The sequence below is a fragment of the Benincasa hispida genome, chromosome 6 (assembly GCF_027475165.1).
Source record: "Benincasa hispida cultivar pf3 chromosome 6, pf3_genome.v1.1, whole genome shotgun sequence".
Classification (NCBI taxonomy): Eukaryota; Viridiplantae; Streptophyta; class Magnoliopsida; order Cucurbitales; family Cucurbitaceae; genus Benincasa; species Benincasa hispida.
In genome coordinates, this window is record NC_143483.1 from 50,918,424 (window position 1) to 50,977,198 (window position 58,775).

The 58,775-nt window shown below is 34.1% G+C and overlaps 2 protein-coding genes across 5 annotated transcripts; one reads left to right on the top strand and one right to left on the bottom strand.

The window, feature by feature from the left end:
* Positions 1-26,355: 26,355 nt before the first annotated feature.
* Positions 26,356-34,221, top strand: LOC120079555 (isomultiflorenol synthase-like). Of its 3 annotated transcripts, none has more exons than XM_039033777.2 (15): positions 26,356-26,688; positions 27,002-27,277; positions 27,497-27,685; positions 28,207-28,291; positions 28,429-28,595; positions 28,744-28,935; positions 29,487-29,720; positions 29,834-29,956; positions 30,149-30,205; positions 31,114-31,160; positions 31,278-31,421; positions 31,872-32,049; positions 32,436-32,516; positions 33,678-33,761; positions 33,893-34,221. In XM_039033777.2, the coding sequence occupies exons 1-15, from the start codon at positions 26,488-26,490 to the stop codon at positions 34,016-34,018; spliced, it is 2,184 nt and encodes a 727-aa protein (XP_038889705.1). In that variant the 5' UTR covers positions 26,356-26,487; the 3' UTR covers positions 34,019-34,221. The 3 variants fall into 3 exon arrangements, with proteins under 3 accessions (XP_038889705.1, XP_038889704.1, XP_090170662.1); XM_039033776.2 differs by having other exon boundaries at positions 26,358-26,688; positions 30,050-30,205; XM_090314536.1 differs by lacking the exons at positions 28,207-28,291; positions 28,429-28,595 and having other exon boundaries at positions 26,359-26,688; positions 30,050-30,205.
* Positions 34,222-36,916: 2,695 nt separating this feature from the next.
* On the bottom strand, positions 36,917-40,748 carry LOC120079814 (uncharacterized). Of its 2 annotated transcripts, none has more exons than XM_039034224.1 (4): positions 40,618-40,748; positions 38,319-39,455; positions 38,113-38,229; positions 36,917-38,006 (listed from the first exon to the last, which is right to left on the bottom strand). In XM_039034224.1, exons 2-4 carry the CDS (start codon positions 39,450-39,452, stop codon positions 37,233-37,235), a joined length of 2,025 nt encoding a protein of 674 aa, XP_038890152.1. In that variant the 5' UTR covers positions 39,453-39,455; positions 40,618-40,748; the 3' UTR covers positions 36,917-37,232. The 2 variants fall into 2 exon arrangements, with proteins under 2 accessions (XP_038890152.1, XP_038890153.1); XM_039034225.2 differs by having other exon boundaries at positions 38,319-39,519; positions 40,618-40,711.
* Between the last annotated feature and the right edge of the window lie 18,027 nt (positions 40,749-58,775).

The following is a 58,775-nucleotide window of genomic DNA, read 5'->3' on the forward strand; positions in this document are numbered from 1 at the left end:
TGCGTTACGCGAGTACAGTGAGTCAATCCTCCTTGCTTAGTGTAAAGCTACCACAATGCTTGTTTATAAGCTGAGTAGCTATAACCAACTGCCCAAAAGGGTAAGTAGTAGAACTCACTAAGTAAAGTAAGCAGTGTTCCTAGAGATAGGAACAATCTTATGCTCAATGCAACCATGCATTATAGAGATATAAGCATGTATCTGACCATCAAGAGGTGTGCAATGCATTAGTATGGCATGCTAGGATTACTCTTGCGACCAAGCATAATGATGCACTGAATTTATTCCCTCCATAATTCTATTTCTCTATGCACCTTATTATATGTTAACAATTGCCACATCTGTACCAATTCTCATAGTTAAACTTCCATTGCTCAATCTATTTAGTTAGGAGTAGGAGTAGGGCAAAGCAATTTAACTTCATTCATTTCATTTTCATTCACCACCTCAAACGCATTACTTCACGAACATCATTTAGTTACAAGTCCCTGTGTTCAACTTCAGATCATCCCGAGAAACCTGCGTTCTTGTTATACTTTGCGAGAAAGCAAGAAAACTTGTGACAGGAACGCATGGTCATCGCATATATGATTAATGCATATTGCATACTCTTCAGTCCAATACATGACCATCAACGCATATCAAAAGAGATTGTCCTCTCACCAAGTTTTTGGTGTCGTTGTCGTGGACTTGGCAGCTAATAGTTTGTTAAGTTTTGTATTTTGACAGGCACCCTTTTGATCTTAGGCGTATTGTGGCTTGCGCGACCAAGTTACAAACGATATGTGAGTGAAGGTGTTGCATCCGAATTCAATATTGACCCTGAGATTGAAAGGCTATCTGTCTCATGAGCTGGAAGCAGTTTTAGGAGCATCGTAACCACCATGCAGCCAATGATTGCTATAAGTTTCGATGATCGAGAAAATGAGTTCCTTGACCCAAGCAGCCGAGTTCAATCTTCTGCATGGAAGGGTCTTTGCGGTGATTTCACTCCAATTTCTCCAGGGACGTCTTCTACTCTCTCTTTACTTTTCTTTCCTAGTTAACTTCTTTAGTTTATTTATTTGATTATTGTTGTTTTGGATTTGCGATTGTTTTTCTTGGATATGGTGTTGTGTTTGCTCCTTATAGGTGCGATAAGAATTTCCTCTTGGTGTGTTATTTTGAAAGAAGAATCCTCTCCATCATTCAACGCATGGCTATTTTGTCCGTTTACTTTCTTTTGCATTGATAAATTATTGACAAAATTGATATTTTACTCGCATGTTTCTTTCTTGTTATCTTTTATGCGTTATCCTTTTGAAATTCTCTTTTGTCCGCTTACTTTCTTTTGCAATGATAGATTAGCATCCATGATGATACTTGGTAAATTCACTACATCCTCTAACTAAACGTCGCATGGCTCACCTCGCTTAAGTAGCTTCTTCAAAATTTGACAGTCTTAAGTTTTATTATGTGCAAACCTCTGCTCAAACCTCTTTTACTGCATTTATGAACAAGTTTGTTTTTAGCTTCTTGGCAAGGACCCTACCACTCTCTAAATTTGGGGGTGGCTGTGTTCCGGGCAAATGCGTCCATTTTAAACATTGCGATGATTATTAAAAAAAATCATAATAAAAACTCCACTATCAGCGCAAAGGGGAGACACAAGCTGATAAGCTTTAAAGTTATGAAAGGCACTTACCCATAGTTGGATATTTTTCATGACATCCGTGCAGGTAAGCCAAAACGAAAGTAGTTGACCAGAATCAACGTATGATAATAACTCCTCTGTCTGGCACAAACTAAAATTAGCTAAGACAAGAGTGGGGTTGAATATGACATGCAATTAAAATTGGATGCCCGCATGACACCCGTGGGGGCAAGCCAAAACGAAGAGCGTACCAAATTCAACGCTTCAATCTAATAATGAATCGCAAAGCTTTGAATCATATTAAATGATTGCATCGTAAAAAGGTAAAAGAAAAGTTGTCTGTGATGAGTAAAAAGTTTTTAAGCGTAGGCTTGCCAGAATTAAACTTAGAAAACATTTCTCAGAAGAAGTGGCTAAGTTTGAGGAGAGTGCTGCTATCAAGGTTAGAGGTGCAAATGAATTATATTCTGAGACTCTGATCAACGCAAATGAAGAGTCAAAGGGCATGTTTTGAATTTCCTTAGTATAAGACATGCTTGAGGACAAGCATGATTCTAAATTTGGGGGTGTGATAGCTTGTAGAAATACAAGCTATTGTAGCCTTTTACTTGGAATTATGAGGGCTGATGAGCTGAATATGCATTGATAATACTAAGAATTCATGTGGAAAAGTGAGCTTGCGTCGACCAACACTGAAAACCCTCGCTAACCCTATATCATGCGTTATTTTGTGTCAAAATGTCTATTTTTGTAGCTATTGCAGGAATCGATCGCATGCATTGAGCCTAGACCATCGCAAAGATCATCGAATGCATTAATCTTTGTGAAGATTAGTTCGTCTCATGGAATGCTGCAGCTACAAAGTAATAACTATGATAGAAGATTGATCGCAAGGTAGGTGGAATGCATTGATACTTTAGAAGAAACGATCATGAACGCATACCTTGGAAGTATCAACAAGATAAGGTAATGCTGACATTTCACCTACCGCGTCAGAAGTGGCAGTGATTCAGAATGGGATTACCAATACTGTTGTCATTTGAGCTCTATAAATAGAGCCTTAGAGCCCAACTTCAAACCATCTAAGTCTCTGCCTTAGAAAGATTCTTGTGATCATAGATGAGAGCGTGAGCAAGACATTCTTTGAGAGTTCTTCACTTCCACAACCCTCTCCGAGTGACGTTCGGAGCCTCACCGGAGATAGAGCTCAAGAGAGACTTCTCCACCACCCATCCATGGTATCACCGGCAGCCTTAACGTATATCTGATGGAAGCAAGAGATTGCCTACATCTAGCTCTCCACCTTTCTTCTTATCTTTATATTGTATTACATTTTGGTTTAAGACATTAATACATTTTGTAATCAATACATCTCTTTAGTTTCTTCAACACCATCTTCATCATCTTTTTCTTCTTTATCATCATTTACTTCCATTGTTTAGTTATGTGTTGATTGCAAGAGTTATCACATACTCAATCATGCGACATAGAGATATGACGCATGTAGCAAACCACCGAGAGGTGCGTTGCACGAGTATAGTGAGTCAATCTTCTTTGCTTAGTGTGAGGCTATCGCAATGCTTGTCTATGAGCTGAGTGGTTATAACCAACTACCCGAGAGGGTAAGTAGTGGAACTCACTAAGCAAAGTAAGCAGTATTCCTAGATATAGGAACAATCTTATACTCAATGCAACTATGCGTTATAGAGATATAAGTATGTGGCTGACACCAAGAGGTGTGTGATGTATTAGTGTGGCGAGCTCGGATTACTCTTGCGGCCAAGCATAATGATACGGTGAATTTATTCCCTCCACAATTCTATTTCTTCATGAACCTTATTATGCATTAACAATTGTCGTATCTCTACCAATTCTCATAGTCAAATTTTCATTGCTCAATCTTTTAGTTAGGAGTAGGAGTAGGGCATAGCAATTTAACTTCTTTCTTTTCATTTTCATTCACCACCTCAAACGCATTATTTCACAAACATCATTTAGTTACAAGTCCCTATGTTCGATCTCGAATCATCCTGAGAAACTTGCATTCTCATTATACTTGGCGAGAAAGCAAGAAAACTTGTGACAAGAACGCATGGTCATCGCATACACGATTAACACATATTGTATACTCTTCAATCCAATGCATGACCATCAATACATAGTAATCAACATATATCAAAAGAGATTGCATTTTTCCTCTTACCATTAGTTTAGCTAGCGAATCATTTTGGATGAGTATTGTTTTAACCAACTTAGAATTGAATCAACAAATATTTAATTAAGACCTTTCCCATTAGGTATTCAATCTAACTTTTCCCTAGACCTTAACGTAATTAGACAAAATTGAATTTGCATGCTTTTCAGCGATTTGAATTGGACTAATTAGTTGATTTGGATGAAGTAATTGACTTTTCCAATTAGTTTGGTTAGGATAAACAATTACATGATTCTGGGAATGAGATTTCTATGACCAAATATATTGAATAGGAGAATTCCATTATAACTCAAGCTAGGCTTTCTCATATAGACTTTTAACACTTTAATTTCTACTTTTATTTTATGCATTTAAATTTATTTGCAACAAAACAACTTCAAAACCCCCATTTTAGTCACCCTCAGACTACAAACTGTTTAGTTGAGAAATTTGAGGGCTCCCTGAGTTCGATCCATGCTACCACTATTACATTAGTTTTGAATGGATACAGTCAAAGTATTTGGTCCGGATTTGGGTGATGAAATCTACTCTGACCAAAAATTGACTGTCTAAGGAATATATTAAATATACTGAAAGCCAATTTTAATTCATAAAGAATAAAGTTGAAATTTTGTTACGAAGTAATTGCTAATTCTGTAAGATCTACTTCTAAAAGCTAGTATGAAACATAATTTAAGAAGTGTGAGAATAAACGTGTGATTAAAAAGTGATTTAACAATTTTATTCATAATCAATCCTACCAAATACTCAAAATATCGTTAAGATTTTTATGTGATCACTTTTAACACTCTAAAAAACAATCTCAAACACAACCTAAGTGAAGGATCTAATTACATAATTAAGCTCATGATGGCTTATCACGCATACTAACACATTTGTTAAACAAGTGAACTTGGCTGAAATAAATTGTAAAATCAAGCATGAACTGATTAAAGAAATTATCATAAATTTTAGGAAAATTGCATTAGATATCTTTTTTAACATATATCTTAGCATCCATATCATTCTTTTTTAAAAAATTGCAAATATGGTAAACATATATATATATAAATATAACAAAATTATTTAAATTTTATTTCCTGTAGAATTTTTTCTTTATTCCAAAATTACGCTCACAAGGTATATTTCTCAAATGTTCATCATGTGAATTGTCTTCTCCCGCATTTTTCTTTCTCCTTCAGCATCCAAGTTTCTACAACCAATCGGAAGAATGATAGTCAATTCCTCAGCCAATTTTGATTTTTCATTTAACTTTCTCTCGTGTTTTCGAGTTTCTCAGGTTTTGATTTCTACTTTCTCAGTTCATTTGTGAATTTTTTTTTCTAAATCAAAGCTGAGAAATTTGAATTCGTGGATGGTTGACAACCAGCCCAAAAAATTGCACTCAATTGGTTTTGATTACGTTTTGATTTAAAAATTGTTCGGTTTATTTTAGAATTTCTCAGGTTTTGATTACGTTCTAAAAATTGAACTCAATTGGTTCTTATTCTCAATATCGAATCTCTAAGTAAATTTGGAATATAGAAGAATTTCTCAATTTGTGGAGGGTTTGTTTTCAAATTTCTCAGTTTATGCCTTCTTTGTTGATTCTTTTCACAAATAAAGAAGAATAATATTGTATCTTACTCTAAGATTGCTATCTGATTTCTATTTGATAATACGTAGTTTGTGTTTTTTATATGATTGACATCTTATTTCTATTTAGTGCTTAATAGTTAGTGATTTCCATTTGATTGTTATTTGATTGTCATGTGATGACTATCTTTTTGTATTATTTACTAATATATCAATGTAAGTTATATCATTGTGTATGTTATTTGATTTCCATGTGATTACTTTTTGATGGCAATCAGATTACGATATTGAGTTATATATATATATATATATATATTTTTATATATATTTTTTCAGCATTTTGTAGTTATGAATAAATTTTCAATAGTCGTTTTCCATATTGGTTAATAGGATGATCGACAATACAATGTAGGCTACAAAACCATTAGTGTTTTGGTTGAGGAATCATAGTTTTTTTATAATCTTTTGTTAACTTCATACGAAAGGAACTTCAACTTCATTCATCTATTGAACTTTTAGTTTTATTGAACTTAGGTAATACTGGGAATCAACATGTTGTTAAGATTGTTGAAGATAAAGATGCATGTTGGTTTCTGACTATGGTTAAGGATGAATTTATGAAATATCCTTTTGTTGTTCATGTCATGAGTACGCTTTTAAAGGTTTCAATTGTTTCTCCTTCTTCTATAATTGAGGCTGATTTTGAATGCGAATTAGAAGTTTTTAGAGATTTTCATATCAACAATATGTTTTCTGCATTGTCTTTGAAGAAGAGGGACTTATTTGCTAGTAAGGAAATTTTGATGAAGTCGTTTCAGTTCATAATTATAAAGAATAATTGTGAGTTTAGAACTTTGAGATCAAATTCAAAATTTGTTGAGTTGGAATGTACTCAAGATGGTTGCCAACGGTTTGTTAGAGCATCACGTTATAAAAGTTGTGAATTTTGGATGATTAGAAAGTATACTAGTGAATATAATTACTCTTTGATAGTTCGTGCTTCCCATAGACAGGCATTTTCATAGTTTATTAGTCATTTTATTGTTGAAAATTTTAGATATAGCTTTGATCATTCAACACCAAAGGATATAATACATCATAAACGAATGAATTATGGGGTTGTTAATTATTATAAAGCTTGGAGGACAAAAGAATCAATTATGAAGATGTTGAAAGGAGATGTTGGTGATTCTTATGGTTTGATTCCCAAGTTCCTTTTTAAGTTAAAAGAAATGAATCCAGGTTTGTTTTCTCATTTACTTTTGTATGATATTGATCAATTTTATTGTAATCAATCAGTAATGAGTTGACTAGTGTTATTGCAAGTAGTCAAAAACAACTTCAAAGGTTGTTAAATTAGTTATACAATACTGTCATGAATACTTTTGTAATCATAGTTGTACATCAAGAGAGAGAAAATACATCCAGAGATAGATAACTAGACAGAGACTTATCTTGTATAACCTTTGTAGCTCCCCGATCTACAATAATCAGCTTCTTCGTGGATATAGGCTTTCTTTTGGTCGAACCACGTAAATCTTCAGTGTTCCTTCTTCTTCCCTTCATCTTCTTTACTTTCTTGTTTGTCTACAGCTCTTCCTCAGTCTTGGAGGAATTTTGGCAGCATTTCGTTTTTTTCTTTCTCTTTTCTCTCTCAGTTTCTTCTGCAAGAAAGAAACTAATTGTTAGTCATTAAAGTTCTCTATATTCTCTGAGTGCTCGAAGTAAATTAGGGTCATCAACGTGTATGGTGAAGATTTTCCTTCACGAGGATTGTGCTTTGAGTACATAGAATTGTTTTCAGCTCAAATCAAGTAAGTGGTATTGGCATATTGGGCCAGACTTTCTAATTGGAAAAGCCCAAATCATTTTCCTTCTAGTCGTTTGTATTCAAGCCTATCAAGTGCAACAAGTGGTATCAAAGCCTGCAAGAAAACTCAAGATTATTCAAAGATTCATAAAGAAAGTAAATCTTGGAGCTTTCGGAATTAAAAGGGAAATAAGTGGCAGTAGCAAGATATAATATTGAAAAGTTTGATGGGAAATGAGACTTTGGCTTATGGAAAGCCAAGATGTCACACCCCGCACCAGATTACCCTCCTAACCTGGACGGAATGGTGACTGCAGCAGTTACCAACCCTTTTCCTGACACTTACCGCCTAACTTACCTTAAAATAATATTCAAACCCTGAATACATACATAATAACATAAAGCTTAACACATTTACATTACAGGGTTTCGCAGCATTGCTTTTACATAGATAATATAACCTAGTGAGCCCTATCAAGAATACTAGTCACTAGACAGACACATGTGTACTAATTAATACAGATCTTCGATTATGCTTCCTTCAACCTGTTTCTTTGAGTGGTAGAGCAGTAGCAGAAAATTCTTTTTGGAACTGACTGCTACTTGAAAGAAAACATTTGAAAACGTGAGCTAGAAGCCCAGTGAGTGATTTAATAAAATATAAATCTCATGCTCAAAACCGAAATCTTGGAATCATAATACTGAAACTAAAGTATACCAAGCAAACATGTACATACAACCTTTAAAACTATTGCATTTGAAACCTGAATCTTAGTTGAGAATGAACATTCGTTGCTCTAATTCCCAATGTCAAACCATAGCCGTATGAGACCTCTACTTCGACCTGTTCACATTAAACTATGGCTAAGAGATACCTCTACGTCGATTTCTTTCAATATATCGATGGGCATCTCATGCAATTTCCTTAAAACATTAGAATTGATAACCACTCTTAAACACCATTAAAGATATTCTCTAGTTGAGAACGAGCATACATCGCTCTAGCTCCCAACGTCTGTTATCGGCCAAGAGACCTATATTTCAGCCTTCTTTTGCTGGTGTATGGCCTAGGAGATCCATACTTGGCCTCTCCTTCAAAACTATCCACGTGTACGTGGAGGTTTCTATGTACCGTCAACACCTTAGGTACATTGATTCATATACCTTTCTTACCTTCAGTACTCCTCTTCATTGTGTTTAGGAATATCAACGCATGTACTTTAGCAATCTTAGGTATATAAACATAGCACACCAAGCTTAGTTTTAACCCTAACACATGCTACATACTCTATAAAATAAGTTGGCTTAAAACGTGTTGAATTAGCCTGTAAAACTATTAGTATGTGTTAGATATGGATAACATACTTGGGAAACTCATATATTAGTAACATCATGCGTTGATAAACATTCATAAGAATTAGCAATTCCAAACTATCCTTCTAGTCTATGAGAAGATACGACTGCCTTTATCCTTAGTTGAGAGTGAACTACTAAATCTAACCCTCAACGTCAACCTTAGTCGAGGAGAACTCTTTTGCTCAATCCCTCAACGTCGTATTACCTACGTGCACGTGGTTATAACTGAGTACTGTTGTACCTTATGTACCTGACTAGGATACCTTCTCATCGTCCTTCAGTATCCTTAGGTACTTCTGCTCAGATACCTTCTCAAACGTCCTTTAGTATCGAGCTGCTAAGATACCTTCTCAAATGTCCTTCGGTATCGCGTTTTAAGTAAAACTAGTCATAAACATTTAGTTGAACGCTAAGGCTTAGTGCTCAAATCATCATACTAGTTCATCCATCATACTAGTTTATTATAAAAATGGAGTTACTTAAACATGCTGAAAGTATTTGGAAAAGATAACATATTTAAATCATATCAATTCCATGGAAGTCATGCTTTACTTAGCATGAAAGACAGTTTCACAAATACGTTGCTTGGCACTTCATTTAAATACTTTGTATGAGAATAACTTCAAAGAAATCATAGTTTCCAACACTTAACATGAGAAATAACTTCAAGGAAACCATAGTTTCTAAATCATTAAAACATTAATTCATCATATAGTCACTCACAGTTTGTTGGCCTCTTAATGGGTTATACGCCTCTCCTAGCTCTTCTTGGCTAGCGAGATCCCCATGAGCGAGGTCAACGAGATCCCCATGAGCGACACCAGCGAGATCCCCATGAGCAACACCAGCGAGATCTCCATGAGCGACACCAGCGAGATCCCCTAAAGCGATACCAGCGATACTCATTACCAGCGATGCCAGCGATACTCATTACCAGCGATACCAGCTCAAATTCTAGCGAGATTTTCTTCATTAGCAAGATCCTCTTAACAAAATTAGCAAGATCTTCACAAATTCTCGCTATAATCTCCACAGTGAGCTGTTTGTTTATTCTTCCCAAGCAGCTGTCTGCTTATGCACAGGTTCTCTATTATAACTTTAAAAATTCATAACTCAAAATACAAACCTCTTTTGAAGAAACTTCCTTCTACAAATATGTTTAGAATTGAGTTACTTTCTTATCTTAAAATTTCAACTACAAATTCCTTATAGTTTGGCCCAGAGCTCCTAATATTCACCTCAGGCCTTGATTAACCTGAGATTCTATCTCTTCTGTAATTTCACCACTTTCCATTCTTTTTCTCCTGCCATCTTTCTCTATCAAGACAAATTTAAAAACTAGATTCTCCCAGCTTTCAAATGGCACTAATTTCACTAAATTTTCCCGTGTAGATTGCCAAAACCAAACTTTCGAAGTTCCTTTTCCCTTTTAATCTTCCTGCTGCCCCCCAAATTCAAGGATTAATCACCACGTGTCAAACCAATAAGTGATCTTCCTTATTTTGTTTTTTCCTTTTCCTTTCTCTACAACTTCTTTAAATAATATGGATTTTCACTTATATGATATTTAATATATATTCCTTTAGCCAAACATGCTTGTTTAGGACACTTTGAATTCGGGGTTTACACTTAGCTACACAAGAGCTTATTTCTCCTTACTTCCAGCCTCTAACCCTCCTAAAACATGGCTTCATTTAACTCATTAGGAGACATCTCATTACTTACTCTTACTTAAAGTAATTAGGGTCCGGGCTTTACACAAGATCAAAGCAATTTTGGGGCAACAAAGGGCAAGGCCCTTGAAGATCCAACCAAGCTACCTACTACATAAACAGAAGAAGAGAAGGAGAACATGGAGCTAATTGTTCATGGTACACTTGTTCTTAATTTGTCAGATAGTGTATTAAGACAAGTGATCGACCAAGAAACAGCATTCAAGATGTGGACTAAGTTGAATGAGCTTTACGAGACAAAGAATTTGCCTAATAAGATTTTCCTAGGGGAAAGGTTTTTTACCTTCAAAATGAGTCCTTGAAAATCCTTAACAAAAAACTTGAATGACTTCAAAAGGATTACTACTGAATTCAATACTCAAGGTGAAGAGATTGGGGTTGATAATGAAGCTTTTGTGCTTCTTAACTCACTTCCAGATTCCTATAAGTAAAGACGTCAAGACTGCCCTAAAGTATGGTAGAGACTCTTTAACAACTGATATTATCATTTCAGCCCTTAAAATTAGAGAGATGAAGCTCTTAACCAGCAAAGAAGATAAACCCAATGTTGAGGGTTTATTCGTTAAAAGAAAGTCTAAACAAAGTAATAAGGAAAAGGGGGAGCAAAACTCAACAAAAGAAGGCAAAGAGAAAACCAAGGTTAGATGTAAATATTGCAAAAAGTTGTGACATCTAATCAAGGATTGTAGAACCTTGAAGTGGAAAAATGAGCAGAAGAATAAGCAACCACAGCCTCAACAAAAAATCTAGCAAAGTCAGTCAGGAGAAGCCTCAGTTTGTGAGGATTCTTACTTCTATTCAGATGCCCTAGCTACATCAAATTTAAAGGCAGATAAAGGATCTAATAAGAACCTAGATTGGGTTCTAGACTCAAGGTGTTCCTTTCACATGACACCCCATAAGGACTGGTTCAGCACATATAGAGATTTTGATGGAGGCTTAGTTCACATCGGTAATAATAACTCATGTCCAATGGTTGGTATTGGTTCTGTATCACTCAAGCTTGAAGATGGGTCAGTCAAATTACTAATAAATGTCAGACATGTGCCTAAGTTGAAGAGAAATTTGATTTCACTAGGCATGTTTGACTCAATCGTCTGTGAATATAGAGGAAAGGAAGGCTACTGTGAAGTTTCAAAGAATAGTAAGCCTATTTTTAGAGGGATCAAGATGGGCATCCAACTTATGTGCTAATATCAAAGTCATATGGAATATTGATAGATGTACTATCAACATATTTGCTAATATCAAAGTCATTATCAACAAAATATTCTAATTGTCAAACATTATGTGACAAAATATTGTTGAATAAATTATCAACAAAAAACGAACACAAAACTAGTCGAGGAAGTCTACATCAACACCAAAGTCTACAAAGTTACCCAAAGGAATTTTTTTTATTTTGGTTGTGAAATGTTCAAATCAAAGAAAGTGGTTCAATAACAATGCTTGTATTTCGTATCTTCCTTGGAGATTTTGTTTTTTCGTCATTTCCAAATCAACAGCCTTGGATGTGTGTTTTAATTTTCTTCTTGGTCGTTCATATTCCATTTTAGGCATATCTTGTGAAGACTTTCTTGTCTGCATTCTATTATGAACAACCTAAAACAAATAGAGAATGAATTAGAAACGAGTATAAGATAGTAATAAGAAGGTAATTGAAAAGCAATTACATGGAAATCAAAGAGCAATCAGATAACAATCGCATGATAATCAGAAAATAATTGTAATGAAGAGAATGATGTTACCAATTTCTTTCTTTGACATGTTTTTTCTTTGTCATTTTATCTTCATTTTCTGATTTGGATTTATCTTCTTCAACATGTTATCAAAACACACATTTCCCAGTGTATTAATCAAAGTGTATCAGATGGCTACTTAGTATTAAGAGAACGTTGTTACATGTTTTTTCTCTTTGTCATTATTTTTCTTTGTCCTTATCTCTTTCTCATCTTCTTCTCTTAGTTTTTGTTTTTCTTATCTTTTTTCTTATTCTTCAATATCTTTGACAAGGTATTATATACAAAATCAGAAAACTGAGATTGCTTAGTATTAACAATTAGATGGATTTCTAGAAGGTAATCAGATGGAAATCAAATATAAAAAACGGCTAACTATCTACCAAAAAACAAAGATGTAATGGAATGGAAATCAAAATGCAATAAGATGGAAATCAGATATCAGTTAGATGAAAATCAGAAACTAATTAATGTAATCACGTGGTTGATGTTGATTATTTCATCAACTGATAACAAAAGATCTTCCAACTCTTCCTGTTCTTGTTGTTCTTTTCCATCATTTTTTGGCACTTGTTGTTGCCTCTCTTCATCTTTTTCTCGTTCCACCTCTTTTCCTTCATCTTCTTTATCCTATTGGTCTTCTTGTATCTCTTCACTTTTTTCTTCTTCTTCTTGTCCTTCATTCTTCCCATCTTTTTCTTCTTCATGTTCAGTAAGCAAAGAAAAGTAATCATTATAAGTAAGTTAATGTTCACCAAGTTGTATTGGTAAGCAAATATAATAAACCTTTTACCTCTTTGTCTTCCAATCATTGGATACTCATCTCATCTTCAATTCTTTGACGGATTGTTGTCGAAGGTCTATTAGGATGGAAAGAGTCTTGAGATTGCTTTTTGTTGACCTGATATATACTTACTAACCTTTCAGCTCAGTGTAGTAACAGCAGAAGTACTCGAATGAAAATAAAAGAAGAAAAGGAGAAAGAGTAGAAAGAACAAACAACACATAAATTATAGTGGTTCAATCTCAAGATGAGATTTACATCCACTATGAAAGGTCTCTCAATCTTCTTTACTGATATTCATAACAGGAATACAGATGGTTTCTTTTTAGAAGAGGAAATACAAAGTCGTCATACACAACAACCAGAAGAAAACACTTAAATAGCCAATGCTTCAAAGTTGCATACTCATATTCGCTCCTCGCTAGCTTCTTACTTGCTGATTGATTGCTCGATTACTTGCTTACTTGCAACTCACCTGAATGCTTGCTCATTTACTCATTACTCACTGTTCACTTGAAAGATTGCTCGCTTACATGCTTACTCGCTTACTCACTTGACGCTTACTTTCTTCCTCACTACTCCCCTGAATGCTTGCACAACTGATCATTTAATAACATCAAGGGAAAAACTTCAGCTAGCACCACTTTATGCATGAAAAATCCCTGGAATTAGAAACAATTCAGGTGGAAAACCTCAGCCAACCAGCCAATCCAATGCAGCCTTCTGTAACAGATTTTTGGAGGAATATTCCTTCTTCCAACTCATTCAAAATAGCTTGAAAATGGGCCTAATAAAAACAATAACAATACTCTTTCCCTTCAGACTACAAAGAGTAAATCAAGCCCAATAAGAGACCAAATTAATGTGCTGAATAGAAGACAGGCCCACTGAATATAATAAAGTGCCCAAATGTGTTAGGTTAGCAAAAACTACAACAATTCTTCACCTTGCTACATAATACATTAGTAAGAAAAATTTAGGACCTTTCCCAACAACAGTGTTCACAAAGAACCAACCTTGAGAACCTTCAAACAGCTCTCTAGTTTATGTGCAGGTAAAGTCTTTGTCAAGGCATCAGCTGCATTTTCAGAGGATGAAATTTTCTCAATCCTTACCCTTCCTTTTGCAATTACATCTCTTATGAAATGTAACCTAACATCTATATGCTTGGTTCTTTCATGGTAGGTCTGATTCTTTGACAAAAAAACTGCACTTTGACTATCACAAAAAATCACCAAATCATCCTTTAAGCGAATATGAAATTCTTCTGCTAACTCATTAAGCTAGATAGCTTCTTTAAATGCTTCAGTTAGAGCCATGTATTCAGCTTCTGTGGTTGATAAAGCAACCACTTATTGTAAGAATGATTTCCAACTCACTGTGTTTCCAAAGAACTAGAAAAGTAAACCAGACAAAGATTTTCTCTTGTCTTTATCTGTTGCATAGTCTGCATCCACAAAGCCTGTAAGAACATATTGATTACTTAAGTGTTTAGTATATAACAACCCATATGATATGATTCCTTTAACATATCTTAGGATCCACTTAACTGCTTGTCAATGATAACTCCCTCGATCAGCCATATATCTACTGACAAAACTTAAACAATGAGCTAGATCTGATCTAGTACAAACCATGAGATACATGAGACTTCCTACAATATTAGTATATGGTACAACTTTCATTTGATCTCTTTCATCCTCATATTTGTGAACATGCTCAAGGGATAACTTAAAATGAGATGTAAGAGGTGTTGTAACAGATTTAGATTCGTTCATTCTAAATCTTGTAAGCATCTTATGGCAGTATGCTTCTTGAGAAAGTTTCATAGTACCAACATCTCTATTTCTATCAATTATTATCCCTAGTATTTTCTTCGCATGTCCAAGATCTTTCATGTCAAAAACCCCTTTTAAGACATTTTTTAGCTTATTCATGCCAAAAAATGAAGAAAACTAACAATAACGAAGTAGAAGAAGATTGAATCGTCATATAAGAACAGATAAATAGGGAAATAGAAAATTTGATGGTTCAATGGATAGAATCGTTTGGTAAAATCAAAAGATGATGATGAAAAAAATTGAAATTAAGAAGAAAAAAAATTGTAAATTAAATCTTATTAATGCGTCAATAACAAATACATGAGTTTTAGATAATAAAATATAAAATAACCAGAAATGTATTTCAAAATGTTAACAATTGTAATATAATAATATAATATGAGATAAAATGAGATAAAAATAGTGACTAAATATAAAACATATACAGCTGGATCTAATAACATATATAAAACAATTTAAACCTTCAAAAATATTGGAAAACATCCTGTTAATTTATTAAGAATAATAATGAAAAACAATTCAAACATTTGAATAATTGTTATTTGATAAAATAAAATTTGATAATAATAATTGTTATTATAATTTGATAACGTATATAATTTTTATTTCATTATTATTAAGAATAATAATGAAAAACAATTCAAACATTTGAATAATTGTTATTTGATAAAATAAAATTTGATAATATATGAATATTTAAATATAAATTTGTTAGAAAAAATCCAATATTTAGTTCAAGTGAGAGTAAGAATGGTTAAATAGAATCTAAACTAATAATAAACACTACATTGAAATATTAACTAGTTGTATTTAAGCAATGGAGCAGATGAAGATTGAAAGAAGAAGATAGAGTGAAGAAGAAGAAACATGCAAAGTTACGTGGTTCACCCGATAAGCCTACGTCCAAAGGAAGATTCACTTTCTTTCTCACTTGAAGATTACTTACAGCAGTTGTTGTATACAAAAAAATAGGAAGTCTGATGATCTCTCTCTCTCTTTTTTTATTTTTGTGTTCTGATCAATGGCATTTATAACACATACCATCTGACCGTTATAAGATAAGGTTAGTTATGTAAACTAAACTAGCTGAATAGGTATTTAACTCACGATTTTTACAAATTCTCCACCTTGACTCTAATGTCTGTAATCTTCTAATCTTCCTGATTCTGACCATTTTGTTTACCCTATGTCTGAAAGTTAAATTACCAACTTGTTTTAGATATTTGACCAATTTAAGTTTTGATACTGGCTTTGTCAACATATCTGTTGCATTCTCTGATGTGTGAACTTTTAAGATTTCTATTTCCCTTGTCTCTACTTTGTCTCTGATAAAGTGATACTTTATATCAATGTGTTTTGTTCTAGTGTGGTATTGTGGATTTCAGGATAAATGTATAAAACTTTGGTTGTCACAGTAGAGTCTTACCACTATTTGACTTAATCCAAAATCTTTTAGCAATCCCTTAAGCTACAATGCCTCTTTAATTGCTTCAGTTGATGCCATATACTCAGCTTTTGTTGTAGATAAAACCATTATGGGTTGTAATGTGGCTTTCCAGTTGATTAGATTAGGACCATAAAGGAATAGATAGTCTGGTACCAATGGCATTATTTACAGAGTCATCTCGTGGTCCGGGTCTTATACAACTCTTTGTATAGGATACCCCTACTCGCACGTCTCCACATGAATGGTTAGGATCTACCATTTGTAGTAGTTTACAACACTTGCAAATCTCTACAAAGCGAGTCGTATCCGTAGTGTCACCAGGATTAGGTATCCCATCTTAATCCTTATACTACATACCTATTTAGGTTATCACTTAAGGCATGATCCACTTGTATATCACATATACATACTTAAGTTCACATAAGATAACCAAGAAGCTTCATTTATTGGATATGAGTAAATGCTAGAATGAAATAACATTTATTTTATTCGTCAAATAATGTGTATAATTACAAACAATGAGACTCCGGGAAAACTAGGACACCAATCCCAATAATCTTCCACTTGTCCTAATGACTCGGGAGACTAATGTACAATATACAATAAACTAGAGGATACCTCAGTATTATCTCCCACTTGTCCTAGACAAGATGTCGCATGTCTTGCAGACCCAGACTCTATAGGTGAACCTCTAACACTTTAGCCGTGAAGGTCTTTGTAAAGGGATCAGAAATGTTGTGTTCCGATGCGATCTTTGTGACTATCACATCACCGCGATGCACAATCTCCCTGATCAAGTGATATTTCTGTTTGATGTGCTTACCCCGACGATGACACTAAGGCTCCTTCAAATTTGCCACAGCCCCGTTGTTATCACAATAGAGAGTGATAGGCAAATCCATATTTAGAACAACTTCCAAATATGAAAGGAATTTCCTCAGCCAAATAGCCTCCTTAGTTACTTCACAAATGGCTACGTATTCGGCTTCCATATTGGAGTTCACGATGCATCCTTGCTTGATGCTTCGCCACACTACAACCCCTCCATTCAGAGTGAACACTAACCCCAATGTCGATTTGCGAGAATCTCGATCGGTCTAAAAGTCAGAGTCTGTGTATCCTGTAAGAATCAGATCCTTATCTCCTTACACGAGCATGTAGTCCCTTGTTCTCCAAAGATATTTGAGAATCATCTTGATCGTCGTCAAATGATCAAATCCTGGATTGGACTGATACCAACTGACAATCCCTACTGCATAGCAAATGTCGGGTCTGATACACAACATTGCATACATTAAGCTTCCTACAGCTGAAGCATAGGGAATCCATCACATTTTCTCAACCTCTTGAGGTGTCTTAGGACATTGATCCTTAGACAAAACGATTTCATGCCTGAAGGGTAATAAACCCCTTTTGAAATCTTGCATCCTGTACCTGATCAAAATTTGATCAATGTACGATGCCTAAGCCGGGGCTAATAGTTTTTTCTTACGATCCTGAATGTTCTGGATCTCTAGAACATATTATGCCTCACCCAAATCTTTTATTTAGAACTGAGAAGCTAGCCATTTTTTAATGTTAGTCAAATACCTACATCATTCCCAGTGAGTAGGATATCATCCACATACAATACCAGGAAAGCTACTGAGCTGTTGATGATCTTCTTGTAAACACAAGACTCATCAACGTTCTGATGAAAGTCAAACGACTTGACAATAGTGTCAAATTTGATGTTCCAAGATCTAGATGCTTGTTTTAGCCCATAAATGGACTTATTAAGCTTGCAAACTCTTTGCTCTTGATCTGGAACTATGAACCTCTCTGGTTGAGTCATACAGATGGTCTCTTCAAGATTACCATTAAGAAAGGCCATCTTGACGTCCATTTGCCATATTTCATAATAATAAAATGTGACTATGGACAGGAGAATCCGGATAGACTTGAGCATGACAACAGATAAGAAAATTTCCTCATAATCAACTCCCTCAACCTGGGTATAACCCTATATTACGAGTCTAGCCTTAAAGGTTTGCACCTTTCCATCTACACCTCTCTTTCACTTATAGATCAACTTACACTCAATAGGTCTTACCCCATTAGGTGGATCAACAAGCTCTCAGACATTATTGAAGTACATAGACTCAATTTCCTGGTTCATAGCTTTAACCCATTCATCTTTGTCAACATCCTCCATTACTTTCTTAAAAGACAACGAATCCTCGACCCCATCATTCGTAATGACGTTTTGGGCTTCAGTCAAACCCATGTAGCGATCCAGTGGGTTCATAACCCTCCTACTACGTCGAGACAGTCTCAACTCTTGAGCAGGTTGACTAGACGTTCTGACCTCAACAACTCTTGTTAATCTGTCGGCCTGTTCAACAACTCTTGTTGAACTCTCAACAGTCTCAGTCTCACTAGAGATCTCACGCAAAAGAAGCTTACTCCGTGGTATATGATCTATCATGTGGTCTTCTTCCAAGAAGATAGCATTTGTAGAAACAAACACTTTGTTCTCACTTCGATCATAGAAGTACCCACCTCTCGTTTCCTTGGGGTAGCCTACAAAGAGGAAAACCTTCGAACGTGGCTCCAACTTCTTTGAATTAGTCACTAGCACATGTGTCGGACAGCTCCAAATCCTGAAGTGGCGTAAACTACCTTTACGACCTCTTCATAACTCAAAAGGTGTTTCAGAAACACTTTTCGAGGGAACGTTGTTCAGGATATAGCATGCAGTCTCCACTGCAAAACCTCAAAAAGAGTCTAAAAGATTAGCATAACTCATCATAGACCGAACCATGTCCAAAAGGTTCTATTTCTTCTTTCAGGTACACCACTCTGCTGAGGTGTACTAGGGGTCGAGGGTTGGGACACAATCCCATGTTCTATCATATAGTTCTAGAATTGGAGGTCCATATACTCTCCACCACGATCAGATCGTAGTGTTTTTATCTTCTTACCTAACGAGTTTTCAACATCAGACTTATACGCCTTGAACTTGTCAAGGGTTTCAGACTTACGTTGCATTAGGTAGAGATACCCGAACCTTGAATAATCATCTATGAAAGAGATGAAATATCCATATCCACCCCGAGCTCTAACATTCATTAGACCATAGAAGTCTGAATGTACAAGCTCCAAGGCTTCCTTGGCTCTGTAACTTTTTCCAGTAAAAGGTCGTTTGGTCATCTTGCCTTCGAGGCATGATTCACATACCGACAAGGAGTTTTCTTCTAAACTCCTTATAAGTCCACTTTTCACCAACTTCTCAATCCTATTGACGTTTATGTGACTTAACCTCAGATGCCAAAGATGGGCGTTTTTTTAGGAGAGACCTTTGGTCTTTTAGCTGTTGTTGTCGTACTGAACATTTCTGTATTAAACAAGGTTTTTATGACTAACGACCTTAGTACATATAAGTTATTTTCCATTGAACCATAACCAATCTCCATTCCATTTTTGAAAATAAATACTTTTTTCCCAGAAAAAGAAGACGATATAACCTTTTTCAATGAGACAAGAAACTGAGATGAAGTTCCTCTTAATATGATGAACTACAAAAACATTATCCAGTAACAGATAACGTTTCTTGTCAACAAATAACTTCAGCCTGCCGACAACAACAGCTGAAACAACCTCACCAGTACCGACTCGAAGAGTCATCTCTCCCTGTGGCAACGTTTTCCAGGAACTGAATCCTTGGTAAGAGGAACTGACATGATTGGTAGCATTCGAATCAAGGATCCAGGCAGAATCATCATTCTCTACCAAACACGTCTCCAAGACCAATAAATCAGATATACTGTCTTGTTTCCTCTTTTGAAGAGTAGTGAGATCGAGGTCGTTTGCCACAATAGACGTTTCACACGATTCTTTCGACTGTATATAGTCGGTCATATTAAAAGTACTAAACAGAAATACTAATGAGTTACTGAAAAGAAAAAACACATTGACCTACGTTAGGTTTTAAGCAAATAGCCATTGTAAAACAAAACAACATCCAATAAGGTTTTAGCAAAACTAATATGAACCCCGTATAACATCTAGTTTCGCAATTACGCTTCAAAGGTTTAGGAAAAAAGCCGCCGAAGGGAGGTCAGTTATCCCTCCCCTGAGTTGAGAAGTTCTCAACCAGTCATTATACCAGAACAACTCTTGCTTCTATAACGACTAGCCATTATTGATTTAGTCAAGAGATCATTAACTTACTTAAAAATCTCCCATAAGTGTGACCCGCCATTTTAGGCCCTAGAGGTCTGCCCCAAAAATCCAATCTGAAGGGAAAAAATCCGATTGGGACAAAACCTAAAGTAATCCTATCCATTGCTGGAGTTCACCTTGATCTTGACCAACTGCACAAACCCATCCGAAAGAGGACGCTCCCAAGGTGCCACGAGAGAGTACAGAATGATCTCACGGTGTGAACCAATGACAGAGGCCATAGGACGTGTTGACACACACCCTTTACCCACTTACTATAAACACTCTCCCCGTTCACCTTGATATTGACTCATGCAAACACCATCCGAAGGGGGATGCTCCCAGGACACCACGAGGCCAAGCATGAATCTCACGATGTGAACATACAAGGAGAAACGTGAGTGGAATCATAGACATATAAGATACATCTCTTCCTCGCACTGAGTATTTTATAACCTAGGGTTTAGCTTACTTAGAAAAAACGCAGCTAAGGATTTTAACTAAGTGACTTTTAGGTTTTCCCAAAAGTAACATTTACCCTGGATATAAACAACTTTTGATCATCATCCATTAAACTCTTTGACGGAGTCTTTGATCAAATCGTCACATGCTTGTTGAAAATCTATCTAATTCACCTTTCCAGGTAGGTTCCCAGGTAGAGGTGTTACGTTTCCATCAACTTAAGAACCCTAGCCTAGCCAGAATCCGCCTTAGACAAAAGGTCCCTTATAGATAGATTTACAACAAATTTAATCTTTTATTCCAACCAATTTAATCCTATTAAACCGATTTTAAAACATTAATCGAAGTTACTAAACTCTCTAGAACCACTTGAACTTAGGTCTATCTCAATCCAATTTTAAAACCCTTTTAAAAACTTGAGTTCACCCTAAGTCCGCATGTAACTCTTAATTATTGATTTTAGGTCTAATTTCCTTTATAACACTTATAAATAGAAACAACCACCACAATGTGAAGCTAACACATGCAAGGCATTCATAATGCTTATAAATAGCCTAAGTGTCATGCTCAATGCATTGCCATTCATTGCTACTTCTTTTATATAACATTTATACAAAACAGCAATGAAACAAGCAAAATATGCTCCATTCACCATTAGACTATAACACTTATAATAAAAGGATGATGCATGATAATGCTCACTGCATGCAAAATATAACTCTTATATTTCATGATGCATGCGTATACTTTCGAGTAATTTTTTCATGCTCGATTATAACATTTATAATACATGATGCATGAATAAACGCACAACCTAAGGTGGGTTTTAAACTATATGTCAAACACTTTGGCATATAAGCACCATACATCACATGTATAAAAATAAATGTTGATGAATCGGGTGAAATTTCCTTAAAATCACAAAAATTTAAGCTAACTATTACAAAGACAAGGAGTCTCCGATTCAAACAGGCGAACTGGGTCTTGAACCGTCCGGGCTTGAAGCATCACGTCCCCAACCATCGTGTACTAAACTCCCCGCGATCGTCTATATGATAAAACAAATGATTGGTTCTATCACTTACCAACGCTCCCAGAGCTAAACGATCGTTTAGGAATTACTACATAATCCTGTATCTTTTACTAAGCGATGAAGCTTGAGGTACGCGATTGCTTAGCACGCGCCGCATAACACTCGCCTTCTGCGATCGTCTAAACGACTATGATGTCGCGAAGCACCATTGCCTAAATGATCACTTAGTTAACACCTCCATATCGTATACACGCGATCGTGTAGGTATTAACTAAGCGATGAGGCTTGCTAACTACACGATCGTCTAGCGCACACCTTTTACTAAATGATGAGCATCACATGCTCCCACTATGATTGTCAACCTCTAGTGCATGATTTACCCCATCACTTAGAATTAGCTAAATGATAGTTTAGTAAATACTACACGGAATAGAAAAAATCTACACGATCGCTTAGTTAAATCCCAATGATCGTTTACCTTAGGCTATATGATACGACCAACGCTTGATCTTCTTCTTCATTAAGAACCACATCTCCATGCTTCGAAACTTCATCACGAACGACTCGACTAACTCAAACTCCTTGAATTACAGACTCGATTACAAGTTAATTTCGCCCAAAAACACAGGGGCCCTTACAAATTAACACCTTGTAATTGAAAGAAAGCTTTAACAAAAGGCAATTAGAACCCGAAAACTTTACCAACTTCATCCACAAATGCACTTAACGATTAAAGACGAATGCAGAAAGCTACTGCGACTGTAAAATGAAGTTCAAAACAGAGTTGTAATTTGGAATATCAGAACAACCTGGCTCTGATACCAATTGAAGGAAATCGTGCATGAGGATTTCAATGAGCAGTGAAAAACATCATTCCAAAATTACAATCATGTATGAACTTAACAAATTACAGTCATAAACAAAAACAAATGGTTATGGATTCATTATAGAAATTACAACATGAAACTACAAATGATCAAAAAGAGAAATCTCTACACATTTGTAGACTCGTCTCCACGCTCCTTGATCATGAACGCTCAAAAACAGCAACCTCGAATGCTCGAACAACACGACCGATACACAGCACGAACACCGCACACTCGTCCTCTGCGATCGCCTCGATCACGAACACCCAAACAGCACGAATGGACTCCACAGAACCTCGACGATGTCGAGTTGAATATGACACCATCAAAAAGGCTACTTTGGTATTCTCGATGTGAGAATTCAGAGGGTGGGCTCTATGTGGACTTGGTATGATGCAGAAGATGGGGGAGATAACGATCATATAAACGATTGAACAAGTGAGAGAAGACTGAACCTATCGTATAGGTCGATGCCCAATCGTTTAGCAAAAGCTAAGTGATCGTCTAACTCATTGCTTAGTTTCGTGTCTATCTCTTACAAAACACTACACGATCGTCTACCTCGCTCAAGTTGTCGCTTAGTAAATCGTATTTACTTGACAACTTCTTTTCCAAGAGAAAATTCACAAATTCAACATTTGCAAAACTTTCTAAAATTAGGAAAACAATTTTTCTTTTTATCTCACGGCTACCATGAACCACCAATAACCTTACACTCAATTGATTATTAGAGAAAAAGATTTAATTATCCTATAATTAATATTATTATAAAAATAAATGATAAGCAACTTATCATACTATATTTATAATCTTTAGTTTTAATATTTCATCTTGTGAAACATATAAACCATAACTCTTTTCCTATTCCATGGTACTTAATGTAAATCTCATTTACATTAATCCTCCACTAGATGTATCTCATACATCATACCGATCATATCATATATAACCAAATTACCTCTTGTCAATTTGAACATTTCAAATCAACACTAAGAACTGATCCTTAACTGAATCCATTGATCTACCAAGACGACCTTATGGACCTGTAGATCGAAGCTCTAATGGTAAGTGAATAACTGACTAAACTCTTTAGTCACGGGATCCACCATCTGTTAACTATCAGGCACCCCACTAAAGACCGACAGCTGAACTCTCCTTACCATAGATATATTATGTGTCCATCTTAACCAATCAACAGTGCGACAACCCTTCGTAGATCGCTCGTAAGTACAGTTGGGCCAATAACCGTTATGCCCCTGTAGTTACATCTAACTCCTTAAATACCACTGATCCCTCTAGTGAACATAAGTCATAGTCCTACTATGACCGAGTCCTCTCTTCCAAAGAGAAGTTGTGGCCACTATGTTCAAGCCCCGGAATCAACCCTTAAGGAAGCAATCTCTCTACTTATCCCTACTTCGGGAAAGGAGTGAATTCCATCTTGTGGATTGAGTTCTTAGCTCCTAGATCAGAAAAGTCCCTAAAAAGGTAGGCATGTTGAGTTGGCAATCTGGCCACTCTTACCCATACTAATCAAAGGACCGCCCTCAAAGGCAGGAGTTCCCAAAACACTCAAGATTGAGGTTGTGTCATCTATGGTCGTTTAGGTGAGATGTAAGTCTCTAGTATCAACGGCGTTATTTACAGAGTCTAGTCATCTCGCCGTCCGGGTCTTATATAAATTCTTTGTATAGGACACCCCCGCTCATACGTCTCCACATGAATGGTCATGATCTATCATCTGTAATAGTTTACAATACTTGCAAACCTCTACAAAGCAGATCGTATCCGTAGTGTCTCCAGGATCAATTATCCCACCTTAATCCTTATACTATAGACCTATTTAAGTTATCACTTAAGGCATGATCCACTTATATATCACATATACATGCTTAAGTTCACATAAGATAACCAAGGAGATTTTTTTTTTGGATATGAGTAAATGCTAGAATGAAATAACATTTATTTTATTCATCAAACAATGTGTATCATTACAAACAACGAGACTCTGGGAGAATTAGGACACCAATCCCAACATGAAGCTCCAAATCCCTAGTTCTCAATGCTGAAATAATGGCATTAGTGGTAACTGACTCTCGGCCATATTTCAAGGCATTCTTTACCTTCTTATAGGCTTCAGGTAAAGAGTTCAACAAAACAAAGGCTTCATTCTCATTGCCAATCTTTTCGCCAAGGTTCTTGAACTCATAAACTATCTTTTTAAACTCATTGAGATTGTCTGATAGTGTTTTAACAGAATCCATCTTAAAGGTGAAGAAGTTTTCCATTAAAAACATCTTGTTAGACATATCCTTAGTTGCATAGAGACCTTCCAGCTTGACCCACATTTTGTAAGTCGTGTCTTGATTGATCACTTGTTTCAAGATGCTATCACTGAGATTAAGAACTAAAGTTCCATAGGTAGTAAGTTCAATATCTTTCGAGATGTTAACATAGGTGGCAAAGTCGATGGGTCTAAAATGGTTTTATGAGCTCTCTATTATCCAAGAATAACCTTTATTTTGGCATTCCACATACCAAAATCACCCGTTGCATCAAAATTTTCTATTTCAAATCTAGCAACAGCCATCACTGACTTGAAAAGAATGTCGAGAATGGTTTTCTCGAGTATTTTGATGCTTCAAGAATGTTGATCTTAATGATCTTCAAATGCTCTGATACCAAATTTTGTTGAGTTACGCAATCTTTCTAGACCCAATTAATCAAGATCAATCCTGAGATGGTGAAGAAATGGTTGAGGAGGGCTCTGTTAAATCCTCGATGTATAGATACTCGTTACTTAATGGAATTTTCCTTCTATCCTCGATGAGTTACTGTTCTTCGCTCGATGGAACTCAACAAGTGTTGATTATTACTCGATTCTACTCGATGAGTATTAAACTTTACTCGAAACAACTCGAAGATGAAAACTCTTGACTTAATGCTACTCGATAGAAGAAATTTATGACTCGTTCCAACTCAATACTCTGAAAATGTTATGATTTGATAACAAGATCGTGTTTTCGTTGATTTTCAGAGAAAGATGAAAAATGAAAGAAGAAGATAAAGAGAAAGAAGAAGAAACATGCAGTGTTACATGGTTCAGCCAATAAGCCTACGTTCATGGGAAGATTCACTTTCTTTCTCACCTGAAGATTGCTTACAGGAGTTTTTGTTTACAGAAAAATAGAAAGTACGATAATATCTCTCTTTTTTGTGTGTGTGTATGTGTTCTAATCAATGGTATTTATTACACATACCATTTGACTATTACAAGATAAGATTAATTATGTAAACTAAACTAGCTGAATAGGTATTGAGGGACAGTTTTTACACTTTTTCTCTAAAATTTTATCAATGTGATGGTGTGCATATGTTTTAAAAATTATTAACATGCACAAGAATATTTATTTTAACGAGAATTCGTTAGAAGATTGAAATTTCAATAGTTCTTGGAGTTTAAAGTTTAAGTTCGCAACAATTATCTAACTTTGAGGTGCAACAGTGAAAATTAATTCTTTTTTCCCAAACTTTAAATTGAAAACTCCATATAACTAACTAATTTATCTAACATTGGATGAAAAGTATTGGATTTGACTTATGAAATGAGTTAATTAAATTGGTGGAAGTGGACATATTTGAGTCGAGAGATGACAAACCAACATATGAGAAACTTTGCACGATAGCAAGATGAATATTGATTATGTATAAATTTCGTGGCCATCCCCTATCCTATCTTCGAGTTCTAATCCTTTTGTTTAAGATTTCTTTGTGAATCCTAAGATCCATCATGTGGAGGCTTAAAATAGGCGACGGTGGAAATGATCCTTACATTTATTCCATGAACAACTTCTTAGGAAGGCAAATATGGGAATTTGACCCAAACGCTGGAACTCCTGAAGAGCGAGCCGAAGTTGAACACCTTCACCACCAATTCACCAAAAATCATCTCAAGGGTTTTCCAAGCGCTGACTTACTTTGGCGCCTCCAGGTAACACGAATACCTTTTGAGCTTAACCATTCTTCGTTTGGGCTTCATGAGATCTGATACCATATTAGATAAGATGTGGTTCTATCTCAAAAATCAAATAGTAATAAGAGAAGTAGCACATTTATCTTATAAGGAGTGTGAGGTCCCTAATTTTTCTAAATGTGGGATTCTCACCATCTATCATGGGAGATTTGAACCTCTTTGATTTTAAGAGAATGAATAAATGTCAAATTCTTTCCTATCTTTTTTAAGTCATTGGATTACACATTGGTATGGAGTTGAATGGAAAAACAATAATCTAATTTGGGTGCAGCTTCTTAGAGAGAAAAATTTCAAACAAAGTATCCCAAGAGTGAAGATTGAAGATGGAGAAGAAATAAGTTACGAAGTGTCATGGAATGCAATGAGAAGAGGAGCACATTTCTTAGCGGCCATACAAGCAAGTGATGGACATTGGCCAAGTGAAATATCGGGGCCTCAATTTTACTTATGTCCAATGCTGATTTGCATGTACATAATGGGTATAATGGATGAAGTATTGAGTCCGGAGCACAAGAAACAAATGATCCGTTATGTTTACAACCAACAGGTAAACTATTCCTTATTTTGTTTAAATTTAAATTTCAAAGTAATGGTTACTTGAAACCTATTACTTTTTTTAACCTTTTAAATATGGAAGATCTAATTAAAATCAACATATACTCTTTCTCTTCTAGTTGAAGGTTCACATTCTCATAACCATATTTGTTTCACTCAATGCATCAAGCAAAATAATTGATTAATGAACAACAATAATAACATTTTGCAGAATGATGATGGCGGATGGGGGTTACATATAGGTGGTCATAGTAACATGTTCGGCACTACATTCAATTATATCTCGTTACGTTTACTTGGTGAAGGACCTGATGTTGAGGCAGTTTCCAGATCCAGAAACTGGATACGACAACGCGGTGGTGTCGTATCCATACCTTCATGGGGAAAGACGTGGCTCTCGGTAAATCTTAAATTTAATTATGGTAGAGATACTTTCAATAAATCTTAAATTTAGTTATTTATTTTTATCGAAATTGATTAAATAATAATAATAATTTTCATTCTAGAAAAATACATGCCGTGTATTCCTCTTTTCAAAATTTAATTTATAGTAGAAAGGTTCATCGATAATAAATCCTTTTGAAAATATCAACAATAAATTTAGAATAATATTAAATTTAAGATTTATTGAAAATACAAAAATAAAAAATGATTATTTGAAGGATGTGATGAAGGTGCTAATGGTGTGTCAATTTAGTTGAGATGTCAGAGTATATCTATACATCCCTCAAACCTCCAATTTATTGTGAAAATATATATATATATATTTAAAATGATAGAAACTAAAATTGAACAAATTTCAAAGTATGAAGATGAAAATAAAATTTTTATCTATTTTTGTAGTGTCGTTTCTTATCAACTCTAGCTCCTATTGTTTATTATAATGTGCAACTTACATTTTTTTACTTACATAACGTAAAGATATTAAATGTGTTCGACTGGTCTGGAAGCAACCCCATGCCTCCTGAATATTGGATGTTACCCACTTGGTTCCCCATTCACCCATGTGAGTTCAACTTATAATTATATCCTAAACATATTAATTAAATTCAAATATTATATACTTCCATACACAAATATATATATACACACATATATATACATGAAACCCGTGATTTTGATTGATGACTTAACATATTGCAGCAAACCTGATGTGCTATACTCGAATCACCTATATGCCCATGTCTTATTTGTATGGCAAAAGGTTCCAAGCACAGTTAACGCCTTTTATTTTACAATTACGAAACGAACTTCATACCCAATTCTACAATCAAATTAACTGGAAGAAAGTTCGTCACATGTGTGCTATGGTAGGTTATATATTATTATATTCTCCTTTCAATATTTAAACTTCCGACATCGTATCCTTATAAGGTCGGTTTTCAATTGACATTATAGCTCATTTTTGTACTAGTGTAATAATTTAGTTGGCCACACCCAATTATATACATATTGCAGGAAGACCTCTACTTTCCACATCCCTTTGTTCAAGACTTGCTTTGGGACACTCTTTACTTACTCAGTGAACCACTCATGACCCGGTGGCCTTTTAACAAATTGATTCGCCAAAAAGCCTTGAATGAAACTATGAGGCATATTCATTATGAGGATGAAAATAGTCGCTACATTACCATTGGCTGTGTCGAAAAGGTTACATCTAAACTTCGAGCTCATCTCCAGCTCTCCTTTGTATATTTTGTTTTGATTAATGCATCACTTTTGGATCGGAGTATGATGAGGGCACTATAGATGTGTAATCTAGTTAAGATATTTTGGTGCACCTACTAATCCTTGGACCCGTAGCAACTTTAACATTAAATTAATATAATATAATATAATACTTAGCTACTTGTTCAATTTTAGTTCATATATTTTCTAATGTCCAATTTTAGTTTACTTTTAATAAATATAAATTGAATTCCTCAAAATTAGGTTATTCTTATTGAGATTGCTTAATAGTAATAATTGTTATTATACTGATTTTCATATAAGAAAATATACCATGTAAATATATTTATAATGAAAAGACTAATAGATGATAAAAAAATGAAAAAAAAAATCACTTATAAACTAGAAGTTGATCTAAATTATATTTATTAAAAATACGGAGTAAAATTCCAAGTAAGAAGACTAAAATGATATTTAAATCTAATATATATAATAGATATTATATTAATGTGGATTTTGATTGACAAACACAGCCCCTATGCATGCTTGCTTGCTGGGTCGAAGATCCGAGTAGTGAGTATGTGAAGAAGCATTTGGCGAGACTTCCTGATTTTTTATGGATGGCTGAAGATGGTATGAAAATACAAAGTTTTGGTAGCCAATCATGGGATGCTGCTTTGGCCACGCAAGCTCTACTTTCTTGTAATATCACACATGAAATTGGGACTGCCCTCAATAATGCCCATGAATTCATCAAGAACTCTCAGGTAATTATAATTAAATGCTAATTAATTTCTGTAATAATTCAGAGACTTTTTTGGATTATTTTTGAAAAAAATGTATTTTCAAAATCTATATATATAATTTGGTTAAATTTTAGGTTAGTAACAATCCTCCTGGTGACTACAAAAGTATGTTCCGCTACATGTCTAAAGGAGCTTGGACCTTTTCAGACTGTGACCATGGATGGCAACTTTCTGACTGCACTGCCGAGAGCTTGAAGGTGTGGTGCCTTCATATTTCGTTTATTGTGATTAATATCTTGGTCATTGGCCATGACTATTAATAATTAATTAAACTGTTGTAAAATTTCTAGTGTTGCCTACTTCTCTCCTTACTACCACCTGAAATAGTTGGTGAGAAAATGGAACCTGAACGTTTATACGACGCTGTTAATGTCATCCTGAATATGCAGAGCAAAAACGGGGGTGTACCACCTTGGGAACCAGCATCAAGATACCACTGGATGGAGGTATATGAAAAATAATTGACTTCTAGCTGAATGCACCCATTTTTCTATAGTACATGGTCCAACCATAGTTTGACATATTAAAAAACTTTCCCTTTTTTCTTTTTCTTTTAATATTTGTAATATTATATTATATATTTGTTAAAACGGACAACACTAATTAAGTTCAGATGTTTCTTGAAGTATCTTCGATATGACTTAAATATGTGTAAATATTAGAATTAATTTTCTAAACTAATGTTGAAGTATGTAAAACGTAAATAAATATCTTAAAAGTAAGGATCTAAAAATATCATAGAATTTCTTTAAGTAGGCTTCAAGGAATTCTAGAAAACTCCATTAGGTAATGAAATACTGATAGAAATATCTAAGATATTAGGAATTGAAGAAGACCCTAAATATGAATAATCTTTTTGCTTAGGCTCTAAGAATCTCACACCTACAAATAGGAGGTTTATCCCCAGCTGCAAATCATAGGAAAAGTTAGACAAACTTATAGTGAAAAAGTCTTCTTTCGAAAGGTGTCTATTACGAAGTCAACAAATAAATATTAAGAAAATGTAAAATAGAGGAGAATCGATATATAGATTTACGTGGTTCATGAATAATGTATTTAACTACATCCATAGATAGAGGGGGAACAATTTTATTAAAGAAAATGTTACAGAATATAGGATAATGGTACATTTAGGTTAGAGAGTTTATATAATACATTTTTATAAACTCTAAGATCATAATCATAAATAAATCATAAATAATTAAATATGTCAAATAAGAATTCAACTTAGGCTCCAAGGCATTCCAACCGGGTCTATATTTGTAATTTCACAATAAAGGAAAATATTGGCTTTGTAATTTCTTCAACATATAATGTCTATCTTTACACTCATCCTATCTTTGTGCTTGATTAGTGGCTGAATCCAGTGGAGTTTCTCGAAGACTTAATCATCGAGCACGAGTATGATTTTCATTAATTAATTTTCATTCTGCTAAATGAAATTATAGTTGTGTTTTGAATTTTATTTTATTAAACCTAATTATGGTAATTAATATTCTTAACTATGAATGTTTTCAGACATGTGGAGTGCACCTCATCTTCGTTACAGGGCATACTCTTATTTAGGAAACAATACCCATCACATAAAAGGACAGAGATCAATAATTTTATCGACAAGGCTATTCAATTTATTCTGGATATACAGTTGCCTGATGGCTCTTGGTAACCCCATTAATTAATACATATTGCGTATTGAGAATTTTGTACGAATTATTCAAATTTTATTTCAAAATCTCATTTGACTCTAATTTTGAAAATAATGAAGAATAACTACTTATCAAGAGCAAAGAGCCTAGCTATGAAAACATTACCATATTAGATTAGTTAAACACGAGTATGGAGGAAGAGTGCAAACGCAAGGGAGTGATGGAAACAAAAAATTATACGGTTTTTTATCTCAAGAGATGATGAGGACGCTAGATGTATCAATCTAGTTGAGATATGTGGGTGCGCCTACTGATCCTACCACTTTTTTGTGATTTGTTAAAAAAAATTATACAATTTTATTTTCAAAATCTAGGTCAAATAAATTTTGAATCGTGAAATTTGAGTCTATCCATATGAAAATGTCATGTATAGAACAATTTTCATGCATTGTGTGTGAATATATAGGTATGGAAGTTGGGGAATTTGCTATACATGTGGAACGTGGTTTGCACTTAAAGCATTATCAATGGCGGGGAAGACATATGAAAATTGTGAGGCACTTCGAAAAGGAGCTGATTTTCTAATAAAGATACAAAATTCAGAAGGAGGATTTGGAGAGAGCTACTTGTCAAGTAACAGCAAGGTAACAACATACATATTTATTTTTTACTTCCTACCCTAAGTGTAGAGGTACATAATTTAGTGTAAATTATGGGAAAAAATTGTCATTTGTTTCAAAAGTTACAATGTCACTCTTGACTTTTCATTACAAATTTTAAAACGAAATCATTTAAAATTTTGAATGAAAATTGAGACTTAGAACAATCCAACGATGATCTAAAATAGTGTGACAATCCAAATATACATCTATTTTAGATCGTTATAGAACCTCATTCTAAATTTCAATTTTCATTCAAAATTCTAAAAGACTTCTTCTTTGGTTTATGTTAATTATAGGGTTAACATATTTGTATTTTTAGTATAATATATATTGATTGAATTATTATTATTATTGGACGCACGAAATAGAGATATATACCGTTGGATGGGAAACGATCAAATTTGGTGCAAACAGCATGGGGTATGATGGGTTTGATATATGCTGGACAGGCAAGTCCACTAGATCTCTCTCTCTTCTTTTTCACTAACTAGCTCTTGTTTCGAAATAGGGAAATTTGTACGGAAATTGGGTCCAAAATATAAAATGGCCCATTTTTAAAAAATAATGTCAATTGACCCTCTAGACATCATCGCTATATTAAATTATGTAAATTGCCACCATCACCATCAGATATCAATAGAGGGTCAATTAACATTATTTTTTAAAAATGGGTCATTTGACATTTTGGATCCAATTTTTGGATTATCCGTACAAATTTCTTTTGGAAATAGTGGATTTGACTAACATAAAAATTAAAAGTATATCTTTTGCTCATATGTTTAATTTTACACATTTAAAAATGGGCTTTTTTAAATATAAAAAATATTTTAAAATATGTATATTTTATAGCAAAAAGTTCCAAAATTGCTTTGGAACTTTTTATTTTTTTATTTTTTCCTTTATTAGAAATTTCCCATTTTTTTAAATATATTTTTCATATAATTATAATTAATTTTAAATACTTTAAACATATTTTAGAGTATAAATATTCATTTCTCCAACGAAAATTTGTCCCTAATAGAGAAGGAACGAGAGGAAAATCCCCGTAAGTTAAGTGGTGATGGAGACGAAGAATATATTTGCTCTCCCGCCTCTGATCTTGTCTTGTTGCCACTTTTAAATTTATTATTATTTTTATTGTTGTGTTATAATAATTATTATTATTATATACGTTTTAATGTACAAAGATAATGGATATGTTTGAATCATATGATTGAACATTTAGATTATATATATAAACAATAGGTAATTATTTCTTTCTCCTATGATATTTAAGCATTTTCTCTCTAAATTCAAATTTTTCATTTTTCAATAGAACTTATTTAATTTATTGGTTTTTTTCAAAAAAAAAATGGACAAGGAGGGTAACTTGAACTTTACAAATTTTCTGTGGGAAATTCTCATCAAAATAAAATAAAAAATTTACATGGAGAATGAAGTAGGGAGTAGAGAGCGGAGATGAAAAAAAGTGATCCCCGCTCCACTCTTTCCCTTGAGCATCTCTATTTTAGAGTGGTTTTAAAAAAAATTGATTTTGAACTATTTCAAAATCACTCTCGAACATGTCATTAATTTACTTCAATAACAATAATTAATTACTTAATAAACAGGCAAATATAGATCCGAATCCAATTCATCGTGCTGCCAAGGTGTTAATCAATTCCCAAACTGAAGATGGTGATTTTCCACAACAGGTGATGAGGGCCATTTCTTCTCTTTTGTTCTTTTTTCTTTTCCTTCTAAAACATACCTAATCAATATAATTAACAACTTCTAATTGTTTAAAAAGATATCCAAAATGAATTATGTTTGTATACATGTGCAGGAAATTACTGGAATATTCTTCAAAAATTGCACCTTACACTATGCATCATACAGAGAAGTTTTTCCTGTGATGGCTCTGGGAGAATATTGTAACAAGGTTTCCTTGCCTTGTAAGAAAAAAAAATAAAGTTAATATTTGAGTTAATTAACCCTACAAACATTATATTAATAAATATGCAGACTTGTACTCAAAAAGAAAAAAAAATGGAAACTTTTATGCTTTTACGAAACACAATCGTACTTGCAAACATGGATAGAGACTAATATCCTACCCTAAGTTATGTAATTCTCGTACTTTCATAGAATATACCAAGTATAGTTGCACTTGGACATGGGTCTTTCAACTATTTTTATAATATATGAAACGATTTGTTGCTCCAATCAACATACAATTACACGTTTCAGCCATCAGTTCCTCAAAAATGTTATCTCTTTGTTCGACATTTTCAGACATAATAACCCCAGTCTTCTTGGTCATCCATCATCGGCCCTTGTAGGGAATCATTTAAAAAACCAAACATCTCATTGTCATCATTTTGAGCATTAGACTTCTTACTCAATCCAACATGTATTGAAGAAGACATATATATATATATATATATACCTTTGAAATCAACCAAACATCTCAGATGTTTTATAATGATTTTCTCAAACTTATAAAGTATTGCACAATATTTGCTTCCAAATGATTAAATCACTGATGTGTAATACCTTTCTCACACAGATCATAAAAGAAAACACATGATTCATTAACAGTTATACATACTTTCGTAAGTATGTTCAAACGATAATGGGAATGAGTCATTGGAGTAGAATGTGTCTTAAATTTTTAACCCCCATAATTTTTCATCACCCTGACACTCACACATTGTAATGTTTGAGACGAATCTATTAGAAAATTTAACCGATTTTAAGAACTTACAAAAATCTACCATTATTTCACTGGTAGCCAATGCATTCATAAATAACATTTGATTTTATGACTTTAGCTCGTTGCTTTTGTCGGGTAAATCCTTTCATATATACAAATCAGTTATATTCTAGGCTAAATTATTTTTTAAAAAAATACTCTTAAACTTTGTACTTTGTATCAAAAATATTCCTAAAATTTCAAAAGTTTTTAAAATATCATTGAACTTTAAAAAAGAGTACAAAAATACCCTTACATTTAGTTTGGATGGAAACCATTAAGATTTTGTTAAAAAATACCTTGGAACATACCCCAAAAAAAAAAAAAAAAAAAAAAAAAAAAAAAAAAAGTTTTTTCCGAATAAATATACAGGATAGGAGGGATCATAGATGCACCAGGATATCTCAACTAAGGTTGACACATCCCTAACACTCTCATCATACCCCTGGAGACCAAAAGATATATTGATATAAATTGTACAAGCATTACATTATATGAACAAAAATCATTAATATGTCGTTGCAAAAATAACTCTAAAATTAAAAAATTTTAAAAATAACATTTAATCAATTTGTTTGAAGTTTAATTTTTATTGAGTTCAAGAAAAACCAATTTTAGAACAAATTAAATGGATATCCTTATGTTTTTTCGTATTGGCGTTCTCATTATTCTCCTATTTTTCTAATTTTTACACGAATTTTCTCAGCAACCAAAATAAAAGTCAAAGTTTTAAGTTAAAACATAAAATCCCACAAAATTTTATAAAATTCAAAAATCAAAATGAAAAGAAGAGGAAAAAAAAAAGTGTATCTGACTATTAATACACACTCCTCTTAAGACATACCAAAATGATTAATAACCAAATAAAAAAGTGTATCTAACTATTAATACACACTCACTACTAATATACAACTTTGTTAAAATGTTTAAGTCTTAAAATTTTTGGGTGCTTCCATTATTCTTTTTCTTCTCGAGTGGTTAGTTTTATCGATTTAAACAAATATCAAACAGCTAACAATAAGGAGTATGAGGGTATTAAAGAAACAAAGAGGGAAAAAAAAAGGAAAATAAGAGAAGTAAAGGGCAATAACAGTTTTTGTTCATATACTTACAATAAGGATATTTTTTAAACTTTTAAAAGTTTTGGTGTATTTTTTACATGAAACGCTAACCACTTTTCCATCGAAAACTGACGGTAAGAATATTGTTAAAATCATTTTGGAAGTTTAAAGACATTTTTTAAATTTTTGAAAGTTCAAGAGTATCATTTACATAAAGTATACAAAATTTAGTAATATAATGTATGATTAACTTATATTCTAATGAAAGTTTTTCGTGTCTTTTGTTTTGCCCTCAATATTCAACAAAGTCATGAACAAGTTGTCACGTACATTTCTTTGAATATAAGACATCAACTTATGTCTCTTAATAGAAGTTTAGGCCAGTATGGCGTTTGAAGAACATATAATTTTGATCTAGTTAACATTACACGTCTTTTCTTATCTTGTGTAGATGAATACTTAACACTGAAAAGTTAGCATGTTTTCTTCTTCTTCTATTCATATTCAGCCCATTTGGTATAGACCCAATTCAACCGTAGGTGGTTTACTGTGTTCGAGTCAAATTTTTTTCTGTTTGTATTCTAAAATAATATTAATAAAAAGAATTTTGAAGCAAGTCAAAAATCTTTATCAAATCATTTAGATCGTGCCTTAAAATTAATCCCACTAAAACATTTTCTAAATACCGCAATAAATAACTTTAAATTTAAATTTTGTTCTATTTTGATAACTTTCAAAGTGTTAATTGTTAACATTACCACTCTCCAGAATTTTTCCAGTTTTGTTTAGAAACTCCAAGCAAAATGTCGGGAAGTATAGTCGTGAAATAAAAAAATCTGATCGTCGTCCAGATTACTCTGTAGATCGAGTGCATTGTCAAATTGTGACCCATCATCAATCTTCTTAATTTTGATTGAAATGGGCAATTTTCAAAAGATGGACTAAATCTGACGAACAATTACTAGTATAAAAAGCATGAGAAACCTGACTAGTTAAAAACAATTGTACTACATAAATAACACCGCCTACATTGACATTCTTAACCTACTCAAGATTTTTCATCAAATCAAATTGTGATCATCCTCAAATTCTATCTTCGTCCATATTGATATAACTTAACAACACGTAGGTCTAAAAGAAGTACAGCAATGATTAAGATCGCCAGTTTTGATAGAGCAATCTTCCAAGTAATTAAGCACTCACCAACACAATCCAATACAACAGCCGATACCTACTTTCCCATCATCACTACACTGAAAAGGTAAGATGGAACTCCAAATGCACAATGAGAGTCTGGGACTCGATAATTTCATACTCAATGAAAGTTCCTGTGCTATAAGGAATTCCGGATGGAAAAATAGAAATTACAGTTAGCGATAAGAAAAGGATGGACCAGCAAATGAGTACCGCGATGAAACCGGCATTGTATCTTTTTCCATATCTTTGTGATGCACTTGATTGTAATGAGATAGAGCACCAGCAGCATGTCTCATGGGTTCAGTATCAGCACCATAACTTCTTGAATAAGTTGGGGGGGCTGCTTCCTCCCTCCTTGATGAAAGCAGAAATGGATCGATTGAAGAAAGGCCATATTGACGAGTGTAAATCGAATCATATGGGGCTCGTTCCAAACCACTAGCAGGTATTGCTCTAGGAGGTGATACTTGATGTCTAGAATCAATACTGTAAACTGGATAATCTTTTCCATTAAAATATACATGATCCGCACGAACTATTTCTCTCTGTGCGTGTGTAGAGACATCATCCCTGTATCTGGGCTCAAGTTGCCTCAGCTGATAGTCCCTATCGTGATCTCTGCGGTATGTTTCTAGAGAAGGCTGAGGCACAGGATCTAAGTTTCTCCTCTCTGCCCGGAGACCGTATGTTCGATAGTCTTTTTCGCTTAGGTATAAATCACGAGGAACTTCCTCTCTATGTCTAGGTGCCTCTTCTCGATGTCGATCCCTTCCATGAGATGACAAATGGTATTTCCTTGCATCACCCTTGGACTTAGAGTTCCTAATCCGAACGTCTTTCTCCCCATGAACATTTCTATCCCTAATTGGTACCTCTGAATGGGACCGGACAGGAGCAGAACTCAAGTGGAGCCCCACTGGTCGGAAAAGATCTGAGAGCTTCCTAACCTGAAAAATGAAATCCTAGAATGTCATCACAGGGAAAAAAAAAAAAAAAAAGAATTAAGAGTGCTATTGAAAAGCCAAGCTAGCAGAAGAAACCTGACACATCCACCTGTTTAACAGTGAGTTCAGCTTTGAACTTGTGCTTCTCATAATAGTTCTCTTGGATAGCCTTCTTGAAAATATTCTCAGGTAGTGGAAAACAATCCTTGTAAATATTGAACCGCACCTGAAATTTCAATTTTGGAATTGAGAAAATATCCTAGGCAGATTAAAAGAAAAGCTTCTGGAGTAGTTTATAACTAACAAAACTTGAACCTGAGCAGGGAAAGCCCCATTAAAAGCCTTTGGCTCAAGTTTCATGCCACCGGAAGAGGATGCTTTATAAATCCCATACAGAAGCCTGAGATCAAAATCGTAGAGAAAGAGCTTCAACCCAGGTTTGATTGCCAAGACAACATCCTTTTTGCCAGCAGAAACACCCATTACGTTGTACTGAAAACAATCTGGCTTCGTTTTTGCGCTGCACATGAAAATCAGTCCACCAAGATTTTCTTTATTTTTATCTTCTCTTCGACTCTTTTGATCCCTATCTTCTTTCTTTTTCTGATTCTTTATGCTCTTATCTGAAGAACCAGCCTTCCCTATGATCTTCCCTTCTTTGATGCTACTTTTAGTCTCCGAATTGTGCTTATGACTAGCAGAAGTCTCTTCTCCCTTTTCAATATGCTCCCCTTTTGAGATACTTTCCTTAGTATTTTCCTTTTGGTTAGGCTTCTCGGTGTCTTCTACCTTCTTTTCACTACCTTCCCCATTTTCCTGCAACAAACTCTTACTATTCTCCACTTTCTTTCTGACCTGCACCTTAGGACTACTCTGAAGCTTATTAGTCTTCTTTTGACTGCTAGCTGGAGATTTCTTTACAATTTTCCTTTTCACCTTCAGAACTTCATCATTCTTCTTCGTCTTTGACTCTGGATTGGAACTTTCAGTGAGGCTCTGAGGTTCAAGAGATTCTCCCACTTCTTGAGCTACAGGAACCTCTTTTTCCTTTTTATCGTCTTCCTGTTCAACCAGTGCTTTTTTCTTTTTCAACACACTGCTAGCTGGGGATTTCTTTACAATTTTCTTTTTTACCTTCAAAACTTTTACAATTTTCTTTTTAGGCAACCCTTCTTTGATACACTTTTCAGCAGACTTCCCAGCTTCAGTGGTGCTCCTAACTTCAGTTACAGCTTCTTTCATGTCATCTACTTGTTCTGTAGGGGAGTCTTCTTTCATTTTGCTATCTTCTTGAACTGCCGAAGTTACTGCTTCTTTCCTCTTACCTTCATGTTCGGTTGAGAACTCTTCTGCATAACCCTCAGTTTTCTCTACATCAGACATACCTACTTCCTTCTCCTCACATTCAGGCAAAGCAGAATCTGCTTCCATATTTGAATCTTGTTTCATGATCTACTCGCATGTACATAATGAGAAAGTCAAAATTGCAGCAGAGCGTATTCCTTTCTAAAACTCTCTTATCACAGCAAGTAAAAGAGTGATACAAAAATCAAATGAAGAGTCTTCAATACATTGGATGGTTATTATTATGAACAAGTACAAGTACATCTACATATAGATTAATGTGTTATTTTAATACAGTGTGTCAGTGCCGCACAAAAAAAAATATTTTCTTTTCTTTTCTTTAAAAAAAAAAACAAAACAAAACTACATAGCCCTAGAGGATTATTGCACAATGGTGAGCCTCAAACTTTGTTTTTGCTTTTTTTTTTTAGCAGTGCACTTCAAGCTTTTTAAAAAACCACACACACTTATGATGAGTTAAAAGGAGATTTGCAAGGAAAGAAGAAGGAATTTTTTTTTAGGATAGCATGGGCAATCACCATTCACAAACATTGATTGCAAAAGAACGTGTGCGTGTGTGTTTGGAAAATTAAGGAATCAGAAGTCCTTTTAGCAAATAATAATAATAATACAAAGAGGTTACTTCAAGTGCTTCAAGAGTTTTTTTTTTTCTTTTTTTCTTTTTTTTTTTTGAGAAGAGAATGTTAATAGAAGAACTAACGAGACTGGCATGTGTCTGGATTCGAAAAGAAGCTGTGTTATGTTGAGCCTTTTTTTTTCCTCTTCATAAAATTCAGTGAATATCATCTTGATGGAAAGATTAAGAATAATACATTTTTTTCACCATTGATTTTTCCCACTCGAGTTCTAAACCACAAGCTTATCGAGCGAGCAACGATATAAATATAAAAATTACAAAAAGAGCAAAGGACTCCAATTGCTAAAATGAAGAATAAAGGAAAACTAGAATAGCAAAAACCCTAATGCGCCAAGCTCCAAACCTATAAACCACAAGCTTATCGAGCAACAAGAACGAACGCCTAACATAAATTAATGGTTAACAATTACAAAGCCTGAATTCTGAACCAGAAATTAACAGCAAGGAAACAAGCCAAAAGAAAATATTCACACACCAAATATAAATTTCTCATTTACCGCAACAAAAACATCAAGTCATAAGGCAAATTCAGCTCCATTTCACTCTCTCTCGGAAACCTAACGAAGTTCAACAATTAACTCGTAGACAGAGATACAAGAAGATGGAGAGTACCTGGTAAGCCGACGAAACTTGAGAGCGATCTGATAAGAGAACCGAAAATCTGGAAACGATGAACAATCTAGAAAGATAGGGCTTTCGCGTTCCCTATATTGTTCTTTTTAATTTAAATAAATATGTCCGAGAGAACTAAGAGTAAATTGACAAAAATGACCCCTCCCACTTTATTTTTTTGAAAAATGGACAGTATCTCAAAAAAATTCATGGTATGATTAATTAGTTTCCTCCTTATTACATGCAATTAACCTTTTACCTACTATCCGGGGGTTGATGTCCTAAATTTCATAGGTCTTGTAGTTGTAATATAAAAAGAGCTTATTTATTTAATAAAATCTGAGATATTTTATTCGACATTTAGTAGTATTAACCCACAAAACTAATAAACTAACATCTAAGGTTATTTTTTGTAGCTTAAACATGGTGGATCGTATTTAAGTGATAATCTAAATGGTCTGTAGTAGATGGATAAGGCTGGATATCTTATCCTGATGACACTACCAATAAAGTTTGCTTTGTAGATATTACAATTGTTATAAAGTTCTACAAATGATCTGATCATGGTCATTCATGTAAAGACATGTGAGCAAGGGTGTTCTATACAACAAGGTTTGTATAAGACCAGACCATGAAATGAATACTCTCATTATATGACGTCGTTAATAATGAGACTTACATTTTACTAGGATGACCATAGATGACATGACCTGAATCCTAAGTGAGTTGTGAACTCCTGCCTATGAAGGCGGTCCTTTGATTTGCATGGATAAGAGTGGTCAGATCATCGAGTCAATATGCCTACCATTTTGGGGATTCGTCTGATTGAGGAGTTAGGAACATAGCTACACAAGACAGAATTTACTCATTCTCTACCGTCGGGGTAAGTAGATAAATTGCTCCCTTAAGGGCTGATTTCGAGGCTTGAACAATGTGGCGTCACACCTTCTCTTGGCCTGAGAGGGGTTTGGTCGTAGTTGGACTATGACTTATTGTTCATTAGAGGGATCAGTGGTACTTAAGAAGTTAGATATAACTACAGGGGTAAAACGGTAATTTTGGCCTAGATGTACTTACGAGCAATTTGTGAAGGGGTCATCACACTGTTGACTGGTTATATCCAATGGACACATAAATATATATCTGTAGTGCGAAGAGTGTAGCTGTCGGTCTTTAGTGGAGTGATCGGCAGTTAATGGATGTTGAGTAATTTAATTAAATAAGTTTAATTAATTATTCAAAGTATTATTGGAGCTTCAATCTACAGGTCCATAAGGTCTCATATGTAGTTCAACTAGGATTATTAAAAAATAATTTTGGATTAATTTGATTTGTTCAAATTAATTGAGAAATTAATTATATAATAATTAATATAACATATTTGATACATTATAATATAAAGTTTATTTTGAGAGAAATTAAAATATTTGGGTATGATTCAAATATTAATTATATGAATTAGATTCATATAATTAAATTTAATATAAATTTGATTCATATTAAATACCATGAATTATTTAGAGTTTTAGAACTATAGATTATATTATATTTGATATAATGTAAACTATAGGTTATGTGTGACATTTGATATTATATGTAGTTATATATATTTAATAAGTTAGTTATTATATATATTTTATTTATTTTATTTTATTTTTAATTAAAGGAAGGGAGTTACAACTTTCCTCCCCTTAATACTCTTAGTATTAATCGTGGGAAGAGGAGTTTTTTTTTTTTTTTTTTTTTTTTTTTACGAGTGCTTCTTCTTCTTTACAGTAGTTTTCTTTACATAAGGTTTGTGTGATTTTCCCAAAAGCATTCTCCCAGAAAAATTCCTCTCTAGAAAAATCTTCTCTCTCTCGACCAAAAATTAACAGCCCATAGCTCCTATTAATTCTCAACCCCTAAGAAGAATACAGAAGGCTCATTTGTAGTGGTGTCCTCATTGGGGCTTGATTCTATTCGAGATTCCAAGAGGAGGGTTCCTGACCAGATAGATGAGGGTTTTTATGAAGAATGGTTCTTCAAAGGTTAGTATAATCCTAAACCTTAATCTTCCTTCTTAATTATAAAAGCATGTTGTAAAATTATTTATTTTTATTAGAATGCATAACTAGGTTTCTCTGTAATTTTAATACTCTATGAGATTTGAAATTAGGATTTGATCCACGCTTCCACATCGTACCTCACAGTCTTTCACTATCAACCACCAATAAAATATTTTAACAAAAAAAATTATATTCACAACACCCATAATTACTAATAAATTAACCAAATTCTCCCCACAACCCGAAGTTTATCTTTACAAAATTTATACTCTACAAAGTTGCGATTCGTCAATACACTATGTAAAAAAGGTATTGAATAGCTCGAACATTTCGTTTTATCTTTTTGATATAGCTATGCTTGCTTGTTTATCATTCTTTTTTCTACGAAATCGCATTTCAGATGTGTAATTACTTCCTCACTGGTAAATAGATTTTGATTTTGATGTTTTTGGTGGATATTTGTTGGTGAGGCATTTCAGAGGTTTTCAGTAGTATAAAGCCAAAATTATTGAATAATCAATAATGTAGGTTTCTTCATAATTCAGTAGCCTAATATTTGGATTCCAGTGTTATGAGGTTGAATTATAGGTTTTATTATTAATTTTAAATAAAGACAACTTTGTATGTTTAATTACTTTTCTACTCTTCTCAACTTATTACATGCAATTACCGGCAAAAAATTAAATGTTTTAATTACTTTTACTTACCTATCATCAACTACCAATTAAATATTTTAACTAACCTAATATCAATCCTGATGTGTTCATAACATGCGATGAAATGAGTATTAAGTGTGATGCTATAGTGCACTGTTTTATCTAATTGAACGCAAGTGCAAGCTCAATTAGAGACCTGGTGAGTCTAGAGTCGAACTCAGGGATTGCTTTGTAAGTATGCAATGAAGTTTAGTGCCTTGATCTTGACGCAATTGATTACAGATCAAATTCATTCTTGGTAAAACTTAAGCACTAAGTTATGTGCGATGGGAAGGTTTATACTTTATGTGAAGCAGTATATGCGATGACAGGGTTGAGAAGAATGTTCTCTAGCAATTCCTAAGTTAATATATAAGTCATGCGTTCATGCGATGTACATAATATTAGAACTTACACTTCTCAGTGTACGTGGCCACATTATCCTATCTCTAGGATGCATGCGATGAGTATGTAATGCAAAAGATGTTACTTATTTCTGAGGAACCTCTTTTCTTGTTTAAGGGTTCTAAATCTCTAATTTTCTCAAATCGAGGTTTAAGCTACTTAGGGTAATCTTTCGAGTTATCCAAATATTTCATTAGGCATACATATAACAAGTGAGAACGCATGAGTTAAATATTACTTAGTTCGTGTTAGCTAGATGCTTTTTGACCCATGAAAGACTTTAGCTACCCATAATGAATAAAGAGAGTATAGATGAAAGTTGAAATGAATATGTATTCATACTAAAGAAATAAGTCTTTGCAATGCTTAAATAATACAAATACGATATTAAGATAGGAAATAGAGAAAAATGGTCAAGTCGTGGTGCACAATTTCTGTTTCCCTCGGCTTCCTAAGTGACTACTTCACTGTAAGTATTAAAAGATGGAGTTTCTCTTGGACTCCCAAAAGAAACCGAAGCTCTCACTAAAGTTTTTGAATGGATGTAAGAGAAAGGGGCTCCTTTGAAAGAATGTGTATTCTCGACTCTTCTCTTTTCACGTTCCTCCATTTTTTTCTTTTTTTTCATGGCAATTTATAGACGACGATGATAGCTTTTCTTCTCTTATTTATGATTGTGTTGATAAGGTGCATTAAATTCTATACCTTGATGTGTTGCCTGCTGCACATCAAAAGTTCATTAGCTCTATAGTGAAGCTTTCTTATCAGCCACCAACTCAATCTTTGATTTGACCTTCACCACCCAAGTATCACGCCATGTATCATCGTCTGGCATCACCAAATTGCCTCACTATGCAATCATATGTAAGCATTGAGATTTCTCATTTGATCACATCATTAGTCATTCTGCACTTAAACAAAATGATTTAGCTTAAAAATAGACAGATTAGGCGTTGAGTGCGTGTAATCGCATTCTACAATTATTCTATGTATTTTCTTAGAAATTCATCTCATTTTCAGACCTTTTTTCCTAATTGTTTTAGATAAAAAAAAATGGGTAAAATATCTTGTATTTCTATAAGTTATCAAATCTCATTACTCATAACAAAAAAAAATCTCAATAAGGTTGTTATTCACAAGAAGTTCTCTTCAACAAATTATCTCCACAACCCAAAGTTTCTCTTCTCAACTCCACGAAGTTGATTTATCAATACACTATGTAAAAAGGTATGCATTTCATTTTGTATTGAATAGTTCGATCATTTCTTTTATGTTAGAATTCATTTGTTTGTTTTTGTTTCAAATTAGCGATGCTTACTTGATTATCCTTTCTTTTTTCTAATGTGTAATTACTTCCTCACTGGTAATTATTTGAATCAACTCACTGGTAATTATTTGAATCAACTGGTAACTATATACCTACCAAATTAATGTCTTTTATATTAATTGCCAAAAAATGGTTTAAAAAGATATCTAAAAAAAAAGAAATTGAAATGTTTACTGGAGATACTCAATTGGGCTTCTTACCAAAGTTACCAGGGTCAAACTGGGTCAAGAAGATAAGTGGTTGGGATTTGGCCATATATGTTAGCCCGGTCGAGTCTCCACCGGATCGATGAGGAGGAAGAAGGGGAGGGGGGTTAGATTAGTGCCAAGGAGGAAGAGGGGATTCAGTCTTGCTCTACCCTAGTGTAAATCGAGTGAGTTGAGATAAGGGTTGGCCTAGTACTGGTGGAGGTAAAGGTGACCTAATTCGTCCTTGAGAGTATAGATCGGGGTCAAGAGATTGGAGTGTCTAGTGCCAGTGGACGTATAGAGGACTCAGTCTTGCTCTGGTAGAGTATGGCCCAAGTTCTAGACTAATTTTGCTATTGTGTTTTGGCTCAGTTCTTACTCAGACCTAGTATGGGATTGAGTTTTCTATTTTTTATTTTTTCCTTTTATTTTTAAAATTTTTAATTATATTACTAATTGTAATACTATTTTCTTATAAATTGTAAGGAAATGTCTTGCGTTTGGATTTGTTTTGGTAATCTTTGAAATGAAAGAGAAAAAGATTAAGATGGAGGAGAGTTAAAGAGTTTTAACATAGAGATGGAACGACGTACAATGAATTCCTAACTGAGGTTTATAAGATAAGCAGTATAAATTTAGATGACTACAAGCTTGTTACTATGTGTATACTCCAATTGAGGTCTAAAGCTCCGGCATTTTTCATTCGAAATGATAAAGATCTTTACATATTTTTGACATGGAAAGATGTCTTAGTAATACCTCTTTATGTATTCATGCTTCTAAAGTGTTCAAGTAATCAAGAATTTCATCCAACAATTCATATTTTCGACAAACTGAAGAAATTCCATCAATATCTAGGTCAATCCTTTATAAGACGGAGTACGATATTCCACTGACCCCCACATATTTTGGTCTAAAACCCACCACTTACTTCATTGCCTACTAATTTGACGACGCATAATTTGGAGGATGATGTAGACCATATATCTCAAAACTCAAGATTTCAATGATTGGTCTTGGAGAGAGACATGTGATGGTAGAGATGAAGTAGATGGAACTGTTGATGGAAATAACACTTACGGTGATACACATCATGCAGAAGAACAACATGTTCCATATGCAACATGTCGTAACATGTCACATCCATCCAATAGCACAATTATCATGTTAGGTCAGTCTTATTCTTCTGAAGATGTAGAAAACGGTGACATATTTTTATCTAAAAGCGAAGAAATTTCACTCAAATATTAATGCATGAAAAGATACCTTATACACATTGAAACCCTAAAAATGCTCATATGTCGAAAAGATCTAAAAATGGTAAACATGATCAAAATATATGCAACATCGATTTTAACCCATAAAAATCAACATCTCAAAACATCCTCAAAAACCAATAAAATGCGCGAAAGAAAGAGTGCAACCGAACCTAATATTGAGATGAGAAACTCGGCATGATGTTGGGAAAAAATTGATTTTTAAAAATATGGCCAAAATCAAAGAGAAAATGCCAATGGAATGGGGAGGGAGAGGTTTTACGTGAAGAAGAAGAGAGATGAAAGGAAGTCTTGACTTTTGAAATTCCAGATGGCAAATTTGTAATTTTACATATCTTGAAAACTTGGAGGGGTCCAAAAAATTAAGTTTTCAAAAAAGGTCCAAATTTCTAAAAAAATCTTAAGAGGGTAAAAAATGTCAATAATCCAAAAATAAAAAAGTCCAAAGGTTAAATTACAAGTTTAACCTTTTTTTTAATTTAACATTTTTATTTTGAATTAGTTTAATGCATGGCTATTTATTTCTCTATTTTAAGATTTTGTGTTCATATTTATATTTATATTTATATATTATTTACCAAATTAAAACTTGTTGGAACGCCTTGAATTTATTTGTTGGTGCTTCGAACAACCAAGTACAGGGGTCTTGCTATTCAAAATTCATATTTAGCATATTTACTTATTTGTAGTTATTTACGATTATGATCCTAGGGTTTAGAGTAGTGCACTATATAAACTCTTTAACTCTTAGAGGTGTCTTTTTTTTTTTTTTTTTTTTTGCTGTTTTCAAAAAACACTCTCTAATAATATTGTTCTCCCTCTGCCCTGTGGATGTAGCTAATGTTGGGGTTGATGTTCTAAATTTCGTAAGGTCCTATAGTTTGTAAATGTTTTAAACAAACTCATTGTTTATTTAATAAAATATATGATATTTTATTCTATATTTTAGTTGCATTAACCACAAGTCTAAACTAACACCGAAGGTTATCTTGTAGCTTAAACATGTAGGTAGAGATATACGAGTGGATCATATTTAAGTGATAACCTACATGGTCTGTAGTAGATGGATAAGATTGGGTACCTTATTCTAGTGACATTACGAATACAGTCCACTTTTTAGGTGTTATAATTGTTGTAAAGTGCTACAAATGATATGATTCTGATCATTCATGTATAGACATGTGAGCGGAAATATTCTATACAAAGAAGTTTGTATAAGACTGGACCATGAAATGTCTAGTCTCATTATATAAAGTCGTTCATGCTAGAGACTTACATTTCACTAGGATGACCATAGGTAACATGACTTAAATCCTGAGTGAGTTGTGAACTCATGCCTTTGAGTGCAATCCTTTGATTTGTATGGGTGAAAGTGGCCAGATCGTCGACTCAATAGGCCTACCATTTTGGGGATTTGTCTGATTGGGGAGCTGGGAACACAGCTACACAAGAAGGAATTCACTCATTCCCCGAAGTCAGGGTAAGTAGACAAATTGCTCCCTTAAGGGCTGATTCCAGGGCTTGAACAATGTGATGTCACACCCTCTCCTGGCCCGAGAGGGGTTTAGTCGTATTTGGATTGTGATTTATTGTTCATTAGAGGAATCAATAGTACTTAAAGAGTTAGATGTAACTATAGGGGCAAAATGGTAATTTTGGCCCAACTGTACTTACGAGCAATTTGTAAAGGATCATCGTACTGTTGACTAGTTATATCCAATGGACACAGAAATATATCTGTGGTGCGAAGAATGCAGCTGTCGGTCTTTAGTAGAGTGTCCGACAGTTAACGAATGATGAATAATTTAATTAAAGAGTTTGATTAATTATTCATGTACCATTTGAGATTCAAGCTACAGGTCCATGAGATCCTCTTAGTAGCTCAATAAGATTAAATGAGAATCAGTTTTTGGATTAATTTGAATTGTTCAAATTAATAGAGGCATTTAATTATATATGATATAATTAAGTTATTTTAATTATATATGATATAATTGATATAATGTATTTTAGGAAATAAATATTTGAATAAGATTCAAATATTAATTATATGAATTGGATTCATAATTGTTAAATTTAATATAAATGTGAGAGAGAAAAGAATCTATAGGTTATATTATATATGATACAATATTAAAACTATAGATTATATGTTATATTTGATATAATATATAATTTAATATATATATATATATATATATATTATGACAAGTTATTTATCATATTTATATATATAATTATTATTTTTAATTTAAATGAGGAAGGGAGTTAACTCTCTTCCCCTCTTTTCTCATCACTCACGTAAGTAGGTGGTTGATGTTTTTTTGGGCATTTGATAGGAGAGAGTCTCCTTCATCTTAGAGCAAGAAAGGAAGTCAGAAAATATCTACGATCCCTGCTAAAGCAATAGGGACTGTTTTTTTGGGCATTTTTTCAACAATTGAAGATGTCTGGCGTGAACGTAAAAATCGAAAAATTTACCAGAAGAACAGTTTCGATTTATAGCAAATCAAGATGCGATCCCTGCTAAAGCAATAGGGACTGTAGGTGCCGCTGACTGGTAAGTCAAAGAAGGCTGTCGTGGATGATAAAGAATGGCATACTCTTGAGGAGAAGGCTCATTCGACGATCATTCTATGATTGGTTGATGACGTCATCATCGAGGTCAAAGATGAAGAAACTGTCGTTGGTCTTTAGTTGAAGTTAGAAAGTCTTTACATGAAGAAATCTTTAAACAAGAAGTTATTTCTAAAGAAACATTTGTTCATCTATGTATGCAAAAAGGTACGTCTCTACGAGACCATCTTGATCAATTAAATAAAATTTTATTTGATTTGCGTAACATAGAGGTTAATGTTGATGATGAGAATGTTGCCCTAATTTTGTTGACATTTTTGCCCCCGTCATATGAGACTTTTGTTGACTCGTATATTGGAGGCATCCTATGCAATTCGTTTGTATAATACCAGGACCAAAAAATAAGTCACTTTTACTTTATAACGTTGTTTTTTATTTAAGACTGACTTTTTCAAATCGATGACCTAGGTAACTCGACCTGAATCCTAAGCTAACTATGAACTCCTGTTTATTTAGAATTATTTTTAGATTTGCATAGGTGAGGATTGGCTTATCAACGCCAGCTCAATAAGCCTCCTATTTCAAGGGTAAGACCAGGTAGATAGCTGAGGACATAGGGTGCAAGACGAAATTCACTCCTACCTATCTCTAGGGATAGTAGAGAGGTTGTTCTCTTAAATACTGGTTCCAAGTCTTGAATAAGGGGCACCACCCTCTCATTGGCCCAAGAGGAACTTGATGTAATGATTGGATCACAAACCTGTTGTTAATTAGAGGATCAATGACACTTAAGGAGCAAGATATAATTTTGAGGGTAAAACAGCATTAGACCCAGCCATTATTACGAACAACCAGTGATGGGTCGACTTACTGATTATAGTTAAATCGAGTGGACAAAAATATATCTATAGTGAGGAGAGTGTAACCATCGAGGTATAGTGGTGCATCTTGGTGGTTAACAAATATTGATTAATTCGGATTGAAGAGTTTAACCGATTAATCTCAAATCATTGGAGTTCATGATCTGTAGATCCATAAGGTCCCCCTACTAGATTGTAAAAGATTAAACCTTAGATTAGAATATTGAGCGAATTTGAAACATTCCAATTCGAAATTGGGGTTTGGAATTTGAAAAATTCAAATTTCAATTTAGGGTTTAGACATTTATAATTGATATAATTAATGTTTAAATTAAACGTATTTGGAGAGTTCAATGTATTTAAATATTAATTTAAATATTGATTTAAATATTTAATTACATGAATATGGATTCATGTTTGAATTAGGTGTTTTGTTAATTTAATATCTGATATTAAATTATTATTATTTAATTAGTTAAATTTATTTAATTTATTAAATTATTATTATTTAATTAGTTAAATTTATTTAATTAATTAAATAAATTAGTTTCATTTTAAAAGGGAATAAATTCAATTTTTTGAAATCAAATTTAAATTAAATTTGATTTATTTTTAAATTAAATTTTATTTTAAAATGAAAATTGAGAATTTAAAAGGGTTTTAAATTTTCATAGTGGAATTATCCAACATTTGATGTTATTAATGGATTAATCCCAAAATCAACAACTAACCCACTATGTTAATGCCATTTGAAGTGTCAAATGACTGAAAAACTTAGTGCTTGCATGTTTATGTAATACTTCAATTTTTGGAAATTTCAGCAAAAAAATATTTGAGCTCTAAAACCCTCTCCAAACTACTTCCAATTCCCTCTCAATTGAGAGTTCCACAACGAAAATCCAAGACTAATAATACTAGAGAAGATTCACTTGATAGTCTATTGAAAATTTGAAGGTCAAATTCGTGGAGAGCAGAAGGATTAAGGTAGAATTCTTCAAACGTAATGAATTGAAACCCTTGTATGTGAAAAGTTGTTTTTAAGCATGCTTGTAACTCAAATTAAGTGTAATTAGAGTGCTTAATGATTCTGTTTGCAATACCTCAATACCCTTTACAAGCTAGGAAGGGGACCTAATGGACCTGCATCAGAAGCTCCAACGATGTGAGATTAATTAGCTAAACTCATTAACCAAATTAATCAATATTCGTCAACTGTGGGTATACTTCACTAAAGACCCACAGCTGCACTCTTCTCACTACAAATATGTTTCTGTGTCCAGGATATAGACCAATAACAACAAGTTAGCTATGTCTCAAGCAACTTATATAGATAAGATGTTGATTCGATATTAGATGCAGAACTCTAAGAAGGGTTCATTTCCTTTCAGTCATGGAATTCACTTGTCTAAAGAACAGTGTCTTGAGACACCTCAAGAAGTTGAGGACATGAGACGTATTCCCTATGCCTTAGTTATGGGTAGCTTAATGTATGCTCTGCTCTGCACTAGGCCTAACATTTGTTATGCAATGAGAATATTCAGTAGGTACCAGTCTAATCCAGGGTTAGATGACTGGATTGCGTTTAAGGATATCCTCAAGTATCTTAGGAGAACGAGGGACTATATGCTCTTATATGGAGTTAAGGATTTGATCCTTACGAATACACGAACTCTGATTTCCAAATTGACAAGAATTCTAGGAAGTTCACATCAGGATCAGTGTTCACCCTGAACGGGAAAGCTGTAGTATGGCATAGCATCAAGCAAAGATGTATTGCAGACTCAACCATGGAGATTGAGTATGTAGTTGCTTGTGAAGCAGGAAAGGAGGCAGTTTGGTTAAGGAAGTTCTTAAGTGATTTGGAAGTTGTTTTAAACATGAACTTGTCGATCACCTTATACTGTGACAACAATGGAGTTGTTGCCAACTCAAAAAGGACCTCGTAGCCACAAACGCAGAAAGCACATTAAGAGGAAGTATCACCTGATACGAGAGATTGTACCACGAGGAGATGTGATCATCACAAAGATCGCTTTGGAGCACAACATTGTTGATCCATTTACGAAGGCTCTATCGGCTAAAGTGTCCGAGAGTCATCTAGAGAATCTAGGTCTATGAGATATATCCATTGGGTAATCTAGGGCAAGTAGAAGATATGTAATGAGCATGAGTTTCCCTAGTTTATTGTATTTTACTTTGTATTTGTAACATCCTCGTTGTTCCATGTAATGTACATCCCACTAACTAGAGTTTTAGTTCAAGTGGGAGTTTGTTGGGTTTTATGCCCTAAAACTCGTAGATAGTGAATGTAATTAAATGATCGTCAATAATAAATAGTTATTAATGTTTTTATCAATAAGTATTATTGATGGTTTATTTAATTTTGTTTTATTAACCCTAAAATCCAATAAACTAACATCTTAGGTTGTCTTATGAGTCTTGAACTGTATGTAGGGACATATAAGGATTGATGTTCAAGATACAGCCTAAAGGGTCTATAGTATAGAGATAAGGTTGGGTACTTTATCCTAGTAACACTATGGATAAGACCCAGTTTGTATTTGGTACAAACGCAGTGAAACAATGCGTTCATGTAGGAAACACATGAGTAGGGGTATCCTATGCAATGAGTTTGCACAAGACCGGACCATGAAATAGTAACCACTAATTGTAACTCTGTTGTCTAGTTTCTATTGTAATATGATGACCTAGGCAACTTAGTTTTTCTTTTAAGTATATTATGAATTCCTATTCACGAGGGATTATCCTTTGATTTGTATGGGTGAAAGCAGTTAGTTTGTCGACTCAATATGCCTACCATTTTGAGGATAAGACTGAGTGGGTTGTTGGGAAAATAATCATACAAGATGGATTTCACTCCTTCCTGACTTATGGGTAAGTAGATGAGTGTTCCTTTAAGTGGTGTCTCGGAAAATTGAACAAAGGGCCCTACCCTCTCACTGGACCGAGAGGGGTTTTTGTTTAATGGTTGGACCATAAACAGATTGTTCATTAGATGAGCATTTGTACTTAAGGATACAGAGATAACCCAGGGGCAAGACATTAATTTGACCCAGTTGGTGTTACGAACATTCGTGAAGGACTAACTTGCTATTATTGGTCTATATCCGTGGACAGAGAAACATATCTGTAGTGAGAAGAGTGCAGTTGTGGGTCTTTAGTGGAGTGTACCCACAGTTAACGAATATTGATTAATTTGGTTAATGAATTTAGCCAATTAATCTCACGTCGTTGAAGCTTCTGATCTATAGGTCCATTAGATCTCCTTCCTAGCTTGTAAAGGGTATTGAGGTAATTTTTCATTAAATTGAATTTGAAATGTTCAAATTAAGAATTGGGAATTTTTTAATGTAAGTTGATACATTTTAATATAAAGTTTAATTTTAGACTTTATTATTAATTTTGGATATGATTCAAAATTAATAAATGAGATAACAAAATATTTGAAAGGAGTTCAAATATTAATTTAATATGAATAAGATTCATATTGCAAACTGTATGTTAAAAATAATGTGCATTAGATGCACATTAAAACTATAGGTTAAGTGAGAGAAATGTTTTTAAATATGATTCAAATAGGAAATTAAATTAAATATGTGATATTTAATTGGATAATTAATTAATTGAAGAATGAATGAATGAATGAATGAATGAATGAATTTTGAATTTAATTAAATCGATTAAATCAAAACTATAGATTAAATTTAATGTACATTAGATGCACATTAAAACTATAGGTTATGTGAGAGGAAATAATTTAATTATGATTTAAATTATCATTTAATTAAATATTATTTAATTAATTAATTTATTTTATTTTACTTAAACAAATTAACTCCCAATTTTAGGGAAGTTACGACTCACCACCCCTTTCTCTAACAAAAGGGTTTTGTTTTATAGAGGGAAGAGATAGCTCTCAAGGTCTCTATGTGTGTTTTCTTCTTCCTGAGAAAAGAAAAAATAAATAATTTTGTGATATTCCCAAATCCCAAAAGAGAGAGTTCCACAATTCTCCATAGCCTCGATTCCCTGCAAGAATAGGGAGGTTTCCAAGTGGTGATGCTCAATACCAATTCAACAGAGAAATTCTACAGAATCGTCCAAAGGTTTGCAAAGTAGGGTTTCTTCCCTGTATAATTAGTCTTTTTGGGAATTGCATGCTTAATCAATATTACCTTTTATTCCAATGCAAAATTGTTTTATTTTTAAATGCCAATTTAGAAAATTTGAAATGGTTCTGTTTTTTGGCTTCCATTGTGCCTTAGTAATTTCATCCCTTTAAGGAGCTCACTGTATCTAATTGTAAAAAAGGACAAAGATTGTAAACTTACGTCACACTCGACCCATGAACTTGGTTCGGTCAATTCTTGAAAAATTGACTTGGATAATGGCCGAAATGCATTTTCTCGAACCCCATGGTTCATATTCTTATCGGCAATCCAATTTATCATTTCCATAAATACAGCAGGTGGAACCTCATGCATCAAAGAGTATTAGATCATTGCTTTAAACAGTTTCATAGGTACTCCAGGGAGAAGGTACTTAATCGATGGACATTCCAAAGGAAGTTGTAACTTACTTTCCTTCTATTTTGTTATTTTCTTCTTTGGTTTGGCCAGAGGTGTGTACTTGTTAACAATCTTTCTCTTACGAGTGGTTTTTCGACTCTCGATCATAACCTACTAAAATACAATAAAATGATGAACATGTCGAATAACAAATATGAAGAAAGAGATACTCTAATCACATAAGGATCATACCAGTGAATCGAGATATATGGTGTCAGACCGTGCGATAGGCAATGGCTCCAACAGGAATTGTTTCTCAGAAGGTAGAGGTTCAATGTCCTCTCTACTCGTATCTAGAGGTGGAATGATAGTGGGAAAGGCAGTGGTTGAGGTATCAAGGTGAGAAATAGACGAAGATGTGATATCAGGCTCTGTGGGTAGAAGAGTGCTAAGTGAGGTCCTGATATCAGGCTCTACAGATGGAAGAGCAATGGGTGAGGTGGATGTATTAAGTTGTACAAGTGAGGTAGATGACTGAGGTAGAGGTGGGGTGGGTGACCTAGGTAGGGGTTGGATGGGTGACCGAGGTAGGGGTGAGACAGATGACCTGGGTAGAGGCTGGGTGGGTGACGTAGGTAGAGGCTGGACGGGTGACTTATGTAGAGGTTGGGTGGGTGACCGAGATAGAGGAGAGATGGGTGACATAATGACATCATGGTCTGTCTGTGGAGTGGGTGACCTCGTTGCCTCAAACAACATGGAACCCTTCATAGACTATAATAGAGACATAATGGCTGACAATTGTGTTTTGATGTCTCTCGTGTTTCTTTCAAGGTTCGATATACGGCCATCTAAACTTAATATTAAGTTGTCAATACACCACAGGTATATATACAGAAGGATCAACATAGGCTCCTTCCCTACAACCTGAAACATCAGGCTCAGGACGATCCTCCTCGGGCTTAGAACGCTCTTTCTCAGGCTTAGGACATAAATGGCCCACCAGCACTTCATAAAACATATCCTCGTTGGGGGTGTAAGTGGACTAGTAAATGTTTATGTCATCATCAGATTCGTCGTCCCTCACTCCACCTTCGGCATTATCCTATTCATCACCTTCCCCAGCTTCTGAACTATCTTTCCCATTCGAACTACTTCCACTTTCTGAACTACTAAAGCTTCCCAAAATCCTGACATCGAAATGTACTTATCTTACGGCCCGTCTATCAACTGGGGTGTCTCAAAACTCCTTCTCAGCATCAGACATGACAAGACCCTTTTTTGCTTTTATCTGAATTAACAATCCAACCCAGTAAGATGGTTAGTGTCTATTTAAAACCAAATAAACATAATGTGGCTAGATTACACTTACATGTTGAGACTAAAAAATGTCTCTCTCGAGTACTTTGAATGATACTAAGTGGGAGCATGACCACCATAATATACGAGGCACAACTACCTTGCTCTTTTGAGTGGCAATGTTCCCCACTACCGATGATAGGATCTCATACATCCACACCTAAATATGAAACAACACATATTTATAACTATGTTAATGTTCAACCAAAGATAAACTTCACACCTGGAATGCTTGAAGAAATCTACGCAGTGAGTACTTCACAACATAATTTTTATTTCCTCTCACCTTCTCCTTGTATTAACCAACCTTATCATTCAATGAAGTCTTGAGGGCATCGAGTGTCCTCTCCCAAATAATTGTACCTCAATCTAAACTGTTACAATAATCTATATCCTCGACATCTTCAAATGAAGTACGATCAACTACACTTTTCTACTTGTTCTTTCTTATCATTACAACCTCCATGTAATACACTAAGGTGATTTTAATAGCATCATCATTTTTCAAACTCCAAATTCTTCTATTCTTCTTTTAGTAAATTCAGGTGGAATGCGTATGAAGTCAATCGATTACCAAAGTACCTTGTTGCAAGTTCTTGTGAGACCTCTTCACTCTGAACAACTTGCGTAGGAGACCACCACAAATCAGTAATCAACAAAAAATTGTCTTTCGAAAATGTGATGACCTTTCCTCTAACAAAGAAGCTAATCGAGTTCTCTCTTTGCTTCTTCACTTTCCTCAACAACATATGATGGATAAGTGGGTTGTTGAATACGAGGTCAATCTCTAAAAATCGCTAAAAAACTATTCTCTTGGGTATCTCTAACTGCCCTCTGATAAGTTTCTCCTTCACAATCTTATTGGCATTCACAATGTGGTCTAGGCTCATTACTTGTCCGGGAAACCTATCAACTTTACTTATTTTCAAAGCTTTTGACAGATGTGAACATTTAATCTATCAATTAACAAGTTCTTAAAAAAATCAGTAACTATACATACTATTAAAGTCTCACTATAATCGCTTTAGCTTGTCTCGCTCTTGCCTATTATTCTCCCGTCAATCTCGCTTTCGCATATATCACTCTCACCCATCTCGCTCTCCCCATTGTCCATCTCGTTGATCTCAATCTCACCTATATATCTCTCATAAAACTTGCTCTCACCTTATAAGGCTCTCACTATATCTTCTTCATCCTCAACCCACGAAGAACACATCGAAACTCAAAATAAAAATAGATGTGACCGATTACTAAACCCTAAAACCCACAGAATGTGCCGGCCAATTCCAACCCAACGAAATCTAAATAGACATAACACAACATGCATAACAAAGTTTAGATTCACTTATCCAAGAACTTCAATTGCGGCAACAGATGGATGATGATTTGCGACACTTCTACACGATAATTTTTAGCGAAACCTCAAAAGCTCTGAAGAACACAACTTCTCTAGAGCTCTGAAGATCTAAAGATATATTAAAGCTCTAAAGATTTAAGTTCCTAAGATCCAAGACTTAAGTTCCCATAATCCAAATACTGAAGCTCCCAAATATTGAAAGTCAACGCTCTCAAGCTCTCAAGTGCTGAAAACTGAAGCTTTTCAAGTTTCGAAGACTAAAGCATTCAAATTTTGAAGAACTGAAGATCTAAACTATTTGAAACTTCAAAGATTGGAAGACTTCAACAAATTAATTGTATCTTCGCAGCCTACAAGTTGAAGATTCAATCTCCTCAAACTTAAGAAAAGGTTCACAAGCAGATCAACAAGCCACAGGCCAATCCAAGCTAATCAACAAACCCAAAGGCTGCTCCAAAAAGATCAACAAGCCCAAAAGTCAATAGTTCAAGAAATCATCAAGCTGAAAGGCCGATCATCTAAAAAAATCAACAAACTTAACATTAGAGTTTACTTTTGGAGAGAGAGCATTAAAAGATTATATATTAGAGATTGTACTCATTATACTAAAATAAATACAAATACAAAGTTCAAATTCCACGAAATAAATTTCTCTGGAAATCTCGTGTGAAGAGTTTGGCACGCTCGGCGGGACAATCTCTACTTTTCATCTCTTTCTCTACAACAAAAAGAAGTCATGGTATCTAAAAACAACATTTTCAAAACTTTAAGCGATGTTTACATGAAAATAATTACTCAAAGTCGTTCTAAGGAAATTCAACGATCTAAAGAGTAGCCACCCTTTGAGGTTGCAAAGAATATATAGGAGCAACTGTCGAAATTAACAAACAGCGAAATTTTCATCAAAGAGAATCCATTGTCTAATGAAGCCACTTCATCTTCTAACAATCAAGCAAAGAAGCTTCAAAACCCAATCTAGTGTCAGTCATGATGACAGGCGTGGGTACATAAAAAGAAAGAATGGCTAAACTAGAAAAGAAGGTGAGCAAACGAATGAAGACAATCGAAGAAAGAAATTATGAAATGGCGTCTCTAAAGAATTATATTGAAAGTCATGATGCTGCTAAATCAAGCCAAGCACCTGCTGTTAAGGATGACGATAAAGGGAAAACAATCTTGCAAGAAAACCAACAACAACAATCAACTTCAATTGCTTCGTTATCAGTGCAATAATTGCAAGATATGATCACAAACTCTATTAGGGCCTAGTATGGTGGTCCTTATCAAAGTTCTCTCTTGTATTCTAAACCATATACAAAAAGAATTGATACTTTAATAATGCCAACCGGATACCAGCCACCTAAGTTTCAACAACATGTTGCTCATTTCATCAAAATATGTAAAAATGCTGGAACATAGAGGGACTTATTGGTCAAATAATTTGTTCAAATATTGAAAGAAAATGCTTTTAATTAGTACACTGACCTAGAGTCTGAGTCAATTGACAACTGGAAACAACTTGAAAAAGAGTTTCTA

What these genes read in the sequence shown, in the direction of transcription:
- LOC120079555 (XM_039033776.2), top strand. Translation starts at nt 26,488, where the DNA reads ATGTGGAGGCTTAAAATAGGCGACGGTGGAAATGATCCTTACATTTAT. An exon ending in GTTATGTTTACAACCAACAG is followed by an intron (nt 27,278 to 27,496) that starts GTAAACTATTCC and finishes AACATTTTGCAG; the next exon opens with AATGATGATGGCGGATGGGG. An exon ending in GGGGAAAGACGTGGCTCTCG is followed by an intron (nt 27,686 to 28,206) that starts GTAAATCTTAAA and finishes CATAACGTAAAG; the next exon opens with ATATTAAATGTGTTCGACTG.
- LOC120079814 (XM_039034224.1), bottom strand. Translation starts at nt 39,452, where the DNA reads ATGAAACAAGATTCAAATATGGAAGCAGATTCTGCTTTGCCTGAATGT. An exon ending in ATGGGGCTTTCCCTGCTCAG is followed by an intron (nt 38,230 to 38,318) that starts GTTCAAGTTTTG and finishes TTGAAATTTCAG; the next exon opens with GTGCGGTTCAATATTTACAA. An exon ending in CTGAACTCACTGTTAAACAG is followed by an intron (nt 38,007 to 38,112) that starts GTGGATGTGTCA and finishes TTCATTTTTCAG; the next exon opens with GTTAGGAAGCTCTCAGATCT.